At 43.4% G+C, this 65722-nt stretch overlaps 7 protein-coding genes and 1 long non-coding RNA gene across 18 annotated transcripts; 4 read left to right on the top strand and 4 right to left on the bottom strand.

Annotated features, from left to right (window-relative positions):
* LOC8061819 (carboxyl-terminal-processing peptidase 1, chloroplastic) lies at positions 5072 to 10698 on the bottom strand. Its single transcript, XM_002456050.2, has 13 exons — positions 10194 to 10698; positions 9916 to 10035; positions 9306 to 9443; positions 8497 to 8601; positions 8224 to 8392; positions 7584 to 7660; positions 7160 to 7204; positions 6474 to 6557; positions 6203 to 6241; positions 6066 to 6128; positions 5828 to 5957; positions 5633 to 5742; positions 5072 to 5325 (listed from the first exon to the last, which is right to left on the bottom strand). Exons 1-12 carry the CDS (start codon positions 10557 to 10559, stop codon positions 5687 to 5689), a joined length of 1392 nt encoding a protein of 463 aa, XP_002456095.1. The 5' UTR covers positions 10560 to 10698; the 3' UTR covers positions 5072 to 5325; positions 5633 to 5686.
* Positions 13877 to 21900, top strand: LOC110434200. Of its 6 annotated transcripts, none has more exons than XM_021458007.1 (10): positions 13877 to 14348; positions 16462 to 16505; positions 16876 to 16984; positions 17069 to 17147; positions 17239 to 17822; positions 18730 to 19015; positions 19089 to 19359; positions 20020 to 20169; positions 20598 to 21074; positions 21213 to 21900. In XM_021458007.1, the coding sequence occupies exons 1-10, from the start codon at positions 14159 to 14161 to the stop codon at positions 21492 to 21494; spliced, it is 2472 nt and encodes an 823-aa protein (XP_021313682.1). In that variant the 5' UTR covers positions 13877 to 14158; the 3' UTR covers positions 21495 to 21900. The 6 variants fall into 6 exon arrangements, with proteins under 6 accessions (XP_021313682.1, XP_021313681.1, XP_021313680.1 ...); XM_021458006.1 differs by having other exon boundaries at positions 16876 to 16990; XM_021458005.1 differs by having other exon boundaries at positions 16462 to 16514.
* LOC8061818 lies at positions 22761 to 26473 on the bottom strand. Its single transcript, XM_002456049.2, has 7 exons — positions 26130 to 26473; positions 25967 to 26028; positions 25159 to 25244; positions 24509 to 24594; positions 24309 to 24432; positions 23726 to 23794; positions 22761 to 23027 (listed from the first exon to the last, which is right to left on the bottom strand). Exons 1-7 carry the CDS (start codon positions 26427 to 26429, stop codon positions 22939 to 22941), a joined length of 816 nt encoding a protein of 271 aa, XP_002456094.2. The 5' UTR covers positions 26430 to 26473; the 3' UTR covers positions 22761 to 22938.
* Positions 26895 to 32089, top strand: LOC110434033 (aspartic proteinase oryzasin-1-like). 2 transcript variants are annotated; one of them, XM_021457568.1, is made up of 14 exons: positions 26895 to 27046; positions 27495 to 27865; positions 27966 to 28026; positions 28794 to 28888; positions 28985 to 29097; positions 29219 to 29387; positions 29518 to 29557; positions 29645 to 29709; positions 30302 to 30415; positions 30536 to 30600; positions 30786 to 30942; positions 31028 to 31147; positions 31394 to 31482; positions 31763 to 32089. In XM_021457568.1, exons 1-14 carry the CDS (start codon positions 26950 to 26952, stop codon positions 31845 to 31847), a joined length of 1641 nt encoding a protein of 546 aa, XP_021313243.1. In that variant the 5' UTR covers positions 26895 to 26949; the 3' UTR covers positions 31848 to 32089. The 2 variants fall into 2 exon arrangements, with proteins under 2 accessions (XP_021313243.1, XP_021313244.1); XM_021457569.1 differs by lacking the exon at positions 26895 to 27046 and adding an exon at positions 27072 to 27146.
* Positions 32365 to 35815, bottom strand: LOC8060141 (mannan endo-1,4-beta-mannosidase 1). The gene is made up of 3 exons (XM_002456048.2): positions 35368 to 35815; positions 35062 to 35256; positions 32365 to 33449 (listed from the first exon to the last, which is right to left on the bottom strand). Exons 1-3 carry the CDS (start codon positions 35707 to 35709, stop codon positions 32688 to 32690), a joined length of 1299 nt encoding a protein of 432 aa, XP_002456093.1. The 5' UTR covers positions 35710 to 35815; the 3' UTR covers positions 32365 to 32687.
* LOC110433467 lies at positions 56118 to 60510 on the bottom strand. Of its 5 annotated transcripts, none has more exons than XR_002450898.1 (6): positions 60220 to 60508; positions 58654 to 59058; positions 58317 to 58508; positions 57888 to 58078; positions 56493 to 56837; positions 56118 to 56336 (listed from the first exon to the last, which is right to left on the bottom strand). It is a non-coding gene; the product is annotated as an uncharacterized LOC110433467 (long non-coding RNA). The 5 variants fall into 5 exon arrangements; XR_002450895.1 differs by having other exon boundaries at positions 56292 to 56837; positions 58654 to 58796; positions 58858 to 59058; positions 60220 to 60510; XR_002450897.1 differs by having other exon boundaries at positions 56292 to 56837; positions 58654 to 58785; positions 58858 to 59058; positions 60220 to 60510.
* Positions 58085 to 60075, top strand: LOC8061817 (protein RADIALIS-like 3). The gene is made up of 2 exons (XM_002458226.2): positions 58085 to 58472; positions 59264 to 60075. The coding sequence occupies exon 1, from the start codon at positions 58208 to 58210 to the stop codon at positions 58469 to 58471; it is 264 nt and encodes an 87-aa protein (XP_002458271.1). The 5' UTR covers positions 58085 to 58207; the 3' UTR covers position 58472; positions 59264 to 60075.
* LOC110433735 lies at positions 61938 to 62615 on the top strand. The gene has a single exon (XM_021456286.1). It carries the CDS (start codon positions 61938 to 61940, stop codon positions 62613 to 62615), a length of 678 nt encoding a protein of 225 aa, XP_021311961.1.

Raw genomic sequence — 65722 nt, 5'->3', positions numbered from 1 at the left:
CATCCGGCAAGCCTCGAGATCCCGAGACGAGACGCCCGGCCCCATCTCGTCCATCCTCAACGGCCGAGACATCAAAGGGAGGACCCTTTGACGATGGACGGCCGAGAGGACGAGGGCGGCGGACAGGCCCTCCAGGCGCAGCTTCTTCATGGCGTCGAGGAGGGGGTCGAGCCGCGACTGGTGCTCTTGGACGACGCCGTACGTCCAGTTGTCCGGGCGCTCTGTAATCAGACGGCCCGTGTAAGCGGGGAAGAGACCGTCGTCGTTCCTCAAGTAGAACCACTGGGAGTCCCACCCAGCGTGGTTCGACGACAGCCCCACCGGGATATACTCGCGCGGCCTCTCCGTCTTCAGCACCAGGTTGAGGCACCCGGCCCGCACGTGCTTCCTCACGCCGGTGGTTCCGGTGGGGGCGTTGAAAAGCTCACCCCTGTAGAGGTGGAGCCACAGATCCCAGTGGGACATCATCCCCAGATAGCCCTCGCACACCGCGGCGAAGACCGCCGCGATGGTGATGGTGTTTGGGGAGAAATGCTGGAGCTCCACCCCATAGTGGAAGCAGAGGGCCCGCATGAAGCGGCTCGGGGGAGCGCCCAAGCCGTGGCGGTGGAACTTGGCGAACGACACCACGTAGCCCTCGGGCGGCTGGGGCTCCCTGTGACTCGCCGGCGGCGCGATCCACTCTGGCGACGACAGCGAGGTGCGGCGGCGCAAGAGTCCCTCACTCTCCAGCTCTAGCAACCAGCGCTCCGTCATCGACGACGAGCGCCAGTCGTCGGCGGCGACAAGTCTCACAGGCATCTTGGTTGGAAGGACGATGGATCCGCTGCCACTCGAGGGGGTGCACGCGCGCGTGAGGCAGCGAGAAAGCAAAGGCAACGAGAGGACGAAAGCAAGAAGGCGGAAGGAAGAAGAACGGCGGCGGCGCCACGACGTATTTATAGGCAGCGGTCCGCCAACGGACAGATCCGAGAAATAAGGTAACTCCCTCCCTTAAATGCGCCACCTAACCGTCTCTTTCCCCACACAGGCGGGGCGCTCCGAATTCCACGCCGACGCAGTGTCGTAACGTCACCCACCTAAAAAGGCGCGCCCAACGGGCAGAAAGGCGAACCGCCACGGCCACTTCCTTCCCTTGTAAGCCAAGGGGCGTACCCGCGAGAGTCTCGAGAGGTCGATGGCTGGCCCGCCGAAAGGGTTCGACAGCCGATCTCGAGCGCCAGAGTCAGGGATCCCCAGCGAGCGGTCGAAGATCGAGGCCCGCCTCGAGGACTCGCTGGCGATATCCAAGGTAGGGTCGAGACAGTCGAGAGGAATCCCCCCGACGGGAGGCATCGAGCCGCCGGACTCTATCGAATGAGACTGGTATCCCCGACCACGTCGATCCCGCTTTATGAGAACGCCTCTGGGCTACAGCTGACCCCCTCGAAAGGGGCACAGGTTCTCACTTGGACTACCCGCTAGGAACTCAATCTGGGGTGGAAGACACTCGCTCTATCGAGAGTACGTCGAAACCCCCGGGCAAAACGAGCCAGTCAGAACCTTCCACCACTGGTGTCGAAAGCGCTTCTGCGAATTAGACAACATAACCCTCGAAGGAGTCAAAAACTCCTCCGAGGGCTCGGGGGCTACCCCCGCGGGGTCGCTCGCGCGCCCCCACGGAAATTCGACCGCAAAACAAAGCCTCCACTCGAGCGCTAGCGCTTAAATGGAGGCTCGGGGGCTATTGTCGAGGGTATCAGTAAGGGGTACCCTCACCAATGCGTATTACGAGATTGCCCGTACGCAGGCCGAGGCCCTCGATTCGACGCTCTGGTCTTACGTGTGCGCTGCCATCGACGGCCGCAACCTCGAAGACGGAAATAGCGTCGAGCGAATCGATCAGGCGTCGAGCGCTAGTTACCGTCGAATACGGAACAGGCTCACGCGAACCGGGAGGCGTCGAGCGCAAGGACGCCGCCCGCCGCCTGACGCGCGCACGCGAGCCGGGGCATTAAATGCGCCTGACGCTTCCCCACCTAACACACAGGTCACGGGAGGCGTGATAGGGAACAGGCATCCGTCCCATCGATCTTTTTGCAGCCTTCCCACCGAACGACCCAGGGCATGTCAGGACGCGGGAAACAAGGATGGGACGTCTAATCGGGACCCCCTCGAGACATTCAAGGTCAGCGCTCCGGATATCGTCACGGTACACGGCGTCCGACCCTCGACCGAACAGGGTTCCTTCCTAGGGACGTGTGGAACGTCGACTGATAACACCATAACCACCCCGCCGGATCTGCCGCTCTGCCGTACGAGCATGCGACCGTTGAACCAGCACAAGACGGCGCACAGAGCAGAATGCAGGGGCACGTGTAATCATCACCAGGCTATTAAGACGGGACGGTTCGGAGTCACGCCGGTACGGAAGCCTCGAGTAGGTCAGCGCTCCATGCTGCTATCGACCCCTACTCTGACATCTACGCATGTACCCTTAGTCACTCCTTGGAACTATAAAAGGAGGGACTCAGGAATAGAACGACAAGGACACTACGCCCATACGCAGTAGAACACACACACCATACCACGCCTGTATTGACCCCTGTACAAGTACTTAGGTGCAAGATAATACAAATCTCCCTCCCCCGCTGGACGTAGGGCCTTCTCTTGCCCGAACCAGGATAAATCTTTGTGTCTTCTTGCATCACCATCTGGAAAAGGGAGCACGCATACAAATTTACTCGTTGGTGTAACCCCCGTGGGGAAAACACCGACAGCTATGTATATAATGATTTACTTTTAAGAAAACCCCGCAGCAACGCGCGGGGAATTCACCTAGTTATATGATGGCAGAATCGGGCACCACAACCGTGATGAAAACATGACCGGTAAAAGCTGTGATTGCCTAACATTAATCAGTACCCAATAGTAGTGTGACAGCCTAGTTGTGGCTTGGTATCGATCGAGCCCGTTCGTTTGTGTTATAAGTCGTATTTTTCTGTCAGCCAACAATATTTTTCCCTTACGATAAATCAGCAAACAGTATTTTGAGCGATGTCTTTTCAGACTAGCGAACAGGCTCTAAACATTCCCATATGTGAGAGGTATTTGACCATACTAACAGAACAATACATGAGCCTATGTGAGAGGTATTTGACTATACTAATGGGACAGGACATCAGCCTATGTGAGAGGTACCAAATATTTTCTAAAAAAATATATGAAATTTAAAATATCAAAAAACTAGTTTGATCTTAGAAAATCATAGGAAATATATATATATATTTCTTAGGAAATTTTGAAGCCAGTTTCAGATTTTTTTAAAAAAAATCATGCTCTATATTGTATTGCAAAGATTGGAATTATTTGAATCTGATAGGGTCGTCTTGTTTTTGGGGCATCAACAAAATTGTTGGAGCGAGTGAGCCAAGTGGGAAGAAAGAAGCCGAGCGCATAGGGAAGAAGCTAGCGGAGGAGCCGCCTTCCAGGCTCCGGCTCCAGGTTGGTACACCACCTGTCCCATCCGAAGAAGGTATACTCCCACGAGAAGACGGTGGAGCCGTACGGAGTATGTGGCAGGCAGGGATCGGGACTCCCGGAGCCCGCAGCGTCTAGTCCACGCGTTGGCAGGATACGGCGTGGGCCAACGGCGGCGGCGTTGCCAAAATGCCAACGCATGTGCAACCCACCCAGCTGGCGGTGCCTACCTTTGTGAGCGACCTCCGTAACCTGCTACGGTGCTAGGCTCTCCGTTCGCCGTGCACGGGTGCTTCCGTTCCACCACCACGCAAGTTCACTAGGTCAACAGTCACAAGACTCCTTTGCATCATGGCCTTATTTGGGCCTTGTTTACTTCCAAAAAATTTTGCAAAATAGGAATAGTAGCACTTTCGTTTGTATTTGACAAATATTGTCCAATTATGGACTAACTAGGCTCAAAAGATTCGTCTCGTCAATTCCGTCCAAACTGTGCAATTAGTTTTTATTTTCATCTATATTTAATACTCCATGCATACGTCTAAAGATTCGATGTGACGGAGAATCTTAAAAATTTTGCAAAATTTTTAGGGAACTAAACAAGGCCTTAGTTTCCTAAAATTTTTGGCTCGAGATACTGTAGCAGTTTTGTTTATTTATAGTAAATATTATCTAATTATAAACTAACTAGGCTCAAAAAAATTCTTCTTACGATTTACAGGCCAACCGTGTAATTAGTTTTTATTTTTAACTATATTTAATATTTCATACATATACCGCAAGATTCGATGTGACGAGAAATTTTAAAAAGTTTTTGATTTTTAAGATGAACAAAACAAGGCCATAGTTTTGCAGAGTAGTTCATAGATATTAGAATATTGTGGTAGCTGAAACGAGGGCATACTTTCTGCGCATTACAACAGCAAAAAAATCGACACATCCTGTAGTGCAAGCACAAACGTGTTGTAGGGTAGTCACCCCCTGACAGGCAAGCACACGAGTAGGAGTAAGTCAGAAGCGAATTTTGACTAAGGCCTTGTTTAGTTCCTTCCGAAATGTTTTCGAGACACTGTAGCATTTTTGTTTGTTTGTGGTAGTTATTGTTCAATTATGGATTAACTAGGCTCAAAAGATTCGTCTCGTAAATTTCGACCAAACTGTGCAATTAGTTTTTATTTTCGTTTATATTTAATACTTCATGCATGTGTCTAAAGATTCGATGTGACGGGGAATCTTGAAAAGTTTTTGGATTTTGGGTGGAAGTAAACAAGGCCTAAGGCCCTGTTTAGTTCCCCACCTAAAAAATTTTCATCCATCCCATCGAATCTTTGGACACATGCATGGAACACTAAATATAGATAAAAAAATAAACTAATTACACAGTTTAGTTGAGAATCGCGAGACGAATCTTTTAAGCCTAGTTACTCCATGATTAGCCTTAAGTGCTACAGTAACCCACATATGCTAATGACAGATTAATTATGTTTAATAAATTTGTCTTGCGGTTTCCTGACGAGCTATGTAATTTGTTTTTTTATTAGTTTGTAAAAACCCCTCCCGACATCTTTCCGACACATCTGATATGACACCTAAAAAAATTTCATCCACAATCTAAACAGACCCTGAGGACCATAAACTATTTGCAGATTGTGTTGGATTAGAAGTCGAAGTCAGTTAATTGCAACGTCGTTAGACGAGCCCCACGTGTACTCTATTTCTTACACCATGCAGCACAGCTGCACAGGCCACCAGCACCAGCAACATGCTCGCCTTTTTGTATCGACGCCCGGATAGGCCGATAAGCGTATAGTCAGGCGGGGCATCAGCTCTGTTCCATATCCTTCTACCATATTAGGTCATCTGACCCTGCAAAGTGCAAACGAGAGGCATTCGAAAAGATTATTATGACATATAGTCAGGCGAGGCTTCAGCTCTGTTCCACAGCATTCTACTCCAAGCAAAAAGCATGCAAGGACTCAGAAGCAGGGGCAAAACCATACAGCATTTCTGCAGTTGCGACCTTGAACATAATATGAGAAGACGTCGCTCCGTGAACAACTAATGCCTTGCTCTTTATTTGTTTGTATGTTATTGTTGTTGTTATTCTTTGGATAGTCCATTGTATGCAGAGCAGTAAGAACCAACTATACAACAGTAAATAAAAGCTCCTTACCGTGAGAGAGCCTTCAGAATATAATGCTTCATTGAAATCTGCCACAAAAATCTATCAGCTTAATTCTTTAACTCGGCATCGTGAAAGGTAATCTCTGGCTTCATTGAAATCTGTCACAAAAAGGAAATCAGTAAACGAGAATTATATTGCAGAATTCAATTGCCACAAAAGAAACCTCGTGTTTTCTTAGAGTACCAGGAAGACGATTATAGTCCGGTTCTATTCCATTCCCATTGATATCCTTGTGGTTTGGTGTCACGTACTTGCCAACTGTGACGACAATACCAGAACCATCATGAAGTTCAAACACAGATTGGATTAAGCCCTGCATCACCCGACATTGAGTTACCATATCAAAAAAGGCATGATATAATCCTGTTGATCACAGAAAAAAACGACCATCACAGCATCCCCCCTTTTGAGTGGTTCAAACCTTGCCAAAAGTCCTTTCACCAACAAGAACAGCTTTGCAATTGTCATGAAGTGATGAAGCAACCTAAAAAATCATTGGTGCGTGAGTTTGGCTACATGCCAATTCAATACTATCAGTGGATGAAAATGTGTACTTACTATTTCACTGGCGCTTGCTGTCCTATTATTCACCAACAACTGTCACAAGATGTAGATAAATATATGAGAAATACAATTGTGGACTTAAAACAATTTTATTGTCACTAGGAGCATGTGCAAATGCATCTCTTCACACTTTCTATTAGTTTAATAAAACAGTGTAAAACTAGCATTTGCTTTCTCTATTTCTTAGAATTACTGCTTTTTTGTGACTTTAGAATTACTGCTTCTTGAAGCTTGAAATAGCTGTATCACCACAACATAAACATACCATAAGGGGAGTATCAATCATAGGTCCACTTTCAGCAACAATTGTGTTTTGGACTAGATGATCCCGGCCAGCAGTATAAATGACCTGAAGAACATTGACACATGAATGCTTTGCATAAAAAAAGTTCATTATATAAAGGACAAATAAACAATCAAATTGCTGAAGTATAACTTGTTGATACGCATAGGACAGATAATTTAATTTCAGAAAAGATTATATGGAAGCATATGACTTAAGTATAGGCACATATGCATGAACTATTCTTTTTCAGAAGTCAAGGATGGGAAATAAACAAAAAAAAAAGGTCCGAAGTTGAGGGGCCTTCTCATATTGTAGACTCTATTAGAGTGGCTGGGTTAGTGGCCCCTTTTCAAAGCTGTCAACAAATTACAACTTCAAACTCGGATCCAACTTGAAAGCAGTGTCAGCATCAAAACAGAAATACAGTGATTTATTGTTCCTAACTTCCAACCAAAATAAAAGGCATTTTTGCACTGTTACTGACTTCAAATTTGGAGAAACTGACTAATTGTTCATGAGACTATGGTTAAACTGAGATTATTATTTGAAGGTTCATGGGATTTAAAAGGAATTTGAGGAAAATGCACTGTTACTTTCACACATATAAATTTTAAGAATGGTTACAGAAAGCCAGTTGGATATATGGCAGCATACTGCATCCTTACCGTGTCTCCTTTATTCAGAAAGAGCTTTGCTATCTCGATTCCAGCCTTCAAAAGAAAGTAAAAATAAAGGCGAAGTAAACATCATGCCATAAGCCAGTAGCAGTATACAAAATAAGTCTCGTTATTTTCTTTCATGATGCAAAGCTTGCGAACAATGAACATAAAAAACTCAGACCAACCTTGGAGTGACTAGTTGGCATTGTAAAAAGACGAAATAGACACCCAAATTCAAGTCGAAGAGACTTGAACCTGGGTGGAGCTGTACACATTCACTCATATGGTCATATACCTATAGGCTCAGTTCCTTACCATCAAAGGAAAAAAAAACATGATATCTCTAGTCCTCCACACACATCATGCAAGTCTAGCAGATCAAAGACAGGCATAGCATGATATATGATTGGGATGAAAAGGGATGGCATACTTGCACTAATCCACCAAGATTGTCCCTCAAATCCAGAACGAAATAGGAGGCGCCTGAATTCTGTAGACGTTTTAGCGCTGCAACAGACAACATAAGTCAAAGACATAGCATGTTATACCAAATTGTTATCATAAAAAATATTTCTACAATCAAGATTACTAATATTTCAATATAAAACAACACATGAACTTCAAATATGCATAAAAAGATAAATCATTATTTGAAATTTCTCGGATCTTGTTGCTGCAATAAACTGATACATATTATATCTAAGCATAGACCTCTCAGTTTAGTCATTAAAAAACTTGACCATAAGGAGAGACCTCCCCTTCTTTGTTAAGAGGTAAGACCATGCCCTTTAGGGCTCCTTTGGATCAACCATTCCACTAGTGGATTGGAGGGGATTGAGGGGTATTTCAGTTCAGTTTTCCCTCAATCCCCTCCAATCCACTAGTGGAATGGTTGAATCCAAAGGTGCCCATAGGGAGTTACTCACTTTACCTGTGAACACCTGGGAGTATAGACATAAAAATTAGACTATGTATAGCATATCAGGCACAGATCAACTAAACTACTGCATCCAGAATATGGAAAAGGAAAAAAAAAGGCAGAAGATAAGGTCAACAAACCAGCAACACACCACTAACCAAATCTTTTTTGGCCACTGCATTGAACTCTGTAATGTGAATATACCCAACAGATGAATCATCATTTTCTCTTTTCTCCAAACGGTAGAAAACTGGAGTTCGAGCAACCAGTTGTCTCTGCACCTTCATTGACTCAACAGGACCACAGTCACCGTGCTTAACCTAGAGATAACATAAGAAAGACCACAATAGTCAGATAATGGGTTAAGAGAGAACCTGATTCTTACGTAATCCAGAAAACATATTTTATTTAGATTGTCCATTACCTTAATTGTAACAAACGTCTCCTTTGGACCTTGCAGCATGGATGAAGCATCAAATGCAGATTTACCCCTTACATCAATGCCGTTGACTGATAAAAGCTCATCACCCTGATAATTGATCAAATAAACAATTACTTAAATTGTGCACCTTATCCAAACATAACAAGTGTATCATTAATTAACCCACACATGTATAGAATCAAAGATCAGAAAAACAGACACGTCCAAAGATCTGTACCTACTACATTATTGGCCAGTCCAAGCAACCAGACTCAAATATACCAAATAAGAGTGCCCTGTGATAACAATATCATCAATAACAAACTACTAAAAAAACTGCATGTCCAAACTAAAAGTTAAGAGCAGTAGAAACAAAATTGCCCCAAAGCTTCTAGGTTGCAAAACTTGTAAGTTTTTTAGCAGTGAACAAAACAACATGAGCTGAAATTATTCACTGTATCTCATTCAACTCCTTGGAAGTTGGAACCTACTTCGATATGGACAAGGAGTATCCTTTCTAGCTTCAGTACTAATCTTTTTTAACATAATTTAGAGGCAAGCATGTGCTCATATGCTTTAATCAGTTGGACACCTTAAGTGGGAGTGTAGTCGAATGCTGCACATATCCAACTATATTAATTATAAATGAAATATACCATTTAAGTGTATATATGAAGTTTGAGTCCTCAGTCCTCACAAAGTCAATATATTACATCAAGGTTCATTAGAACAATTACAGAACAAACAAATGTTACTAATAGTATATTGATAGTGGCGAAAGCAATTTTATCATCAGAAAGTACAGAACAAACCTGTCTAACACCGGCATTGTAAGCAGGCCCATCTAACAGCAGCCCTAATACCATCAACTTGAAAGAACCATTGTCACCAGGAATCTCCCGCAGGTTTAATCCAATTCCCGTCATGTCATATTTTGACATCTTTGAGAACTTCAGCAGATTGATTACACATATGCAAAATAGTATCGAAAGTGCAACAGTTAGAACATGTATCCACAACAAATGTCTGCAAACAGTAAAATGAAAGGCATCGACACCATTTTGTCTGTGAAAGCAAAGAAAATAAGGAATATGGCATAGCAGGATAAATACATTGTTTAAAGAGGGGTTAAAGTAAGTAACACAGAGGGTCTACCAATCATTCCCACATGCAACCGTTTGCCCAATTCAAAAGAAAATCAATTATTTCTATGATATACTTGATGGCCAACTTTCCTTTTCAAAAGACTGTCTACATCAATTTTAAAACTCATAATTGACCATGTCACCAAACATGTACAACAAGGAGATCACCAGAAAGAAAGAAATGCATTAATGCAAATGAGATCAATATATTGAGCAGGAAAAATGCCGAGCTCATATAACCAGCAGCGTGACAGTGGTGACACGTGTGAAAACTTACTTCTGAGGGAGATAGAAACCGAGTGTAAGGGTCACCAAGGCTCGCTAGCATCTTCTGAATTATATCATGGGCTCTAGCACGGGATTTAATTGTGCCTTGGAGAACATCCTGCTTCCTTTGCTGCAGTGGATCAAAAATCAACTATCAATCTACGGGGAACACAATGTGCTCAGCAATCGGCAAGCAAAATGAGCATTGTGGCCTAGAGATTTGATGCTACGCAGTTGAACACACAATACACAACGCTCGCCGGTCGCAATGCGGGAAGTCAAACTCACCATCCACATCTCTGGCGACCACGGGCGGCTTGCGGCGTCGGGGAGGAAGCTCTCGTTGACCACCTCCCACGCCTCCTCCACGAGCTGCTCGTTAGTCACCGCCTCGGCCCTCACCTCCTCTACCATCGCCGCGCCCCCGTTCCGGCACACCTCCGTGGGCTGCGCCGCGGACGCCGCGAAAACCGCGCCCACGGCGTTGGCAGAGATGAGAGAGAGGGAGACGGCGGCCGCAGCCGCGGCCGCGCGGAGAGCGTCGGGGAACGGCAGCCCGCACGGCTGCGGCCTGGGCCCGCGGCCGGGGCCGGAGCCCGGGTTTGCTCGCAACTGCCGCGCCGGTGCAGGCGGCAGGTAGGAGAGTGGCCGCATGGCGGCGCGGCTCGTCGCGTGGCCGGAGATTGGAGGGCGTAAAGCCTGCCCTCCGGACTCCGGTTAGTATTGCTTAGTGGGGGTTTGGAGTGGATGATGATAAGCGGTGGTGAGCATTGCAGGGCGCCAGTCGGCAAGGCCGGCGGCCCGGCTGGGTAGTGGAAGAGGAATTTTGGGCTGCTTTTTCCGCTTTCCCCCTCTTTTTCATGAAGTATTTATTACGTACGCTTTATTCTTCTCCTCTCACTTTCAAAGAGAGCAGCAAGTTCCGATTAAGGTCCTGTTTAGATTGAAGATCAAAATTTTTTTTGTGTCACATCGGATATATCGGAAGAATATCGGTAGAGATTTTAGAAACTAATAAAAAAACAAATTATATAGCTCGTCTAGAAACTGTAAGACAAATCTATTAAGCATAATTAATATGTCATTAGTATATGTGGGTTACTGTAGCACTTAAGGCTAATCATAGACTAACTAAGCTTACAAGATTCGTTTCGCGATTTTCAACCAAATTGTCTAATTAGTTTATTTTTTTATCTATATTTAATATTCCATGTATGTGTAAAAAGATTGGATGAGATTGATGAAAATTTTTTGGGTAGGAAACTAAACAGGGCCTAAAAAACAAGGGCAGCAAGTTTTAGCTTGTTTATTTGGTTATTGTCCAAATATAGTCATCTTGTATTTTAATTTTTTGCTAGCAAAAATAAAAAAATAAGAACGGCTCTCAACGTGCACACAATATATAGAAAAAATATTGGAAAATGAAAAAAATATAGAAAATAATTTGCAACAAATCCACTAGTGTTGTCACTCAATTACCGACACCTAAACGAGTCTTTTGGCATTTATATTTGTAGAGTTTGGTGAATTTGTCCATCAAAATCAAAACTCTTACAAAATCCATTTCAAAATACAATTCCTAACTTTTATTTTGAGCTGTTAAAATCTTTTAACTACGGCCGTGGTACACTGTAGTATTTTTGTTTGTATTTGACAAATATTGTTTAATCGTAGATTAATTAGGCTTAAAAGATTCATGTCGCAAATTACAGACAAACTGTGTAATTAATTTTAATTTTCGTAATGCTTTATGCACGCGTCTAAATTTTCGATGTGACGAAGAATTTTTTTAAAGTTTTTAGTTTTTGGAGGAAGTAAACAAGGCCTACTTTTGTAGAACTTCTGCCCGATTTTCACGGGTGTTTTCTAAAGCCAGACTCTTTCGTTAGGATTACAAATTGGATGATATTTTAATCGACTCGAGGAAAGGTACACAATTATGAAATCCACTAGACCAATCAGGCAGCTGCCATCAACCCATTTTAGGCGCCAACAGAAAGTATAAACATATGTCCACAGAAGCATTGCTTTCTTCAGGGCTTCCCCAACGCGTCTAGGTGGCGTGCTGCCCCAGTTCTATATCATCACTTAAAATCCATGTCATGCCAATTGGTAGCTCCGCAGAGAGTCAGAACAGTTTGTAGAAGCAGCGTTTGCCTCGTCTGACGAAAAGTTTAAGCAACAAGGCCTTGTTTAGTTTCAAATTTTTTTGCAAAATAGGAATAGTACTACTTTCGTTTGTATTTGACAAATATTATCCAATCATGTACTAACTAGACTTAAAAGATTCATCTCGTCAATTCCGACCAAACTGTGCAGTTAGTTTTTATTTTCGTCTATATTTAATACTTCATGCATGCGTCTAAAGATTTGATGTGACGGGGAATCTGAAAAATTTTGCAAAATTTTTTGGGAACTAAACAAGGCCCAAGGATGGCTCGTGTTGTGAGATGAAGCTGGGATCGAGAAAACCAATGTATGGGGGACCAGAAATAAAGTTACAGCTGTACTAAGTGTGCTCGTCAGAGCAGCCTTTCTGCCCGCGTCGTGAGTCTGGCAGCCACAATTGTATCTTTGTCTACGTGGAGGGCAAATTTTGATTGAGGCTAACCCTGTTAGCTTGCGTTGGTCCTGCCCTCATAGATAAAAAAATGTTGGCAGATGGACATATAAAAGGGTTGAAGAATCTAACCAAATTCGGAAACAGCAGGTGAAACTTGCCACTCCTGCAGATGTAAGCTCACTGCCTGCCCAGTGTGTGTGCCGGTGTCCGAACGAAACAACGGAAAAGAACCCCACTGACTTCCCGCGTCACCCTGGCACGCAAACAGGGACTCGAAAGAAATACATATCGTACGGAGTACTACGCTGGACGCGGCACTGCCCATCCTTCCCTGACAAGGTGTCCCATCCTGCTTGAAGATAAAGTAGATAACCCATCGCCACGCGGGTCAGATGTTGTATGACACGTAGGGTCAAGGAATAATTGGCCCACATGCTAAGACCTTGTTTAGTTTCAATTTTTTTTAAAAAACGATACCGTATCATTTTCGTTTTTATTTACAAACATCATCCAAAGTAACTAGACTTAAAAAATTCGTCTCGCGATTTATAGACAAACTGTGTAATTAGTTTTTATTTTTATCTATATCTAATGCTCTATATATGTACCGCAAGATTCGATGTGACGAAAAATCTTTTGGGTTTTTGCATAAACGCCTAAGGCCTTGTTTAGATGCAAAAACATTTTGGGTTTTGACACTGTAGTATTTTCGTTTTTATCTATATTTAATACTTTATGCATTTGCCACAAGATTCGATGTGACAGGAAATCTTGTAAAGTTTTGGTTTTTTTTTTATCTAGGGCCTTGTTTAGTTCCAAAAATTTTTGCAAAATTGATACTGTAGTACTTTCGTTTGTATTTGACAAAAATTGTCCAATCATGGACTAACTAGGCTCAAAAGATTCGTCTCGTCAATTTCGACCAAACTGTGCAATTAATTTTTATTTTTATCTATATTTAATACTTCATGCATGTGTCTAAAGATTCGATGTGACGGATAATCTGAAAAATTTTGCAAAATTTTTTGGGAACTAAACAAGGCCTAGGCCTAAGCCTCGGGGCGGAACTTTCCCGTCCTTGTTCGCGTTGCGACTTGCCAGAGTGCAGCACTTCGCGGAGAGAATCACTCTGCATGTTACACCTACGTGACGCAGACGTACCCACTGAAGCACCGCGGTGACCACGTATGGGTCCGAGGAGGAGAGTGGGCCCATGATGTCAGCGTTGGGGCGTCGACGTGTGACCTCAGTGGATCAACGCGGCAGCGACAAGTGTGCACGGGGTGGATAGAGAGGAAGGGGGAAGAGTGGGGTTGCGGCGTTGCGCGGACAAAAATTGAGAAATTATTTTTTAATCCATTTCTTCTCGGCCGCTGCCCATCGAGGTATATAAAGGTAGGCGAGGGGGAGGCAGGGAGGGTTTTGGAATTTGGCCGCCGTTTGCGTTGCGCTTGCGTTGCGTGGGTAGGGGAAGGAGTAGCAGGCGGCCAGGCGCAGAGCCGCAAAAGCAGACGCGGAAGCAGCTCAGGGCCCAAGCGAGCCGAAGCGGGGAGGCGACGCCGCTGCACTACCGCTCGCCTGGTCAAGCGATTTGCCGCCTCGCGGGAGCCAGTTTTGGCGTCGGCGTCGGCGGCGGCGGCGGCGGCGTTGGCGGGGAGTTCCCGGAGAGGGGTTCCGGTGACCGGCGAGGATGAGCGGCGGCGGCGGCGGCGGCGGCGGTGGGGGAGCCAGGGGACCGTCGGGGCCCGTGCCGGCGTCCGCGAGGAAGCTCGTGCAGGGGCTCAAGGAGATCGTCAACCGTCCCGACGCGGAGATCTACGCGGCGCTGCGGGAGTGCGACATGGACCCCGACGAGGCGGTCAGCCGCCTCCTCTCCCAAGGTCCCATCTCGTGTCACTCCCCTTTTCCCTCACTGTTTCGTGTGCAGGCTCGGCCGTTACTGCAGGGTGTTTGCGTGCCTGACTGGATTGGATGAGCGCGCGCTGGGGAGTTGTATATAGCGTCGGGTTATCAGGAACCGTGCTTCCTCTTGCCCTTCTACTTGGCGATTTGCTACTGCTCTGCTAGTATTCGGGTCGACTGTGCTGCACGTTAGTGGCAGCCTGGCAGTACTGACTAGAATCTCCGTTTCGGATTCGATTGATTTTGCGAAGATTTGGTTCAGGTCTTTGGTTTGGAAGTTTTCGGAATGTTTGCAGTGTGAAATTCGGTTCAGCGCATATTACTTGCGCTTCTCAGTTCATTTGCGGTTCACTGTAGAAAATAAAACTTGGCCCTTTAGCATTTTGGCGGGTTACTGTTAAGCTTCTGGGACTGTAAGGAGGAGCATATGGTTGTTACTTGTTATTCATGAACTGGAACAGTTTTTTCCTGTTATTGCCATCACGCTAGGTTCCTTTGTGGTCACAGTGTTTGATGGCTTCAACTGTTTAGAGTTGCAGTAACTATGGATCTGTCAGATGTTTGCATAAGAAATAGGATAGTTCAATTTTTCTCGCGTGTTTAGTCATTACAAAATGGATTGGATTGGCTGAAGGATGGTAAAACACGTGGACATTGGGAGATGCAAAGAAAATAGATCACCTGGTTAGAAGGCCAGGAAAGGTGAAGCCATTGACTGAATGCAACTGATGCTCTAAGAGCTTTGGTTGTTTGGGTCTTAAGTTTTGTCAAAGAACAACAAAGCCTTACTGGTCCCAACAAAGGTGGGTTGGCTAAAATAAGAAGATAAAATCAGAATGACATGTCTAAACTTAGCTTGTAGTCAGATACAAAGGATATTAGTCCTCTATCTTACTTTTGAACTTTACAGTCTGATTTCTTTCATCTCAGGCAGAATTTGGATGAACTTGCACATGTCTTATATGACTCTGTTTACTTTTGGAATGAGCGTCTACATCTGTCTTCTCAGGTTAACCGTATGCTTCAACATGCCAATAATATGATATAGATTCCATTAAGATGATGATATTGTCTTTATACACGAGCTTAATCAGAGAGACCACAATTTATGTTTTTTAAATTATTATTATGCATGCACCTGTATTGCTTTATAGGTCTGGTTTCTTGTTTTTGTGTTTGGTACTGAGAACGAATTGGTGATTATGGTCTCAGATTCCATGTTGAGTTATATTCTTTTGTGGTTCATGAAGTTAGATCTGTATTAGCATCTGCGGCCACTTTTGTTGTCCGAACCACCTTGAGTTTGTAATTCACAATTTTACATGAACTAATGAAAATTGTGAGAGATGGTTAGCTGGAACATTATCTTAATGAATGTTTGAGTAACTGCATGAACCTTTGTTATGTTGGTCACTGACTGCTGAACATCTTGTTTTCATGCAAGATTAAGGGTTTCATACTTTCATGAACCTTGGGGATGCTTTGTGGTAGCTATTTTGTGTTGTCCCAAATGGCTCTATTTTAGTTCCTTTTGTTCTGTTTAACCTGGTTTAAGTCTGATAAGTAGTGACTGGTGGCATCGCTGTCCTTGGTTGAGTTTGGCCCTTGGTTGCCTTGATTCTGACTAAGAACTGTTTGAACTGGGTAAAGTTATCTGTTAAGGGTAGAACTTGCTGCAATTTAGTTACATCAGAATGCAATTCAGATTTTGCCTGTTGTGGAAATGTTGTATATCTTGTGCGACATATTAATATACCTATTATGCATTTTAAAACACTGACTCCTCTGGTCCATACTGTTCTCAACTTTATGAGGGAAGTCGGAGAATGGATCCAAAAAATGTTTGAATTACATGGGCATATTTCTAAAATTATCCAGCACAATTTGCGTAGATAAATTTTGGTATGCTGGCATTGCAGCTGAAAAGAGTTCTTTCTATTGCTCAATTCAATATACAACAATTTTGTCTTTTTCTTGAGATACACCAGTTTTGTGTACAACAGCAACATAGAATTAAAATTGCTTTGTTGTTTTCATTGTTCCACAGTTATTCACTTGTATATAGCTCACATATTGTTGATCTTTCTCCAGATACTTTTCAAGAGGTAAAGAGCAAGCGTGATAAGAAAAAGGAGGTCAGTCGAGTATGATCTTTATTTCAATCTGCCAATGCCCTTGGTAATTTCAGTTTGCCTGATAGCCAACTTGTTTTTTTTTTTTTTTTTTTTTTTTGTAACATTTGAGAATTCGTTTTATTCAGTTTTGCCTGATAGTTCTAGTCAACTGTTCTCATAAAAAGAGGTTGTAGCTTATCTTCAGTTGCCATATTATTTTGTTTGCTGGATATCTAGAACCAATAATGATTGTTTGATAATACGATTTTTTAATATCAAGGCTGGTGATTAATTCTGTGCTAATCTTGCGTTTAGAATCTCTTGATTTGCTTTACTGTGTCTTGCTTTAATCTTGAGAACCTACTTGATGTATTACTGAAATTTCGCATAGGTTAAAGAAACCCCAGAGCCAAGATCTCGAGGGGCAAGTAACTCGAGTCGATCCAGTAGAGGTGGCGGGGACCGTGCTGGACGCAGTTCAGTTCAATCTGGATCCAGTGGTACTGGTATTTTTTTTTAATAAGGAAGTTCCACTCCATGAGGTTTGGCATTTGGTCACTCAGTTTATCATCTTCCCTTTTCAGATTATATGGCTTCAAGGTCATCAATATTGGGGCCTGCTGTGCCAGCTACGAATGCCATGCAGAAGCCAGCAGTTCCTAGGTAATGAATGTTCAGGAGCTGGAAGTTCTAATTTATCTGATTGTTTTGTATGTAGTAGAGATAACCTCTATGCTTTGCTATTCTGTTGCAGTTCGTCCACAAACAAAGATGTGGTTCCTAATGGATCAGTTGGAGCACCACAATCATCATCTGGTTTTCAGCACAATTGGTTTGGGGTGCCAGGTCAGATGTCAATGGCTGATATAGTGAAAATGGGAAGACCTCAAGTGAGGTCTTCTGGCAAGCCTATGGCTGCAGCAAAACAATCTACAAGCACAGCCCTACCAACTACTTTTGATCAGGGCTTTCCTGCTCTCCCAGACCCTATTCCACATACTGTGAATTCTAGTCATGGTTCTGCTGGGAACAACCATACACATGAGAATGATTGGTTTCCTCGGGATGAGCCGCCATCTGGAGCTCAGTCCACAGGCATTGAGGCATCTGGTGACCAGTCGCTATCGGTGGCATCACTGGACCAATCTATGTTGGTTGCTGATGCTGCTTACTCACAAGAAAATTCTCATGCAGAAGAGAACAACTCCATTGCAGTTAAAGCAACACTGTCTTCTGAAAGACACTTGGAAATTGTGGAGGAGGACAATCATTTCAACGATGGGTTGCAGAACTCAAGTGCTTACCAGGCTCAATTGCATTCCTATGTTGATAATGAAGGTTTGTGTTAAGAAACTCTACCAGTTTAGGTCTCTTCTCCAGAACAGAATCTAGGAGCTCTATCTTTTGTGTCCAGTGGGCACCAAGCAAACTTATACTAATATAATCAACAAAGGTTGAAGAAACCCAAATTTATTGTTTCTAACAGGCTATAATTTCAGTGCTCCTTTGCCTTCGCACAAGAAACCCAAATTGACTATTTGTTCAGTTTTGCATTTTATGCCTTGTCCCTTATGTCTTCAAGTGTTACTGTGCTAGTGTATATTAAGATCAAGAACGTCATGGAAGAATCATGTTAAACTTTGAGCACAACGTTAGATGTAAAGAACACACTGTTTTATTAAGAAATATTTACCTTCCTGTTACTTAATTGGCTGTAATTGTGATATAATATCATTGAAAAGTAATCTGTTATTTGTATATTTTTAGGTGCCATTTTTTCCTCACACCAAGATCAAGGTTGTTGCATTAGTGTCATGAAATATAGAAGATTGAGACTTGTACTTGGATGGAAGAATTTGTATTTGTGTTGTCTTGAATACATATATGGTCGATAATTTTACAGTTTCAACAATATGCAATAGCATAATTGTGTCATAGTATGTGTCATGTCGATATGATTCGATACTTGAGAAACGTATGGTCAATTGGTCATACATACCCTAAGTTTGTGGATCATTTTGTATGTACAGTGCAAAATCTCAGCTCACAGAATTTAGTTGTGGGCTAATTATTCTTGCCCCTTGAGGCTATTATGACTAATGCTGTTTTAGGCTGTTAGGCATGATTGTTGTCTTATTGGCTCACAGATTGCTGCGATACAAATGAGCCACAGTATAAATTTTGCCTGCAAATTCTAAACATGGACTCTGACTATGCTTTTGAACCTTTTCTGTTTGTTTCGCAGTTGAGATTTCCAATGTTGATGCAGAATCAGCTGCAGCAAACTTTCAGCATTTAAGCCTACAAAATGAAGATACAGTGGCAACCAAGTCTGCTGAAGATAACCCTGCGGTTATACTCCCTGATCACCTACAAGCTGCAAATGCAGACTGTGCTCATTTGAGCTTTGGTAGTTTTGAATCTGGTGCCTTCTCTGGCTTGCTTTCGTCAAAGGTCCCAAAAGGCAGTTTGGAGGACAATGAGGTGCATATTCCAGATGAATCCCCATCAGTTAATCGAATAGATGTCAGGTGAAAATTTTTTCCTGCAAATTTGTGATTCAAAACATGAGATGTACACTCTTCTGATGAGGTTGCTTTGCAGGAATCAAGATTACTATGACAACGATGCTCTAAATTCTTCAGCAAATGAGGATGTTGAGACAAGAATTGGTACTAACATGGATAACATTGATGGACCTTCAGTTTCAGAGTCTGATGTACTGAGGCAGGGGGCCATAGATGTGCCTGGTCTTCAATATGAGCTGCCATCAGTTTCAAGTCATGCATATTCAAACACAACACAGCCAATTACAATGGAAGACCCACAAGGAAACACACAAGCACAACCCCTTTCCCATTTTTCTGGCTTACTGGTACATTTCTCTTTTTCTCAGAACAGATAGGATCAATGACAGTTCTGTTATGATGAAATAAGAGCTAGAAACTTAACTTTCACCTATATAAACTTGTCCTCTGGATTTGTTGCTTTGATCACAGAAGCATTAAGTAAGCTTTGATGATTTCTTTTCTTTGATGAAGTTACAAATTTATCTGTTTTGCCTCGGTTAAGGAAGAAAGTAATAATGTGGATGTTCAATAAGTCTTTGCTTGCTATTTCTATTGCATTAATGGTTTTGGTGTCTTATTCTTTTAACAAATATCCAAACTGGCACATATATGGTATATGAATGTAGCTAGTTTGGTTTCAAATTTCAGTACATTATAAATAGTATTAATATGCCAAAAATATGTGTCTGCCTTCTCAGAGGATATTTAGATATATTCTCCATTGGATGTTGCTATCAAATTGATTTACATGTTGCCTCATCGGTACTGAAATGTCCTAATGTTTTGTTTGAATACCGTAACTTGAAAATTTGAATTAAAACTCAGTATCAGATTTCTTACAACAATGACTGCAGTGGAATTGCACTTATTGTTTTACTATCTTCTTGGCTAGTTTTATGGTCTTGTTTTGTCCCCTTTGATAGTCCTTAATTCCTTAATTTTGTTATTCTGGTATCTTCTTGCAGCAAGCAAATACTCTACCCAATAACTTGTTGGGGTCAAATCATACCCCTCTTCGGGAGTTTGACTTCTCGCAGTTGCTTCAGACACAGTCAGCTCCAAAGTATAACCCATCTGTTGCACCTAATAATCTGCCAGCAATCTCCATGCAAGAGGTAATTCAAAATTTTGATATGTTTCTGTATATATCTTATCCATTGTGTAGTATAATGGAACATTTGGTGCAAGCTTTATTTTCTATTTTTTGTGCACACTCCAAATTTTTGAGTGATAAGAAAAGATTAAGACCCCCTCTTTAGCATGGTATTCAAGTTCTGGAGAACTCATTGTGGTACCTCTTTGTTTCTGTATGTTACCAATTCGTATTTGCAGTGTGGTAGCCCTTATTTTGATGCCCATGGAAGTTTGTGGCATGTTTATAAAATTAATCATATGCTTATGTAACCTGTCAGTTTGTACTTTTATGTCAGCTAGATGGATTACTCATTTTGGGGTCATTTGTGTGGTGATGTGGTATACATGTTGATGTGCTGTTGCTTCAATTGTCTCATTGCTGCATTTCACTTTTTTGGAATTTCTCCAGACTTTAAAACCAGGAGGCTTCCCCAACACTCAGTCTACACAACATGTTCCCAGTACAAGCATTCCGTCGGGTCTTCCTCTCCCACAACAATTGCCTGTATACTCTCAGCCAACTCTGCCTCTTGGGCCTTTTACCAGCCTGGTTGGCTATCCATATTTGCCTCAGAACTATTACCTACCTTCAGCAGCCTTCCAGCAAGCGTACTCAAGTAATGGGCCTTTCCATCAATCTGCTGCTCCTGCTGTGCCTGGAGCTGGTATGAAGTATTCGATGCCACAATACAAGAGCAGCCCTCCTGCTTCAAGCTTACCACAGCCATCATCGCTCTCTGGTTATGGAGGGTTCGGAAATGCAAATAATATTCCTGGAAATTTCAGCCTAAATCAGGGTGCTCCCTCTGCGCCCACAACTTTGGGATTTGATGAAGCTTTAGGCACACAATTCAAAGACCCCAACCATTATGCAGCTCTACAGCAGGTAATGATGACACGATGCTCTGGTTGATCTTCTGGTGCCCTTGGTTGGATCTGTAGCCTTCTTTGGTTGCATGAAGTTTTTGTTTTTGTTTTGGAGGTTCATTTCATTCTGAAGTGTGCCTTTTTGTTTTCATGTCAGAGTGATAATTCGGCAATGTGGCTTCATGGAGGCGCTGGTTCAAGAACAGTTTCTGCAGTTCCGCCTGGTAACTTCTATGGTTTCCAGGGCCAGAGCCAGCAGGGTGGCTTCCGCCAGACACATCAGCCCTCTCAATACGGTGGTCTTGGGTACCCAAGCTTCTACCAGTCGCAGGCCAGTCTGCCACAGGAGCACCCCCAGAACCCCACCGAGGGAAGCTTGAACAATCCGCAGGGGGTACCATCCCAGCCATCGCACCAGCTCTGGCAGCACAGCTACTAAACCTTCTGTGCTCTCTTGAGAGATGCCTCTCTACACTGCCAGGTTACCTGCAAAGCCTTGGCATGCTGCGCCGTGAAGCGAGCAGACTAGCTGAGCTGCCGTCTTGAGCGCTGCTGAGCAGAGGAGGATCCATCCAACAGCGATGAAGTGTGTTGTTTTTCTTTTCCTTTTTTTTCCCTTCCAGCTGTGTGTTCTGGATCAAAATTAGGCTGTCGTGGTTTTTACTTGATAGTGAGTGGTGTTGCAGAGGTGCTATCTTGTAACGGTAAAGTCCTAACTCATCTAACAGATCTGCTTCTCATACCCCTGTAATGTGCCATTTTGTTCTTGATGCCTACAAGCTTCTACGTGTTCCAGCTACACTTGATATGCATGCATGTTTATGAAGCTGCAGTCCTGGTTTGCAGATGAGAGTGGGTGCTGCTAGCCTGCTACAAATTTCCCATGGGTTTTGTTCGCTTTGATGAGCTTTGAAGATCCAAGCAAATATTAAAGTCACCAAAACTGTGGACTGGCATGCCATGCAAATGTTGACTACAAACCACTGCAGCAATTTATAGACCTGCTATGTTGTTCTCGAGCCAGTTTTAATGGACTGGCAGAAGTGCCATGTTGTCCCATGGAAATTGAACTGTACTGTATCTGTATGCATTGGAGTTCTTGCATTTAAATTCCAGGACTATTCTGACAAAAAAAACCTCGTCAGAAATTTTGAACACCATTCCTTTTCCATGTTATATATGAATTGATATATGATCCATGTCATCCCCGTACACAAGGTATTGCAGACAATGGAACCATTGTCTGCAAGTACGACACTTGGTCCTATCACTAGGTATTGCAGGGACTAATATCTCAATTGTCGAACATGCCAATTAAGTCGATGACCTGTCTTGAAAAAAGTAGCAATGGCTCACTATGTTTCCTCGTCCATGTTTCGTTTCAAACTGCCAGGTAACTAAGTACAATGATGGATTCAACGTCCATCTCAAGGAAATTACTAATTACTCCCTCCATCCTAAATTGTAAGTCATTCTAAAAATCTTGGAAAGTCAAACATTTTCACGTTTGACCAAAATTATAAAGAGAAATACTAAGATTTGTAACGTAAAGTGAGTATACTATGAAAATATAATTAAGAAAGAATCTAATGATACTTAGTTGATATCATAATAATTATTATTTTATCATATAAATTTGGTCAAACTTAGAAAAGTTTAACTCTCGAAGATTCTTAGAATGACTTATAATTTGGGATGGAGGGAGTAGCAAAGAACAATAAGCTATTGAAGTGGAGTACATAAACTCATACTCAGGTGAGACGACCTCGAAATTTGAACGCTGTATACATTTTCCCAAGCAAATACGAGTTACATATTTTGAGTGGAGTACATAAAACAGGACTGCTTGGATCGACCGATCTGAGTTACTTCTGAGACATTAGCTATGTAGTTTTCTTCTTCCTTATAATGCCTTCTAATGTGAGATCATTGATCTTCGCAGCAAGGATGAAATCATTACTCGTTAAACCTCCTATAAACACAATAAATGATCAATACCAGAGCAAAGGCATTTAGGCATGCCTCAGTTTTTAATAAATGATCAACTTGGCTGGGGTTTCCAGCTCACAATTGAAGTGCAATTGCATAACATTGACACCCAAAACAAGCTCTAACAAAGGACACCTAGTGCTAAACCATTAGCAGTAGTAGATAGACTAAAGTTTCAGTTTGATCATATAATCCTACAGTATATCTCCATTGATGTGAACTTTAGCAGAATAAAGGATTCAATATAAACAAGTCATTTTATCATTTTTAAGCTTTAGCATACCTTTCCCAGGGCAAATTTGTAATTGCAAAGTCCTGTCCTGAGCTCATACTTTCTCTTACAAATTCACTTGACTAAGTTCCTTACAAAGAATATAATGTTCGATTGCTTCAAGATGTTTAAAACCTTGTATAAGTATAACAAAGCAAAAGAAAAAAAAACACATATGGGTCTGGTTATTTGGATGGGAAAATTGCAAACTGATTGATAACAATGTCCAAATCCTTGAAGCAATAAATTTAATGATGGGAAAATTGCCTGGTCATCAGACTTATTGTGACCGAGGTGATGTCTAGTTTTGGAATGAATAATTTGAAAAGAAGCTAATACAAGTGATTTGCCTAGGTGCCACATAAATCAAAATAAACTAGAAAAAAAAAAGAACCACATGAATCACTTACTGACAGAATGAGTCCAAACATCAATTTTCACGTTATTCCAACCAACAAGATGAAGATCTGGATGGTGACCTGGAAAAGGCATATCTGTTTGAACATAATGCCTCACATTGTTATAAAAGGAAATTTCGCACCAATTTATTGGATTCTATGTGGATAGCAAAAATTACAACCAGTTTTTCGATGGTTTCACCAAATATGAAACTTTCACAGCATGCTATACCTAATTGTCGCGTGATGCAACTAGAGTAAACACCCTGCACAGTACATTGATGCAAAGTAGCTTGGTTCCGACATCTTGTATCTACGAGGGAATAATATTTCATGAAATGTTTCAGTTTCCTTCATAGGAATTCTAGAATAATTCCCCAAATTTTACTGGAGTAGGGTTTGTGGATCTCCTGTCCATTATGCTGTTCAGATAACAGTCATAGGAGAACAGGCAGTTAGAGAACTATATTCTGCAGATAAAGCGGTTGGAGTTGCAGTTTCTTGGATTGATTCTAGCTGTTATACAATATAGGTGCAAAAGTTGACTATTGACCAAAGAAATAAGACAATAAGTAACATGAAGAAAAGAAAGGACCTTCTTCCTCAGCGATAGCAGCAACAAGTTGAAAGAACTCAAGTCCTTTAACAAAGTTCTTCACCTTCCATGCTCTATGTAATTTCAGAACATCACCTTCAGTAATGAGTTCCCAACCATTCACCTGTTTTCAGGTATCAGCCATTGGAGTAGGAATTAGGATGATATTAACCAAATTTTCACTGCAAAAATATACAGACCTGTTCAAGCAACTTTTTAGCAGAATCTTCTGACATGGGATGTAAATCCTTAGAGTTGCATGGAACACAGCTTTTCATTGCTAATTCTGAAATAATAAAAATACATAGGATTATTTAAAGAGTGTGAGGCGTAGACACACCATTAAAGAGTTTTTAAAAATCTGGTCATAGTCAGAAGAATATGATACTAAGTTTCTAACATATATTTTTTTCTTATGAAGAATAAAATATAACGGCTTTGGAAGTACAAAAGCTTTGCACCATACGTAATTAATGCATCACTATTTGTTCACCATGGCCATAAGAAGGTACCCTAATTATAACTCAGGAAGTACGATCATACGTGCACGTTTATGATGTGCTTATTATTGTCTTGCCTCTTTTACATTTCAAAAGAATTCATTGAGAAGGATCACTTCAAATCTGAAAACAAAATCACTAAAAGATAGATACCATGACAAAATATAGAATGGTGTGATTTTTCCATGTCTTACAGTGTCAACAGTGATAGATAAGATGCTTACACATGAACATTAATATGTATAAAATTGATGGAAGCATGAATGTATGCATCAAATCTGTGCGCGATGAATGTCAGTCAGTAAGATGCAACTTTAAAGAAACCAATGTATATAAAGAATAAAGATGACCTTGACTCTCAGGGGAGCTATGGCACCCTCTTGCAGTCAAAATTTTATTTTCGTCTTGCCCTCTAGTGTCCATCTGATAGAAAGGGCTGCATAAATAGCGATGTCTGCATTCAGTGACAAAATATAAAAAGCACACACAGGATATGAAACAATACCATTTATCAGGGAGCTTGAAACATAAGAATCATATGCTTCAAGGTGATGTGGTGAATAATCATGAGTTCAGAAAACCATAAGCTCAGCTTTAGAAAATTGGTTTGCTAGGTCGAATTTTACATTGTTTTCACATCTAGCCATATATAACAGGCATGAAAAGGGCGCTTTTTGATTGAGTAAAAACGTTTACAAGGCTGTGTCTAATACCCCATCACATTTCTTCAGTAGCATATCAAGCAGTGTAGAGTACTTAAAATACCAACCAAGTGTACCAACTCTTTGGTTCACTAAATAGATCATTGTACACAAAAAAGTACAAATCCTCAATTCCACGTGAAACATCAATTCTTAATCCTTGCTTGAGTGGGTTCTTTCAATTCCTCGAAAGACCGTTCTTTCAAGTTAATAATCTGATTATAGAACAATAACGATATATATCCCTGGGACATGAGCCAAATGGCATTGAACTAAATAAAATAAAGTTTCATACAGAATAATGGTTCCTGTGATCCCACTTTCTAGAATTAACACAGCCTTCGCTAAAGTTCCTTGCACCGGCATAGCAATAGCCACTCGTAGGGCACGCAGGCGCACGCATATGCTGCGATGATGCTCAGAAAGTTGTAGGTAGAACGACTGAACGAGGATATACCGTACAGATCCAAGACGCGAAGGCTTCCTGCGGACGAGAGGCCAGCTAGAAGCTGCCTTTGCCTGCACGGCCAAGAGAGAGATGCACATCACTAGCAGCGCACGGGAGGTGTTTGATGGATGTGCTTACATGGGGATCGGAGGAATCCTCTCATCATGCGCACCTGCCCTACGTAGGAGCGCGATAGGAGGAGGAGACGCGCCTGCACCGTCGCGGCCCGGAGCATCGGTGGCTGTGGCTCCCGCTGCTTCGCCGGAGCCGGATCCGGAGAGGGAAAAGCGCGGAGTCCGTTTTGCGTGGCGCCTGAGAAGAGAGACGAGACGAGAGGGACGGCACTGCAGGCGGAGATGCTGACGTCTGACCATTGGACGGACCGATGGAAACAGACCTGTGATTTAGGGCCTGTTTGATTGAGATCTGGCCTGCTAGGCAACACACAGGGATCGGACTGGGCTGCATGCATGGAGCGTCGTTTTTGCAGCTTGTGCCGCCGTCTGTTATCTGATGGACGCACCGAGAATTTTCAGCAGCCGGACTCTTGTTTCTTGGCACCACCCTACAGTTGTCCAGGAGAGGACAAACAAACTTGTTGGTGTAGAACATTGCATCTTTTCAGTACAAACACGTAGACACGATGAAATCTTCACGTGTCATGCTTTGGGGTTTCTGAACCGTGTGACACACTCTAGCATCTGCGTTAGCGTTTTTTGTAATTCAGTCGGGAAGTTTGAACAAAAAAAAAAAGCAGTTTGTTGTTTGCATTCACTTTCCACGCATTGCGTGCCAGTATCAATCCCCCTCCCCCCGCGCATCGGTGCATAGAAAAGTAAGCCTAGCTAAATGCTTACTCCTAGCTGGATAGCTAGTACTTTTTGAGCTCACAGAAACTGGTGCTCTATCTCTAATCAAACGGCTCATCAAAGACGACCCGAAGATCACACGGCTAGAAGAAGCCTAAGCTCAGTTCTTTTAGAATATACACCATGTGTCCACGTCACTATAAACTTCGAGCCCCCAGACCCCCACCGAGCAGTGCACAGTGCGGCACGCCAGCACGAGTGGGTGGTTGCTTTTGCTCAGGTGAGTGCATAGTTCTTCGCTTCGGAATTTGGGTTAGATTTTACGGAATCACAGGGTGATTCGACTCGAGCAGACTTTAGCACTCGTGCTGTCGATCTAGGTCTGTTTTGGTGGGTTTTTGCGGGGTCGGTGGATTGAATCAAGCCGAGCCAGAATCCCGCCATTTCAGTTGATTCGCTGAATTTTGCATGTTTATTTAGCTTAATTATCGATATCGACTTCTCTCAGAGCTTAGCTTTGTGTTTTCTGTTTTTGTTAGTAATTTAGTATCCAAAATCTCTCCCTCCCCGAATTGGTGATCAGTTCGAGCGGCTGTTACGATTTAAACCCTCCCGGCTCGCTTTCGCCTTGATCATCAATTTTGCAATAATAGCTTCCTCATTTTAATTTGTCTTCCGATTCATGCCCCTCCTGTTCTTTCAAAAAAAAATTGTCTTCCGATTCGCAGCTCGCCGTGCAGCCATGGGAACCGGCCGCGTCGCGCTCCTCCTCCTCCTCTCCGCCGCGCTGATGCAGGCTCTCCTCCCCGCGCCGGCAGAGGGTTTGGTCCGCATCCCGCTGAAGAAGCGGCCCGCCGACAAAAACGGCCGCCTCCAATTCCATGACGAGCGGCGCCGTGGCTTCCTCGGCAGCAACGCCGCCGCGGCCTCGGAGAAAGCTGAGGCGGAGGCGGAGGGCGACATCGTGGCGCTGAAGAACTACCTCAACGCGCAGTACTACGGCGAGGTCGGCATCGGCACGCCGCTGCAGAAGTTCACCGTCATCTTCGACACCGGCAGCTCCAACCTCTGGGTGCCCTCCTCCAAGTGCTATTTCTCGGTGGGCATGGTGTTGGACTCTGTGATTTGAGACTGTTTTACTAACTGTGTCCTTGTGTGTGGCTCTGAACTGAAGAGTGTCTTTTGGGTTTTTGCTGCAGATCGCTTGCTACTTCCATGCGAGGTACAAGGCCAGCCAGTCGAACACCTATAAGAAGAATGGTTTGTGATTTCAGCCCTCCTTGTGTTTTGTGTTAATTTGGCACAGCTACTTCAGAAATTTTAGCTAGATACTGATGTGCATAAAGTATTTTTAAAGACATATTAGCTTAGATGTTTTGTTTTCTTTTGGAAGCTAGAAATCGTAGTGTTTGTGTAGAACTAAGACTTACTTGTCGATATCGAGAAGCTGAAAATTTCGAAATATAAGAACTATGTATGCTTATTTAAATATGTCACAGTCCAAAGTACTCTTCCAACACCCCTTTCCAGATAATTGGTATTATGCCTTGGTATGATTGAATGTCTCGGAGTCCATACTCGTAAGACGGGTACCGTTTCAAGGTAGGCATGAACTTCACCAGCTGGTGGCAGGTGCGACGCAATGTGGAGGTAGGGTGGTGCACTGGCCACTGGCGTAAGCAAGAAAAAAAGATTTAATATTAAGTTGCTCATTTTGACCACATGAATCGGTTAAAATCAGCAATATTCCTTCAAAATTAATACTTCGACTATTTGTGCGTGAATGATGTGCACCACCACTTATTTTTCATGCTAGCTTCCCCCTTGATCACCAGTAAGCAGCTTGTTGTCCATTTGCTGTTGGAGAAATAACAGCCCATAACTTTTTCTGGGAGATCAAAGATTCAACTCAAGTTTGTTCCAGTTATCCTTGAGGGATAAACAAATATTACATGACTTTATGCTATTAAGCCACATTAAGATGTTTGGTTAATGTGATTGTAGTTCATCACTGCGCCATCTTGCAGGGAAATCTGCTTCAATACATTATGGTACTGGTGCAATTTCTGGCTATTTCAGCCAGGACAGCGTGAAAATTGGTGATATTATTGTGAAAAAACAGGTTTATCTGTGTCACCATGTATACACTTGTTTTATGTTATCTGGTCATGTACATCCTTTTTTAGAATATGCTGATTTTATTGCATTGTTCTGTTAGGATTTTATTGAAGCTACGAGGGAACCAAGCCTTACTTTCATGGTTGCAAAATTCGATGGCATTCTTGGGCTTGGATTCAAGGAAATCTCAGTTGGAAATGTTGTACCTGTATGGTGAGCAAGCAAATATATATGTAACGCCTGTTTGTTTGGTAATATCTAAGTTGATATGAATGCTCCCTTTGTGCATACCTTATGGTTACTAGATCTAAATAGTGTCACTCCCAATTTGTAGGTACAACATGGTTAACCAAGGTCATGTTGATGATCCTGTTTTCTCATTCTGGTTCAATCGACATGCTGATGAAGGGCAGGGAGGTGAAATTGTGTTTGGAGGAATTGATCCTAGTCACCATAAGGGAAATCATACATATGTCCCTGTTACTAGGAAGGGATACTGGCAGGTTAACATCCGCTTCTAGTTTATTGTGTAACTATTAAACTATGAACATATGCACTGGTAACTAACTAGAAAGAGATACTTTCTGCTGACAACTTTGACCCATGAGATGATCTCTCATTTGCTTCCTACAGTTTGATATGGGCGATGTCCTGATTGGAGGGAAGTCCACAGGTGGGTTTATCATTGCTTTCATTAAAATATACTTGTATTAAACGCAAAATTTTCTACTTAATTTGCAATGCCTCTCTGTTTCATTAGGATTCTGCGCTGCTGGCTGTGCAGCAATAGCAGATTCTGGAACTTCATTGCTTGCTGGTCCCAAGGTGTGTTGTGGACTTTGTTTAGTTTTGTTCTTACTTCTTAAAAAGGAAAACAGGTCTATTACATCTCATCCTGGGGGACTGTTAGCTTATAATTACTCTATTTAATGAATCCATACATACGGAAATGAATATGATTTCACATTTGTTATATTAAGGAAGTGAGCCTAGTTCAACTGGTTAGGGTGGGAGGTGTGCATCTCAACCACCTAGGTCCGAGTCCTCTACAACCGAATTTGGTTGTTTCTTTACTCTTTAACGAAAAACACCTAGTTCCTCCTAGGTTGAATTGAATCTCGTTTTACATTTCTGATATTATATATCTGATAACCAAAGCGGCCAAGTGATTTGCAGAAGTTTGACTACTATGCTTTCTGCTTAAAGGTGCCTTTTTAGCGCATAAAGTGTGCACTGCAACAGTCCAATATTGATTTTTTAACTTAGTGCTTCTCGGTTGTTACAGTGCCATACTAATGAGCTAATGTGACAATAAGACATAGAATATCTATACTGTGATTGATATTTCTATCCTAGTGCGTCCATTGCAATTTTTAATTTAATCTCTATGTGTTTAGTGAATTATGTGGATATGCAGGCCATAATTACTCAGATAAATGAAAAGATTGGTGCTGCTGGGGTAGTCAGCCAAGAATGCAAGACAGTTGTTTCTCAATATGGGGAAAAGATCCTAGATCAGCTGTTAGCAGAGGTTTGCACATTTATAAAGCATGCAATCCTCAAGCTTGTGTCATAGTTTTATATTTTTATTATTATTCATATAATAGGCATGTCGAAAGGATGCTAAATTTTCTCTGGGCTAACGATGCAGACACAGCCAGCAAAAATATGTTCTTCGGTTGGTCTATGTACTTTTGATGGAACTCATGGTGTTAGGTATGGGTTGTGAAAAGTAATAATTACTTGAATTTGAGTGCTGCATGATGATCAAATATCATAGAAAGGGCGAACTGCATGGATCTACTGTTCCATTTATTGTGTGCTCTCACATTGTGTGTCTGTGTCTTGATATCTGAGATGTGACTTATAGATGCTTTGTGCGGCTGTACCCAACAATGCAGTGCTGGTATCCGAAGTGTGGTAGATGTTGAAGCTGGGAAATCAAATGGCCTCTTCAATGATGCAATGTGCAATGCCTGTGAGACAGCTGTTGTATGGATGCAGAGCCAACTTGCACAGAACCAAACTCAGGATCTAGTGTTGCAGTACATTAATCAGGTTAGTTTCGTAGCTTGTAATACCAATGGAAGAATCAAACTTAGTACAATTCTTCAAATGTTGCAAAACTGGTTGAACTTTGCAGCTATGTGAACGGATTCCTAGCCCTATGGGAGAATCATCTGTGGACTGCAGCAGACTTGCATCCATGCCTGACATTGCCTTCATCATTGGGGGTAGAAAGTTTGCGCTCAAACCAGAACAAGTACTGCTTCTTCGCTACTGCTGTTACCTTGTTTCTGTGTGGAAACTGCATCCAGATTACTTATCAAGCTTATTGAGCATAAATTTTTTGTTGAGTAAATTTAGCAAAACTACATACAATTGTCAGAATTTAGCAAAACTACATACAGTTGTTCTATTCACATGCAGTCAAATTGTTATATTCTGCTACTCTCTTTGGATTTTCAGAAAACTAATCTGATTTCCCCCTTTCATTTCTGTTGTTTAGTATATCCTGAAGGTTGGTGAGGGAGCTGCTACCCAATGCATTAGTGGTTTCACAGCTATGGACATTCCTCCTCCCCGTGGTCCTCTTTGGTAAATTATTCTCCTTTTGGGGTTCTTACAGCCTTTGCCATCCAAAATAAATCCGGGAGCCATCATCTAGCTGTCTTGTTTTTACATCATCTCTCATGTAACAAATGCAACGTTGTTAAGCTTTTCCAGATTTTAAGGATTATAAGATGGCCCGGCTCTATTCTTTGTGGAAGTTATTCCCCAATCTTTGTTGTGTTTACTGATCGTCCTTGTTTCTGAAATCCTGAAAGAAAAATGAATTAATGTTCCTCAGTCTGAAAGTGACTACTTGCTGACACAGGATCTTGGGCGATGTATTCATGGGAGCCTACCACACAGTCTTTGACTACGGCAACCTGAAGGTTGGCTTCGCAGAGGCCGCATAAGATGGCCCCCATGGCGATCGAACTATGCCATGTAACGCAAGCATGTATGTAATATATATATTACATGCTCAATAATGCTTATGTGATCTGAGGTGATACCTCCTGTCTGTTTCAACTGGCTAATATATTTGTCAAGTTAGGGTTTGAAGCTAATTTCGTGGCTGTTGTGAACTTGTGATGTTTGTGCTTGCCTCTAGACTCTAGTATTGATATATTTTTTGGGCTGCATGCCTATTTGGAAATGGAACACTGGATAACCGCATACGTGCATTGCATGCTTGTTAGGTTCCCACGACCCACCGTCCGTCGTGATGCAGAGCTAGGAACCATGATACAGCTAGCAAGCAAATGCTGGCAAGAAGATAACTGGTCCAGTACTTTTAGTATGATGTTACTTTTCTCTGATGCTCAGCAAGGAACCAGAGGACAGCAGCTTACAAGGAAATCGAGTGATCACTGGTCAGCACTCAGTAGTTCCTACGGAGCAACTAAGGTGGATGGGAAATACAAGGAACTATTTTAGAAAAGAAGGGTTCTCTCCATATAAATCATAAGAAGTTGTAACCTTACTAGCAGAGGCTGCTTCATAGTTCTTCCACAGCCTTTGCATGTAACTTGGCTCCTCTCGTGATCCACAAGAACACAAGACACGGAGGACGACGCCACCTACACGTACACAACTCCTTGCCTCCCGGATGAATCTTCAAATCATCTCGAGGAGACATCGATACACCCACACACACACTCTTCAACTTATCTCGCCACACACGTAATACGACCCCCAAACGCACGACAAAGACGCGTTCTCCACCCCGATCTGCAGACTGCAGCCCATCACTTTCAGTTGCCGCCGCCCTTGGCGCCCTTGCCGGTCTTCCCGCGCTGGACCTTACGCGCGCGCACGAACGCCCTGACGAGCCCCTGCAGCCTCCGGCTCTGCGTCGTGATGACTCCGGTGGTGGACGGCGCCTGCCGGAGGACGACCTCGTAGCCGTCCCCGTACGAGTCCATCCCCTCCGTGAGGAGCTGCCAGAAGAGCGCGCCCGCCGCGGGCCCGCCGGCGCGCGCCGAGTTGTAGACCTTGGCGTACACCGCGGCGAACACGGCGTCGCGCTGGCCGTCGCCGCTGTACCCGGGGTCCCTGCGCGACTTGCCGAACTCGGCCACCAGCAGCGGCTTCCGGAGCACGGCCTGCGCGTCGGCGATGTGGGCGTCGAGCCAGGCGCCCAGGAACCGCAGCTGCGACGGCGCGTCCAGGCCGGGCAGCCACTGGTCCGGGTACGAGTGCACGGTGGCGAAGTCGACCCCGGGCGCCTGGTTGTTGGCGATGAAGTCGGTGCCCACCTGGTAACCCGACGGGTTCACGGAGCTGCGGCGGGACGGCGGCGACGAGGCGCCGTAGAAGCCCTCCAGCCCGGCCTCCAGCAGGTGGTTGCCGTCGATGGACTTCACGTGCGCTGCCATCTCCGTGATCCACGACTGGATGGTGTGGCCGGACACGTCGGACTGGCAGCGCGGCTCGTTCATCAGCTCCCACGCCATGATCGTTGGGTCGTCCTTGTACGCCACGCCGGTGATCGTGTTCACCCTCGTCAGAACGGCCTTTTGAGACGATTCATGAATGAAAAATATGAGCAGATTTGTCAGAAGCGTGCTCGAACTAGCAGTAAAGATTAAAGATTGACGCAAGTGATTACTAGTAGTAGTATATAGTGCTAGTGGCTAAAAGAGCGCTAAAGTATGAAGTCCTAGTTCCAAAACAAAGCATTGTTTGACTGATTGTCTGATGCAGAGCAACAAGAACCACAGTTTGTGCAACTTTCTTTCTTTCTTTCTTTCTTTCTTTTTTTGGCCTTTATCTGCTCGCCTTCTGCTGCCTGTTTTCCACGAATGTAAACAAGAACCACAGTTTCTCTTCGAAGTGCAAACAGTGCGCAGAGTCTTCACCGACAGCGTCACAGTGCATAGACAATAATAAGTTCACTGTAACTTGCAGTTATTCAGACCAAAATAACCGCCTATCAAAATATGCAAAATTGGAGTGTGAGTATAGGTTTTGGACTCTAAAAGAAGGAACATGCTATCTCCTCAAGGTTAAGGCCCTGTTTAGTTCCCCACCCAAAAATTTTTCATCCATCCCATCGAATCTTTGGACACATGCATGGAACATTAAATGTAGATAAAAAAATAAACTAATTACACAGTTTAGTTGAGAATCGCGAGACGAATCTTTTAAGCCTAGTTACTCCATGATTAGCCTTAAGTGCTACAGTAACCCACATATGCTAATGACAGATTAATTATGCTTAATAAATTTGTCTTGCAGTTTCCTGACGAGCTATGTAATTTGTTTTTTTATTAGTTTCTAAAAATCCCTCCCGACATCCTTCCGACACATTCGATGTGACACCCAAAAAATTTTCAGCCCCAATCTAAACAGGCCCTAAATATTTTGCCGGTGATTCGGCAGATCAAAACGAGGAAAATGTTAATGCCACACATTTATGAATTTTTATTTCCTTGGCCAAAACAAGAAAGTATCTCTCTTTTCAATAACCGATTTGAAGGCAAAGATTTTGATTTAACCAAAGGAATTTTGCCGGTGATTCGGCAGATCAAAACGAGGAAAATCTCAATGCCACACATTTATGAATTTTTATTTCCTTGGCCAAAACAAGAAAGTAGTATCTCTCTTTTCAATAAGAGATATGAAGGCAAAGATTTCGGTTCAACCAAAAGAATCAACAAGAAATGTATAATTTGTTTAAAAAATGCTTCAAAAAAAACAAGGAATATATAATAGCCAGCTAAACCTTCTAAACAGGGTGAAATTCCCCATAAAAGAAAGGAACACGGGCCATGTAATTGTCCATGGTAAAAATAACAGCCAAAGGAACTACTCCCTCCCTCTCTCCGTCCCCAAAAGCCAAAAGAGTACAGTACAATTCTCTTCTTTCAAGGAGGCAAGCAATTTTAAGGTTAATCAAATCTGTACAAAAGTTAATAACTTTCTATCATGCCGAAATCATTAATCATCATAGAATTTTCGTACTATTTTTTTATAAACTTAGTCAAAGTTAAAAATTTTTTGACTCTGTTCAAATCTAGAATTACACTTTTTTAAGACCGATGAAGGAGTATGATCTTTTGAAAACAGGTAAGACTCCCCGACTGACTACTGACATAGAAATGAGCTTACAGTACTCTCTCTCACCTTGATATGGTTCTTGTAGAGGCCCTTGGCAACAGGGTTAGTGAAGAACTCATCGTCAGATCCAATGGCCTGCCCCTGCTCCCTCGCCCACTGCACGTACTGCTTCCTCCCTCCAAAGCTATCGTAATTGTTCACAAGGCTCAGTATCATCTTAATCCCGTACTTCCTAGCCTCAGCTAGCACGAAATCCAACCCCTGAATGAACAGCAGATTAAAACACTGACAATGCATCAGCTCACAAACAACGGAGGTAGATAGCCAGAAAACATCTCAAGAAACTGAGTCGTCGTTAACTGTAGTACGGACCTGGAAGGTGTTCTCGTTGTAGCGGCCGGGAGAGTACTGTAGTGCACCGCTGCTGCCGCCGCCGTCGTTGAACGCCCACGTCCTGGCCACGGAGAGGCCGGCGCCGGCGGCCTGGCTCAGCGCCGAGGTGACCTTGCCCCTCTGCGCGGGGTCGGCGCCGAGGGTCATGAGCCAGTAGGCGTTGAACCCGTTGGCGAAGAACGGCTTGCCGTTGTGCACGAAGCGGGTGCCCTGGACCCTCACGAACGCATCGCCGCCGGCGGCCTCCGCTGCCTGCTGGCCGCCTCCGTGGACGAACAGGACCAAAAGCAGAGCAAGAGCTCCGCGACCGCGAAGCCCCATTTCTCTCTCTTGTTTTCTGTGTCCGCTTTGTTCTTGGATGGCGGCAATGGTGGTGAGGTGAAGCGAGGATGAAGAATGCAATGCAGCGGGAGGAGGGAGGATGACACAAGTCTCTAACTGAGGTTTAAATAGGCCACAGGTTTGGTTTCAGTGAACTTTCTTGGGGTAATCTGCATCACGGGAAAAACAGTCTCTGAACCAGGTAGGCCCACTTGTCAGTGGCACCACTGTTTTAGCAAGCTGAGCGGGAGAAGGCAACATCGACTTTAGTTTTTTTTTTTGAAAAAAAGCAACGGCATCAACTTTATTTGGGTCTTGTTTAGTTTCGAAAAGTGAAAAGTTTTTTGTACTGTAGCACTTTCGTTTGTTTGTGACAAATATTACTCAATCATGGACTAACTAGGATCAAAAGATTCATCTCGTGATTTATAGATAAACTGTGTAATTAGTTTTCTGTTTTCGTTTATATTTAATGTTTCATAGGAAAAAGTCTACATAACCCCCCAAACTATCTAGAGTGGAATACTTCACCCCCCAAACTATAAAACCGGATATTCTACCCACTGAACTTTCAAAACCGATCAAATAACCCCCTCGAGTTGTTTTAGAGGGCGGTTTTGTCTTTTTCTTTTTTATTTATTTCCTCTGAATCTTTAAAAATTTATAATAAATTACAGAAAATTTATAAAATAAAATATTCAATTTTGTTGGACTCCTGATGAGTAGATCTACATAGTAAATATATAATATTATATACTTTAGTATAAAGTTTTTTCTATACCTTTAAATCTATGTTTTTCTGTAATTAATTAGAATAATTTATATATATAGTTCTTATGGTCCAATTGTGGTAAAATTTTTATGTTAGGCTCATTATTGTATGCTTGAACTATGGTAAAAATTTCATACTCATTGGATCACATATAACTTAGTTATAGATAAAGTATATATTTAACAAGAATAAAGCTAAATAAATCTATAACTAAATTATACTTGATCCAATGGATACGAAACTTTTACCATAGTTCAAGCATACAATAATGAGCCCACCATAAAAAATATACCACAATTGAACCATAGGAACTACATATATGAATTATTCTTTTTAATTATAGAAAAATATAGATTTAAATCTACAACAAAAACTTTGTACTAAAGTATACCATATTATATATTCATTGTGTAGATCTACTCATCAGAAGTCCAACAAAATTGAATTTTTCAATTTATGATTTTTCTGTGATTTATTATGATTTTTCAAATATTTAGCAGAAATAAATAAAAAAGAAAAAGACAAAACCACCATCTAAAACCACTTTAGGAGGTTATTTGACCGGTTTTGAAAGTTCAGGTGGTAGAATATCCGGCTTTATACTTTGGGGATGAAGTATTCCACTTTATATTTCATACATGTGCGCCAAGATTCGATGTGACAGGAAATTTTAAAAACTTTTTCGTTTTGAGGGTCAACTGGCCTCGTCGGGTCCGGCGGTTGAAGGCAAGTCTGTGGACACCCTACATGGGTTTTGGGAACATGAAAATGATGGGGGGTTGCATGCATTGGTATGGTGTACTAGTACGTACCCAGTTTCGTTTCATCTCGGGCCCTGTGATCGACGGAGTAATAATGAACGACTCAATTTAAGGCATTCCACAGTCCTGCATGAGTACGGTACTGCAAATCTGCAATGTTCAATGCAATCTCGTGTAGCGGTCCATGCATGATGTACGTTGTTCTTGGGCATCGTTTAGTTCACCCAAAAACTAAAATTTTTTCAAGATTTACCATTATATCGAATCTTGCGGCACATGTATGAAACTTTATATATAGATAAATAAAAAAACTAATTACACAGTTTGTCTGTAAATCGCGAGACGAATCTTTTGATCCTAGTTAGTCTATAATTGAACAATATTTTTCACAAACAAACGAAATTGCTACAGTACCGAAATCCGAAATCTTTTCGGAACTAAACAAGGCCTTGGTAAAATTCACAGTCCCCTCTCTTTCGTTTTTTTCTGGCTACTACGTAGATACAGTTTCAAATCCAAGGTCTCCAACAGGACTGTACAACATCTACTCTTTAACTGTCATTATACTAAATTTATGTAAAAAAAATTATTTGTGTTTTCTTTAATCTAAAACTACCAATTAGTGTACAAAACATGCTTACAGACTGGTCGGAGGAGTTAGACAGAAAAATAAAATATCTAATTCTCATGGGTGTAAGTGCCATTTGCTGGACAATTTGATTAACACAAAATGACATTATGTTTGAAAAGCCTTAGCACCGTCTTATTTGCAGGTTACTTTCAAGGTGACATACTAGACCAGGTATTGGTCTTTACTTCAGAAGAAAGATGATCGCTAAGTGATGAAGGTGGGTTATAGGATTATTGAGACAATCGCGATGAAGATGTTTGCAAAGCACGTCCGGTACCAATAAGAATTGCTTATTAAATTTATCTTTAAAAACTTTATCGTTGCATGACTTAAAACTTTATTTTTGAGATTTTACTTGCTTGTAATAATAAACAGTCATATGCACTAATATAGCTTCAACTTTACAGAGACTGAGATATTAATATATTATTTTTTTAAAAAAACACGTATAGCTTCAACTTTACTAGTGAAACAGACGGGAGGAGAGGAGTTTGTTTAGTGGACTTCGCCTCTCAGAGTCTGAAAGAAGGGGAATGAATATGGTAGAGAAGCCTGGGCGTGCCGCGTGCATATTGAATAGCTCAAACTTGAGAAAGTATGTGTTGCCTGATTAAAGGTACTCCCTCTGTCTATAAAAGAATCAATTTCTAAAGTTATTCTAAGTTAAATTTTTAAATTTTAACTAAATTTTTAGAAAAAATATACTAAAATTTATGATATTAAATTAGTATCATTAGATTCATCCTAAAATATATTTTCATATGATACACATTTTATGTCATAGATATCATCTTTTTATAAAGTTAATTAAACTTAAAAAGATTTTATTTTTTTAGATAGAGGGAGTACTATACGGTACACATCATGGACATTATGAAAGCTCAAGCGCTATAACCGCAAGATTTGGAATCTAAGATATAGAAAGACGAGCACGGTCGAATTGCAGAAGTGCTGCGGACACAGTGAACTTAATTGTGCAGCTGGCTTTGGGTCATCGGCGACACGGGAGGATCTGGTAGCCGAATTCCTGTGCGTGGCCGGATTGCCGTATGTCCTCTGTTTGAATATGCGAGCAACTTCAACAGTTTGCTAAAACTATTTGGTATTCTAGGATTTTTGCCAAAATTAAAAAAACAGTCTCTATATAAGTTGGCAATTTTGTGAGTTTGGCAAAATTCTCCCTTCACTTGGTAAATGAAAGGATCTAAACAATGCCTAGAGGGAGGGTGAATAGGCGTATCTAAAAATTCTACACAAAACTCAAACTCACTTGCCAGCAACTGTCGGAAGTCCCAACAGTTTGGGTCAGAACTTCCGACGTTGTCAGAAGTTCCCACGCAAACTGTCAGCAGTTCCGACACCTACGGAAAATGAACTACAAGTGCTTGAATGAACTTTGTGAGATCCACAACTTACAACACCACTGTCTAGTGGTTAGATGAAGATGTTGAGAGCCTTCTTTGACACCAAGAGTCCCCCAAACCGTACATCGAGACCAAACCCTAAAAGGAGGTTGAAGTACAAGTAATACAAGTAGACACAAGGATTTAACCCGAGGTTCGGCAACCCCACTTAGGAGTTCCTACGTCCTCGTTATTGAGGTGACCACCAAGGTCGGAGTCTCTTTCACCTCCTTGCCTCCCTCAAAGTAACCACAAAGGTCACTCGAGCTTTCCACTAAGAAAAACCGGGTAATACAAACTTTCCAAGGCTCTTCCACAAGATGGAAGCTCTTGAACGACGCCTAGCCAGCTAGGGTTCCAAGAACCCAAGAGTAAAAAAAACTCAAAACCTACCGGCTTGACGAAGAGATCAAGTGCTCAAGCTTCTCAAAGCGTTGCTCTCACTTATCCACTCTCCAATCACTCCAAATCTTAGGTGAATCGAAGTTAGGAGCAAAGAGAAAGAGGAGAGAGGAGTCTTGAATGCTTGGGAGCTGTTTTGTCTAAGGGTTGGTCGCAATGAATGAGTGGGTGACAGTTAGAAACACAGAGAGAGCTATTTATACGGCTGGGAGAAAAGTCTGCTCAGATCTACGTCGGAAGTTCCGACATAGTGTCGGGACTTCCGACACTCACTAGAAAACACTGCTCAACAGGCAGCCAAGGTCAGCGCAGGAAGTCAGTGTCGGAACTCCCGACATGCGTCGGGACTTCCGACGTGTCAGCACTGTTGACGCTGGTCGGGACTGCTGGCACTCGTGCGAGGGAACAGCCAGCCAAAGTCCTGGCGTCGGGACTTCCGACACGTGCGCGCGCAGAACTCAACGTCGGGACTTTCGACTCACGTCGGGACTTCCGACGTTCACAGTCTTCGCGCAGCACGTCGGGAGTTTCGACCTGCGTCACAGAAGGTAAGCCTAAGTGCAAGAGAGGTGCTAGAGTGTCTCTAAAAGGTTTTAGTTAAAAGACTTGAGCACTCTATCTTCCCCAAACCAACAACCTTTGAATCCCTCTTGATAGTACGGCATACCTAACTCCAAGACAAAAAGATAAACAGAAAGCTCTAGTATTGAATCCAACGCCTTTCTCACGATCGAAGATTGGAGGATACCATTTCATCTTAAATCAAACCTTTGAATCTTTCATGAGAGTAACAGCTGTAGCAAATCTCAAATACAACGCATTAGTCCCTAAATTGGGTGCCATCAATACACCAAAACCCACAAAGGGGGCAAATGCACTTTCAGTAAATATGCTAAGTCCTCTATCGCTTGGCATCACGTGTATCTGAATTTGCCAAGTTGTTTTGCCAACTTGTTGGAGGCTCAATTTTGTGATTTTGGCAAAAATCCTAGGACACCAAGTTCTTTTGCCAAGTTCAAATAGCAAACTGTTGGAGAATGCTTCTTTTTTCACTTGACATTTAGTTTTGAGACTTGGCAAAACTATAGATTTGTCAAGTGAGTTTTAATAAATTGTTAGAGTTGCTCTTACATCAACGTGTAATCGGTCCTTTATATGATTTTGATGTGAAACCATTTGTTCTGAAAGTGGGTTTTTTCCGAAAACGGGTATTTTTATCGTATATGATTTTTATGTGGACGAGTTTGTTTCGGAAACGTTTTTTTTCTGCCTTATTTGATTTTATATTTTTTTTTGAAGCGTGTTTTTGTGATGTTTTTTGGGGAGGGGATAGTGGGTTTTTGTTAGGAAAATGTTTAGTTCTCCTTCTATTCAAAAAAAATTTGAATTTTAATCTATCATTTTATATAATGAAACTAAATACTATGTGAAATTTTTGGCAAAAAGATTCTATATTTTGAAGTTTGACCTCAATAGACCCAAAGACCGAAAAGTCTAAATAGGCTCTCATCTTGCATTTTAGATGCAACTAAACATAACATTAAAAATTTTGGCATTTTACATTCCATTGTTCTAAAATAGTTAATATTTTTGTATTTTGTATTTTATGGGTAACTAGACAACTGTGTTTTCTTTCGTTTGTTTTTCGGAGCTTTTTTCGGAAACTAAAGAGGGACGGGTTTTTTTAACGGTGTTCCTCTTTGCTGTAATTTTTTTTTTTGGAAATGACGTTGGGGTATTTTTGTTTCTTTTTTCTGTAAGCGTAGGCAATGCGACGCATAGGATCGCTATATAGGGAATTTTTATTTAGGTGAGCATGTTCATTTGTCTTATAAAATCGTATTTTTTCTGCCAGTCAACATCACTATATAGGGAATTTTTATTTAGGTGAGCATGTTCATTTGTCTTATAAAATCGTATTTTTTCTGCCAGTCAACAGTGTAGCTTTACTTTTTTTTGCTTCTTTTTATTGTTCAGATTGAATTTTAAATTGAACATAGTTTCTCTATTACGTCCAGCATTTGTTATAATTGGTTTTCTTGCTTGCTAGAGATGAATGTAGATTTGTTCCCTTTAGAGTCAGTTTTAGACCTGTACAGAAGTGATTTTCAGTTAACATTGGAAGCCACACTATTTTTCTTTACGTTTCATTTACCAAACATTTTTTTTTCTGCTGCAAGGCATGATTTTATTACTGTCTTTGAAGAGATTTAATTCAATTTCACTAAAAAAGTAATTTCTGACCATATGCTTAGTTATATCGTGCATGTTGAGTGCTAAATGGTAACCAACTAAGTTGTAAATGCTAAGTCTTATGCAACGAACACTAAACTGTCTTTTGTTTTTTTTAAATATATGTTTAAATATTGTCGTAGCGTTAGCACGGTACTATACTAGTTTACATCGAATCTTTAGACGTGTATATATATATATAACATTAAATATAAATAAAAAATAACTAATTATATAATTTACCTATAATTTACAAGTAAATTTAATTAGTTTATGATTGAATAATTAAATATAAACAAAACTGCTACAGTAGTCAAAGTCAAAAAAAAAAAAACGCAAAGCCTAACTCCCATCAGAAATGATGAAAACAATTTTGGTACGTGGCTGTACCAAGAACACTGTGAGATCCACTCTACGGGAGTGTACCTGTACTGGTGCTCCCTGCTACTACATGCAATGCATGTGGACGGACATCATGGGACCGGATCAGAAGTTGGGAACGATCATGGACAGCGACCGATCATGGATGGATCGATCGGCGTACGTGCCGGTGCGACCCGCCACATTTCCCCATCCTTGGACGTACGGTGCGTCGTGCTCGCATGCATATGCAGGCAGCCCGGAGTAGTATTGTTCAGCAGGGTGCGCCGTGCACGTATTTTCGTTTTGCCCTCTGCGTCCACTGCCTTAATTTGGAGCGTCAGTTACGGATTCTTTTTTATATAAAAAAGTGTCAGTTATGTGTTGCTTTCTCTGGAGCTACAAGTGTCTGTCCGTTGCGGCCAGCAAGCAAACCCTTCGGCAACGCAGAGATGATCCCGGCTAGCCGCTATCGCCAATCACGCCGTGATCGGATTCCACAACATTCCACCCGTCGTTTTCGGCGTCTTCTCCGTAGCGGGCGGCAAGAGCGAGATCCCGGCGAAGAAGTGCCTGCCTGCCGCTGCCGGGAGGCCCGTTAAACGCCCGTTTCAGGCAAGCCACAAGCCAAGGCGTCAGGTCCGCCCACTGCCTGCGCTGCGCACATGACATGAGCCTCTCTCCCTCTTCCGTACTGTACGCCCCCACGTGGTGGGCCCCTCCCGGCCTGTTTTGTGTCCACGTCGCCTGTGGGCCGGGCCCCGCGTTTGCGGTGCCGTGCATGCATGCTTCCAGTTCCTCTGCCCCGCCGCCTGTAGACGACCTGTAGTGTAGGGGTAGCCGGGTAGGGCCACCGACGCTGCTGCTCGGCCACATGTTTTTGTGTCACCCACCGCTCTCCAGACCTCACCTCAGAGTGCATGCTCCTGCCGTGCCCGTGCGCTCGTGTCGCGTCGTTTGCTCGGCTCAGCTCGTGCTCGGGCGCTCGGCCGTCGGCACCGGCAGCGCTAGATCTGGGGTCCCGGCAAAAAAAAAAATATGGGGACCGTCCCAGTACTCGTCGTGGCGCGTAGGAGGAGAGAGACCCACCCCCACCCGAATGCCTACCCCTACGTGCGCGCGCGCATTGAACCCACCCGCAGCCGCAGGTATTGCGTGTCGCGGGGAGGGCACGGCGCCCGGCGGCGGCGGGTGGGTCATTAATCAAAGCGCCCTCGCAATGCATGTCATTTCTTGCACCGCCCAGGTCGTCCAGTCCCAATGATCTTGCCACAAACATGGTCGGCAAGCGGTGAGCATGACTTGTGTGGAAAGCAAAGGCGTACAGCGTCGGCCGTCAGATCAAGGAACCGCTTTTGCGCCGCCGTGTTCCTTGCTGCAGCGTTGTTTTAGTTTCTTTCCGAAATTTTTTCGCGACACCGTAGCACTTTTGTTTGTTTGTGGTAATTATTATCCAATTATGGACTAACTAGACTTAAAAGATTCGTCTCGTAAATTTCGACCAAACTGTGCAATTAGTTTTTATTTTTGTTTATATTTAATACTTCATTCATGTGTCTAAAGTTTTGATGTGACGGAGAATCTTGAAAAGTTTTTAGATTTTGGGTGGAAGTAAGGACTTGTTTACTTCCACCCAAAAATCTAAACTTTTTTTTTGTTCGGGTCACTGTAGCACTTTCGTTTAGGCCTTGTTTAGTTCACTCTAAAAACTAAAAAATTTTCAAGATTCCCCGTCACATCGAATCTTGTGGCACATGCATAAAACATTAAATATAGACGAAAATACAAACTAATTACACAGTTTAGCTGTAAATCACGAGACGAATCTTTTGATCCTAGTTAGTCCATGATTGGATAATATTTGTCACAAACAAACGAAAGTGCTACAGTACCGAAAATTTTTCAATTTTCGGAACTAAACAAGGCCTTATTGTGGCAAATATTGTCAATTATGGACTAACTAAGCTCAAAGGATTTATCTCGTGATTTACAGGTAAACTGTATAACTAGTTTTTGTTTTTGACTATATTTAATACTTCATGCATGTGTCACAAGATTCCATGTGACACGGAATTCTGAAAAGTTTTTGGTTTTTGGATGAACTAAACAAGGCCTTAGTTCCAAAAATTTTCAAGATTCTCCATTACATCGAATCCTACGGCACATGCATGGTGCATTAAATATACAAAAAAACAAAAACTAATTACACAGTTTATCTATAAATCGCGAGACGAATCTTTTAAGCATAATTACTCTATGATTAGACAATATTCGTTAAATAAAAAAGTGCTACTTCGAAATGTAAAAAAAATTTCAAACTGAATCATGCCTAAACTGGAGTCGTACCAAAGCCGGCGTTTGGAAAAAAATCACGCGCGCGGGGACTTGAAGTCAACAAATAGAAAAAAGATCAAGCTCTGTCCAAAGTCCAAACTGAGGCGCGGAGCACCAGCCCAGCACGGGGAAAGCCCGTTCTAGGCCACTAGCGTAAAGCTTCCCAGCCCACGGGCCACATGACTGCCGCACCGGACCGGAGCACCGCAAACTTGTGTACGAATAATAAGGCGTACATAGACTTATAGATAGTTTACATGCAAAAGAGAATTCTCGCATTTTTCAAGAATTGTTTCCACGTACGTGTCTTAGCGCAGATATCATTAAACGGGATGAATATTTTAGGAGAAGAAAATATATGTGTGTGAAATTACACATACAATTTTCAGGCAGTAATGTTTGACTAGAAACAAATATTAATGCAGATCACGGGCCGTTGAGCGATCAGGCCTGCAAGGGTGCAGCTAGCCGCGCCGCTAAGGGCAACAGCAATGCAGAAATACAAGATGAACAGTCCCATAAAAAAAGTATTGATCCACATAAAAGTAGATAGCCCGAGACCAATAGCTTACCAACACAGGCACATACTTTCCTACATATACGTACGCATCCGTAGAGAGAAGCATAGGCCGGTGATGGCTGTCAGACGAGGCATGGTAGCTCTGCTCTGACAGCCTACGAAGCCAACATATTTGTTGCTTTTTCATGTCCGAGCCCACTGCCCACGTACCTGATGAGGCCACAAGACACCATGGCACGTTGGGCGTGCTCTTACATGTCTGGGTGTGCAGCTTGCTGGGTGCTCTTAGGTGTTTGGATGTGCCGGGTACGTATCCAACGGGAAGTGGCCACCCGTATCCGTACCCGCGAAGTCTAAATTTTACCCGTCGGGTTGCCCGTATCCGCACACGGGTAGGAAAATAATTCCATATCCGCACCCGCGGGTAATTTCACCCACTAGTATACCCGAGAATTACATATAAATATCATATATTTACACAAAGAAAATCATACTAACCCTCCAACAAGTTACAAACTAATATTCATATGACAACATCAAATTCATATTCATATATATTAGGAGAGTTTAGTTGGATTTAGACCAAATTCATGTGCTATATAGGCTAAAATGACAAAGGTGGCTAGTTATTTTGACGGTTATTTTTTACCCGCGGGTAGACGGGTATGGGTAGTGAACACCCACACCCGTACCCGCCATACCCGATGGTATAGTATTTTGCCCAATAATATACCCACGGGTAGAAAAAATAATTTCATACCCGCCACTTTATCGGGTAAAACCCGTCGGGTACTCGGGTTTCGGCTACCCGTTGCCATCTTGAGATGTGCGTGTGCAGCCTTCTGCTCACACCGTGCACGCCACTCAATCGTTTTGTCTGCCCTCATCGCCCAGCGTCCACCGGAGTGCACCTTTCCCGCACACCACCACGGCCTGGCACGCTCGTGCCATCGTGCCATTGCACTGTTCCATCCACCGAGATACCAAGCCAGCGACCAGCGTGCCGCGAACTTCGAATGGGTGTCACCCATTCCGTACACTGCGCCATTCTGCGGCGCCGTGCCTTTCGTCTATCTGCATCTTCTAGGAACCGCTCCTTCACCCAAAAAGTAAATTTAGATCTGAGATTTATCATAGAGTACATTCACTGGTGGATCCGAGATCCATCATAGAATTGTTCGCCTATACAACTAGCTCCATATCCATGCAAGGCATTTTGAGGGGAATGCCTAGACTTTTCCTTGGGATAGGCCCACATGTCATTGTCTCAAGAATGTTGCTACTAGTCTTCTTTCTCCGGCACGGGTGTAGGCGTGGTTGCGGCAAATAACCAGCGTGCGTGCCTCCCACAGCAGGCACAGTCACGGCAAGTGGCCAGTGGGCGTGGTCCCATAGCAGGCGCGAACACCATTCAGATGCAGGCGAGGTGTCCTCAATCCATGGAGCGCCCCTGCTGGGGTGATGGGCGCGCGACCACGCCGGTGGCAGGCGTGGCTGGTGAAAGGTCCTAATATGGCTAGAGGGGGGGGGGTGAATATCCTATTTAAAAAATTCTACAAACTCACTAGAGCAAGAGGTTAGTAGATAACAAAGCGAAGCTTTTTGCTCTAGCTCTAATGGGGTGTTTGCAAACCACCTATCCAACAATTCTAGTTGATATGATCACTAGGCACACAAGAGCTATGTCACTACTTACACTAGAAAGCTAGCTAAAGTTTCTATACAAGTAAGTAAGTGAAAGGTCCAAATGGCTAGAGGGGGGTGAATAGCCTATTTAAAATTTCTACAAACTTCAACTAGACAAGTTGATTAGTAAAACAAAAGGCGAAGCTATTCTAGCAATAGCACAACTAAGCTATGCAAGCCACCTATACAAGTCTAGCAAGAAGGCTAAACACTAAAACACAACAACTAGAGAAGGCTACACAACAACTGTATATTAACAAGAACTAAGCTACACAAGCTAAACTAACAAGGTAGGCAAGTATGTAAGGAGAGGAGAGTGATTGTTATACCGACATTGTAGTGAAAAGATATATCCAATCAATCACGTACACAATCACAAGAATAAGAGAAACCTCGGTAAGAGATGACACAAGATTTTTTACCGAGGTTCACTTGCTTCCCGGCAAGCTAGTCCTCGTTGTGGCGATACACCCACTTGATGGTTCACGAGCTAATTGGCAATCCAAAGCCAAACCCTCAGCGGGTGCCGCACATCCATTCACAAGATGGGGATCCTCCAAGCCTCGAGCAATCCACTAGAGTAGCCAATTGCGATATCCCGCGAGGAAGGCTCAAGAACCCCTCACAAGTCACTTGGTGAGGCTCGAAACAATCTCCAATCACGAGCTCAACACCACCACTGCTCCAAGCGGTCTAGGGCGTCGGGAAACACCCAAGAGTAACAAGAAATCCGCAGCAAACTCAAGAATCAAGTGCCACTAAATGCAACTCTCAAAGCAATGCACTTGAATCTCACTCAATCTCACTAGGATGAGCAATCAAGCAAGGAGATGAGTGGAGGGAGTGTTCTCTAGCTCAATGTATGTCTCAAGTAATCAAATGTGCAAGAGAGAACCCCCCAAAGCCGGCCACCAACTATTTATAAGCCCCCACAAAAAAACTAGCCGTTAGCTGTTTTTAGTGTGCTGCAGTCGACCACACCGGACGCTACTAAGTGAGCACCGGACGCTCGACTCCCTGCGTCCGGTGCACTAGAGTTGGCCACGTGTCCTCTTTGAATCTCGCGTGTCAGATCCTAACGGCTACCTGCAACACACCGGACGCTCTGCAAGTCCACACCGGACTCGTGCGCAGAGAGGGTGTCAAACTCGCGACCTCACCGGACGCTGGGCACCGGACGGTCCGGTGCTCACCGGACTCGTGCGCAGAGAGGGTTGCAAAAACCCCTCACACCGGACGCTAACCACCGGACGCTACCAGAGTGCGTCCGGTGCTCAACCCTAGCAGAGTCAAGCACACCGGACGCTGAGGCCAGCGTCCGGTGCCTCCGCACTCAGCGTCCGGTGAGTGTTTCTCAGTGAGAAAACACTCCCGCGACTTCTCTAAATTTCCCACCGGCGCAATAGAAAATATACACTTATTTTTCTCAAAGCGCCGAATCCCGCCTCGCGGGAGGGAGAGAGGAACCCACACTCCTCTCAACCCTAGGAACTCCACCTCCTTTGTAAAAGTGCTAACACCAACAAGTGTCCACCACCAACGTGCATGAGTGTTAGATTTTCACAAACATTTTCCCAAAGGAGTTAGGTTAGCACTTTACTAGATCCTAATGCAAAAGCTCAAGATATGGACCTAGTAGCACTTGATTCGAGAGATGACCGTGATTTCCCCTCTTGATAGTCGGCTATCTATCCTAAACCCGGTCAATCACTTCTCTACTCATCTTAGACCGGCGAAAGTAAAACCCTATGTTTATACCTTTGCCTTGATAACTTTGCTCCCCGTCTATCATCATGATCTCCACATCAAGCTTCATCTCTTTGTAGTCATGTGGCCATCTTTCCATGCCACCATGCACCTTCATCACATGTGTTGCTATGCCTAACTCAAATCACTTAAACACAAGGCATTAGCAACTTGGTGTCATTAATTACCAAAACCAAACTTGGGCTTTCAGTAAGCTACTCTAGTTTGCGGGAATGTAAAAATAAGATGAGATATTTATACCGCCGTGTAGGGGATGAACCAATCACCAATATAAACAATCAAGCACCGGGAGAATGCCAATCAAACACAATTGAGACACCGATTTTTCTCTCGAGGTTCACGTGCTTGCCGGCACGCTACGTCCCCGTTGTGTCGACCAACACTTGGTGGTTCGGTGGCTAAGAGGTGTAGCACGAACCTCGTCCTCACTAGGACACCACAAGAACCTACCCACAAGTGAGGTAGCTCAATGACACGAGCAATCCACTAGAGTTACCTTTCGGCTCTCCGCCGGGGAAGGTACAAGACCCCTCACAATCACCGGGAGATGGCCACGAACAATCACCAACTCATGCCAATGCTCCTCCGCTGCTCCAAGCCGTCTAGGTGGCGGCAACCACCAAGAGTAACAAGAAAACCGCAGCTAGAACGATCCCCAAGTGCCACTAGATGCAATCACTCAAGCAAATGCACTTGGAATCACTCCCAATCTCACAAAGATGTATAATCTATGAAGGAGATGAGTGAGAGGTGTTTGCTTAGGCTCACAAGGATGTCTAGTAGTCAAGAATGCCAAGAGAGTGAGCCCCAAGCCAGCCAAACATGTATTTATAGCCCCTCAAACAAATAAAGCCGTTGGCTCTTTCACTGGGCGAAATATGGGGTCACCGGACGCTCTTAAAGGGTCACCGGATGCTCAACACCAGCGTCCGGTGCTCCAACGTCAGCCGCATGTCAGAATCTAACGGTAACCTGCAGAGCACCGGACGCTGAGCAAGTTAGCACCGGACGCGTCCGGTGCACACCGGACTCATGCGCAGAGAGCTCCGCAAACTTGCAGGGTCACCGGACGCGAGCCACCGGACGCACTCTGAGCGTCCGGTGCTCACCGGACTCATGCGCAGAGAGGTTTGCAAAACCTCCTCACACCGGACGCACACCACCGGACGCTCCAAGCTGCGTCCGGTGCCTATCGTCCGGTGCCTAACCCTAACCGAGTCAGGCAGCCTGCACACCGAACGCTCAGACACAGCGTCCGGTGCCTCTGAGCCAGCGTCCGGTGAGTGTTCCTCAGCGAGAAACACTCCCGCGATTTCTCCAAAATTTCCCACCGGCGCAATAGAAAATATGCACTTCATTTTCTCGAAAAGCGCCGAACGCTGTGTTAGCATTTTCACAAACATTTTCTTCGAAGGAGTTAAGTTAGCTCACTAGGTTCTAAATGCATGCACATGAACAATGACACCTAGTGGCACTTGATAACCGCTTAGCCAAAGAATTCCCCTCTTTATAGTACGACTATCTATCCTAAATGTGATCACACCCTCTATGGTGTCTTGATCACCAAAACCAAAACCCTAAGCAATACCTTCGCCTTGATCTCCATAGAGTTTTGTTTTTCTCTTTCTTCTTTTCCAAGTTGAGCACTTGATCATCTTGTGGTCATCACCATCATCACCATGATCATCACTTGCTCCATCACTTGGCATGTACCAACCTCATTAGGTCTACACACACTTATTATGGAGGTTAGTACTAGGGTTTCATCAATTATCCAAAACAAAACTAGGGCTTTCAGCTGGCCATGGCACGTGGGCCTAGGAGGGTGCACGGTGGCCACAAGGGTTTGCATAGGGTTGAGCAAGCTCATGTTGTCGAAGGCGGCTCACCGGCCGAGGTGTCCGTGGAGGAGCAATGGTCGAACGCGCAGCAAGGAGGGTCGAGGATGTGGTGGTCGCAACAGGAAGGGAAAGAGACCATGAAAAGACAGAACGAAACTATATGTTTATGTAACAGGTGGCAATGATGGATAATTTTCCCTAACTTCACCCATTCGACTTTGATGGAGCATCCCTTAGGAGATCTACCAAATTGATGATCTTGCCCTCGGATCCAAGTTTTTGGTGAATCTAGACTCGATAGAGCTAGAATGTTTGGATAATTTTTATGGAGTGGAGTTGTTTTTGGCAAATCTAGAGCTAGTGGAGCTATCCCAAACAAACCCTAAGAGCGTGCCTCATGCTCAAGTAGCTAGTATGAGAAGATTTCTGCTGGCTATCAAGGAGAGATCAAACAACTAACGACGCTAGAATGCTACTCTAGCACGATCTCCCAACTCTCTCATAGCTCACACAACCCTTGACTACATTACTTGTTCTTTGTTTATTGCTCTATATGATCATCATCTAACTAGCTATTTGTGTCGACTCAGGCTAGTCTCAATGCATGTTTCATGAGAGTGTCATGCACATTAAATAGGGTGCCACGTAAACAAAATTGCTGACTTGGCAGGGTCATTAAATGAATGAGTTTCATCAGATGAGAGAGGAGTTTATCCCCATGAAACTCTTGTGGCTCGGTTACCTAGTTTATAGTCTTGGTAACTGTGCCATGAAACTATGCATTGAGACTGGTCTAAGGGTACTCACAATGCAAGACTCTATCACAGAGTCGACCAAGACAATTAATTACATATTATTTATGATATTTTACTGATGTGGCAGCATATTTATTGAAGAAAGATGTAGAAAAAATAAGACTTTAAGTCTACATTGTTCGAGGTAATAAATAACTTTAGACTCTATGATAGAGTCTGCATTGTGAGTGCCCTAATAAATCCTTGATGTACCCATGATAGTTGGCTTAGCTTGTCAAGGACAACATCTAATCCAATGGAGCAAACAAGAGTAATCACGCACATACTCTCTCCGTTCTAAAATAAAAAATGTATATTTTTTATTTTTCAAAAAAAATAAAAAGAAAATAAGTTTGACCAAATATATAAAAAAATATGTAAAAAATTAAGTTTGACTAAATATATAAAAATAATTATGTTTATGACGTGCGACAAGTGCGTTAGATTTATATTGGAACATATTTTTGTTAAGATGCATTTAGAGTTATAAACATTTAATATTATTTTCTATATCCTTAATGCCTTGTTTAGTTCTGATTTTTTTTGTTTAGGGTACTGTAGCACTTTCGTTTTTGTTTGTCAATTATTGTTCAATTATGAACTAACTACTTATAAGATTCATCTCGCGATTTATAAGTAAACTGTGCAATCAGTTTTTGTTTTTGTCTATATTTACTGCTTCATGTATGTGTCGCAAGATTCAATGTGACGGAAAATCTTAAAAAGTTTTTAGTTTTTGGAGTGAACTAAATAAGACCCAAGTTTAAAAGAGTTTGACTTCTGAGACGAAGCGATATGTGTAGTACGCGTTCTGTGGTGTGCTAGTATAACGCGTCCTACACTCCTAGAGCCCTGGCGCAGCCGAGCGTGCTGCTAAAGCTATAGCTAGGCTTTGTTTAGTTCCAAAAATTTTTACAAAATAGGAATAGTACTATTTTCGTTTGTATTTGACAAATATTATCCAATTATGTACTAACTAGACTCAAAAGATTCGTCTCGTCAATTTTAACTAAACTGTGTAATTAGTTTTTATTTTCGTCTATATTTAATACTTTATGCATACGTCTAGAGATTTGATGTGACGGAAAAACTGAAAAATTTTGTAAAATTTTTTGGGAACTAAACAAGACCCTAGCTAGAATACATCTTTTGTACGTGTGCTCGTTTTCAGGTGATCCGATCGTCCTCAAAGGCGACCTTGCGGTCTAGGGATTCCATTTCCATGTCCAGGACACCGCAGGGGTCCACGCTACCGCAATGCCGCACCTTGCAGCAGAATCAGGTATCTATAGGCTACAGAGGTCGGGGTCCCTGGTCCTGCAGTCCTATTGGCTATTGCAATCAGCTCTGCCAGCATGCATTCTTATATTAGTAGCTCATTCACCAACGTGGCGCATTTGGGACCTCGCCAACAACAACATGCATCGACCGCGACCACGGCGGCGGCACCACCTCTTGCGCTACTCCCCAAAGGATCGCCGGAGATGCCCCTGCCCCCTGCCTCTTGGAGATGGAGATGCTTGCTGTGGCGGCGGCCGCAAGCAAACGCATGCAGGTAAGGTTTTAAATTTCGGTATCGCAAAAATTTCGGCCACCACCGAAATAACCGAATTTCGTGAAATTTTCGGTTGAAATTTCGCCAAAATTTTTTAGAGACTAGCAAATGAAGTATGTTTTTCCTTTAAAAAAATTAGTGATTACACATCTATTGAATAGAATAATATGCAATATAAACAATAAGAAATATGAGTCTAAAGTTATATAGCACATGTATTAGTATATAATGAAATTTTGGATTTTCTTTCGGCCTACCGAAATTTCGCCGAAATTTTGAACCCTACATGCAGGCGACGAGGCACGCGACCAGCCTTTTGTTCACCACCGGCCCGCCGGCGGCCGGCCCCCAACAAAGATTACGAACAAGGTTTATATGTGCGGGACAGCCCAACCGGACTGGATATCCACACGCCGAAAATTCGCCTTTTGTGGCCGCTGCCCGGCTTCATCACTTGTCATCAACATCATATGTAACTTTTGGTCGCGGTCGAACGCCAGAATCTGGGGATTACGCCTGAAAATTAATATTCCGATTACATCGCCTTTCGGTATCAGTCGTTATTTTTGCACTGATGAGAGCGTGTCAGTCTATCTATCAGATAACAAGATAAACACAGTAGACAGTACACACCCTAGCTACGCCTACGTGTACGTGCCCTGGACGAATGAATGAAGTTGATAGGGTAGCTAGGGTGGGTATATTTGATCTGCCGAGGGAATCTGCCCATCGGGATTGGGATGCCATTCTTGACGAGCGAGGGAAAGGGAGAGTTCAGGCAAATAGTATGCTGAAATCTGGGAAATAAATTGATGCAGAGACCACCTGGATTCCGATCCTGCAACTTGGCGCCAGGAATCCACACTCCACAGGCTGTGCTCCCTTTTCAGAAGATTTGGGATCCAGTTGATGCAGACCACAATCTGCTAGTGGACTCGAAATCCAAGCGATTACGCATACCTTCTGTTTGGATGCACTGATACTAATTAATACACAGACTACTCGTCTAACTGGAACATGTAGCAGGTTAGCTGATTGATTGATTGAGCACATGTGTGCTGAAGGTGCTCAAGGCATTGCTGAACTGTGTTCTTCCAAGAAGAATGCGTTGCTTTAGAACGGATTCCATCCACAAACCTAAAGCTCAGAGAGGGCTGCAAATATCACAGGGAATCGTGTATCTTTGTGAGCGGCGCAGCGCTTTATTCATACACAGATTATATTCGACGCATGCAGGCAGATCTACCTCTCCTACCGGAGGCTCGACTGGTCCATGCGTGCTTGCGCCACGACGCAACTTGGGTTCCTTTGGTCCAACCCCAGCATCTACGGATGACTCCAACACTTCCACGTCGGCCGGAAAGATTCTGTAACGTCCAGGAGCTGGCTGATCATGTTCATGTGGCTGCATTCCATGGCCTCCGTGGCCAACCAAGGAGCAGGGGGGGTAAGTCAAATTCCTTTTCCAAGGAAATTGGAGATAGTGAGATCCATATATACCCCCTTGGCCCCATATATTGGTGTTTACACGCTTTTACCTGCCAACATGGAATCGATCGGTATCACGCGTTCTAATTCAAAAGATGCTTTCATCATCAACGTCTGTCTCAAAACAAAACATAAGTTGCTCCATACAGATATATCTTATTTACACATTTGGGAAATCAAATTAGATTGGGGGCAACATGTAGTGTTTTGGAGGAAAATCTAACTGCATCATCACACCTCCATAAGAAAAAAAAAGAATATTGGCCTGCAAGAGGTAAGACAGCCCCTAATATGCAGGTCGAGAAAACGTTCGAACCCTGCCTCAGACATACATAATAGCATTGGGCCTAACCTAGAACCTTTAAATATATTGAGCGTAAAGTTGTAATAGTTTGGCTATGCACATTCTCAACAGCCCACATTTTATGAAAAAAAAAACTAGCACTCAAACCAGGAGGAGAGATGCCTCCTGATTTTGCCCTTCAGAAGGTTGTGTCAGCTTCCAAACCTGAACTAGTGACAAGGGTTTCTCGATACGGACTTTAACGGTCTAACCAGTGTAACTCAAGAAAAGTTGGGAATATATAAAGATATGTCACAACACCTAGCACTCAAACTGAATTTGGTTGCGATGAGAGCTTAGATCGGCCTAGAACTGCTACACAATTCCAACAGGGAACGGCATGACTCAGATGAATGAATAATAATGGTGACCACCAAGCTTGGTTTACCACAAAATTAAAGGTACGTGGTCAGAATTTTATCATCCTAGTTACATGAAAAATCTAGGAGAGAAACATGAGAGTGTTAATCACCAAGGGATGCCACATTCAGCACTGGTAGCGAAAATAAAAAAGAAAGAACAAGCTCGGACGCTCACGGGTGCAAAATGCCTAGTTGAAGCCATTTTTATACAAGAGGGATGGTTTCAGCTAGGTATTTTTCACTCTCAATAGTCTTGTTTGTTGTTCCGGTGTTGTGGTTTCCTTGTTCCTTACCAATGACCTAAGTTTCCACATCCCATTGGTGTTCATAGTTCAACAAATAATAATGCACAGGCCAATCTAGCTAGGTATATGCCTATACTATATAAAATTTGACAATCCATATGTCCGAACTATTAGGACTGGGTATTTGAAAAATATGTTACCATGTTCATCTTTAGAAATGCTTTCACAAAGAAAAAGAGTAATAATATTTTCTTCAAAAAAGATAACAATATTATGCATTTTGTGAAGTTACAAGAGTAGCTGTCAAAGTTGGAGAGTGAAATTTGTAAAACAAAAATCAAATAAGATTGATCGAGGATGTTTGATTTAAAGAATGGGTTAGTGAACATGTCGTGCTTGTTTCGAACCTGCTGGTTTAAGAAATGGATTATGTTGATGCATAATTACCTCATTTTCACATTAATGCTTTCCCGTTATAAGATCTACAAATGAGAAAGGGGGGGGGGAGGGGGGGGCCTTTCCCATTATAAGATATAGAAATGAGTGGGTTTACCAAGTATCAAGTAAAAACCGTAGAGAACTTTTAATCAGGATACCTGAGATACATATTCCTAATTGGTTGCTGCCCATCAACACTAAAAATCAATGACCTGTATCCTTCCCCTACTCCCTCACATCAAAGGTAAAAAATACTTAAATATAATAGTTTAAACTATTTAATTACTGAACCAAAAACAAAGGACAAAGGACACACTTACATGCTATGTCAAACTAAAAATCGGTAGCCTATTGTCTAGAGACTGTGGGCTGTGGCAATGTCTAATCAATTTATTAATAGTGAATACTAATTAATAAGTGACTAGACTTTAAGAAAAAACAATGAGCGGTCGACATCATTCTTGAGATTCAAAGGTCAAAGAACAAATGCAATTCTCATTTCCAAGGTCCTGGCAACCGACCGAAGAAATAATTCGTTGGTCCAGGTCCAGTCCAAGCTTTAGCACATATTCTGCTTCTGCCCAGCCCCATGTGTACTGTTCAGACCAAGAGAACTTCAAGAGTACAAAAGATTTGGTAAATTTTGGGTTTCTATTCTCGAATCGTTATTGTCGTCAACCTTCCAGTAATCACCTTGCAAGAACAAGGAGTGTAGTATGTATTACAATCAAGACTCAAAGAGTTTGAACATTATTCACAGGTACTGCATTCGGATCAGAGTTCCTGTTGTTCAACAGAGCTCCTATGCCTAACCAAATACCGTTATTTGCTCGGTAGGCTGTATTTTACCTGGTTTAGTTTACTAGGATGTCATGCAGGTGCGCAGAATATATCTCAATCCTTTACAGGAGAAGCAAGTTACATCCAACGATGGTTTCACAAATCACATCATTCTCCTTAGTGGTGCAAACTGCAAAGCCATCTGATTTTACCATCCCATCGCTAAGATCCTTTTGCAGTTCTTCCGGAATGATGACACCATTGCCATGGCTCTCAGTTTGCCACCGGCCTTCAGTGTAGAGAACTCCATGCCGTAGTACAGGGCCGTCTACAGATGGAAATCCAGTGCATGCGTCCAGCTATCACCTACACCCACTGCTTCGAACCAAGATAATGGTCACCACCATATATACCCTGTGATTTGAAGAGACAAAAAGGTTCCTTGATTGTGATGGTAGACCCAATGCCTTAATTTGAGAATAATCTTTCATATCTATTTTCATTGTAGTCTGCATGTTCCTCCCTTTTTTGAGGAAAAATGATGGTAGAAATCTGACCAGAAAATTAAGATCAATCCTTGTTCCCGCTAATATTTGAATAACAGAAAAATGTCAAACAAAAGATGTTCTGTTGCACTGCTTAAATTAGTTATGTACACCTTGTTTTTATTTAAAAAAGCTAGCAGATTCCAATCATAGGACACAAGGCCTCTATGCACTAGTAAAAGTAAGTGACAATCTTTCTGTGTGTTCACTAAAAATGAAATGGCAAGCAACAGGGGCTCATATAATTCCAGTGATACACTGATACATACTTCCTCCGTTACAAATTACAAGTTGCTTTGACTTTTTTGTTACATCAAATTTGCTATGTATCTAGACACAAGTATATTGGAATGGAGGTAGTACGTTGGTAGCCTATAGTTGTGGCCTTGTATATTTTCAGGATGCTATGTAATAATAATGCCTTCACTATTTTTTTTGTTTGCATGGAGATTTGTTTATGCTTTATGGTGTGACCCTTGTACAAAGTGCCAATTAGAATCACAATTTTTTTTGACATAATCACGACATACATTGTTAGACATGTTCTAAATGTAATGTAACTTTACAAAAAATCCAGTAACCTCTTAGTCAAGAAGAAAAATGCATCCCATGCTCATCTCACTTTTTTGAGGAAAAAAGGGCACAGATAGATCACACTTTGAACTTTTATATATAATTCAAATTTTACTTTCACGAAACCATTTTCAGCTGCTATTAGGTTATGAATTAGTCACGAACTCACGATCCAATAGCATTTCTGCTGTAAAGAAAATAACATCTCAACTGCATTTGGTTAAACCTACACCAAGTTATTTGTACAGTTCAAACTAAAGCAGACATGCCATATCTGAATATCTGACTATTGAGAATGTAACGCGATGCCTGAAGGTTTGAAAAACAAATAGGGTCACCAATATACCTATATACGCAGAACAGAAGATATTGGGATTCCCCTTTCCATGATGCCCAAGTGCACACACTACTCTTGTAGTGGATCCTGAGTTCAAAACATGAGAATCTGCAGCCTGTCAAGCTTTGAGCCTACTGCAGGCTGGATGGCAACGTGAACAGCAGTTCACGCTCGTCAAGCGCCTATAAATAGTAGCCACCCTAGCAACAACGAGATCAAAACATCAGAGCTTGCAAGAGCTAAAAACTTCAGTCCAGCTATCTAACAAGAGTCTACACATAAAACATCAGCACTAGTTCTGTTTCTGAGAAAGACAATCCAAACCAAAGATGTCTGGGTCCAGGAACTCTTCCCGCAACGTTAACATTGATTCCAACTGGAGCAAAAAGGAGAACAAGCTGTTCGAGGAGGCCCTAGCCTGCTATGGTGAGGGCACACCTGACCGCTGGCACAAGGTGGCCCGTGCCATGGGTGGCATCAAGACAGCCGATGAAGTTCGCCGCCATTATGAGATCCTTAATGATGATGTCACGCTCATTGAATCCGGCGGAGTTCCATTCCCCAACTACAACACACAGGGAGCTTGGAACTAAGGTAACAAATGGAAACTTCAGCCATTCAAACCATGCCCTAGAAGGGTAGCACTGTGTTATATATAGAACAATGGTAATTTACTTTACTGTGCTTTTTGAAAGAAATTTCCTTTACTGTTCTGCTCATTAGATTGAATGCAACATTAGAGCGCTTGCAATATGAAAGAAACCAAACAACTTACCCATAACGACAACACATATTTGAGATTCAGTCAGGCCATTATGCATGCAGTATCCTCCAATCTTGTTCTGTGAACAAGCTGGTTTGCAGTTTGTACACGGCCCCCAGGAATTGGCCCTGTCGCTTGTTCCAACTGTTGGGCACCTAGAGTCACATTGTCACTTAATTACGTGGGATTTTAACCCTAACCAAATAATCTCCTTACCCAAAAAAAAAGATTTTGTACTCTACTTCAGTTCCAGACTTCTGGGGTTGTAGCTGACATGCACTTTAGTATCTCCTTTTCACTGGTACTTATTGCAAAAAGGAACTTATTCCACTCCTCCTATGTGTCTTTTGCAAAAGGTAACATGCTCTCTTGAAAGTTGAAACAGAGCAGGACCATTCGTACCCCATGAGGAGACAGCTGTAAATATACATAATTTGAATGTCATGGTTAAGTAGACAATTGGCAAGCCGCCTGTTTTAACAAAACTAGCAGGCATGCATATACACAAAGCTAGTACAAAATAAAAGCTGAGCTGTGTTTCAGTGCTATTCAGATCCAAATGCAACATAAATGGTCACTGTTCAGATAAACTTATGGAGTACGGCTTTACTTTTTTTTTCAGGAGTCAAGGATGCATGTGAAGAACCACCAGACAGGAACTACTGCTACATGAACTAGATATCTTAGGTATTGAAGGAAATGTCCTGATATGATGTTGTATTAAGAAGTTATTATGATTGCTCGGGTAAGAAATAAAAGGAGCTACAGAATATAGATAAGTGTTTTATGTGTAAATAACTATAGGTTGTGAGAAAATCATCAGTTATGCTATAGAAACCAGGGAACCCTATCTGCCCATAGTGTGTAGTGTGTACTGTGAAGTTATAGTCCCCTATGAATGAATACTTGTACAGTAAAGACTAAAGAGTGATGTAAAACTCTTGTACCAGTTTGCTGATTATAAAGTTGTGCTTGGTGAAAACTTGAAAGTAATCATGCTCCTCTTGTGAGGCATAAGATGCCAACATTTTGAAATTTAAAAGCATTCATTCTTCCTTCCTACAGAAAATGAATGCAACACAGGTGTCTAACTTAAGCAGGTTAGTGGTATTGATAAATTCCAATTTTCAACCTATTCTTAATAGTATTATAGTACACTAGTGCAATTTATAACAAAGCCTGAATCGTATACATCTCACCCCCATTAACCTATTGAAGTTTGAAGTCGAACCACGATCACAGCACCCTGAATGAATTCAGATAGAAGAATCTAGGAACTGGTTCGACGAGTACACCAGCAGGCAGCAGCCACACAGAAATTAGTCCAATGCCTTATCCCACTACGTATCCATATGCACAGCCCCAACAAAACTAACAACACTGAGAACATGTATGATATACGACAGTGAGATTCGAATCTACAAATAGGCAAAAGGCTTCGATATTCAAGCATTTCCTAGAACGCTATCGGGGCATCAACTTTCTAAACCGCCATCTATCAACACGCACGAGCTTAGAAGTTAGAACCGCATATATGGCTCGCATATACTCCGCTATAAACAACACGCAGGCACCTACCTAGGACCTAGGTAGCTTGGCCGCGTCGCTGATGGTGGCGGCGCTGCCCTTGACGATCGCGGTCCCCACGCATTTGCATCGCATTGGCAAGGTGCGGGGCATGCAGGCGGCGCGACCTGGCCTCGGGGCCTCCTGCCACAACACAATCCCCGCACAGGTGCTATCTCGTGTAGCGGTGTAGGGCCAGCGGCGAGGTCGCCGGTCGGCCCCGGCAGCCTTGATTCACTTCACCCTAGCGATTGAACTCGGCGTCGGCCAGTGGGCGGCTCGCCCGCCACGACCCGGACCCGTGCGGGAAGACGAGGGTGTCGAACGGGGTAGGGAGTAGGGACCGTAGGGGCCGGCCCCTTCGGATGGTGTGCTGGGCCGAACGACTTTGCCGATCAAACCTTTGGTCCAATTCCAGCATCTACGGATGGTTTCTAGGTGTAAGTAGATTTGCTCAGGTGACAGGCCCATTTTATTTGCTAGGCCCAGGCCTGGAATGGTTTAATTGTGCAAGGGACGGCCCAGGCGTGTGTGAGATCTGGGTTGGCCTCGTCCCACCCTGCCAAGGTGTTACGGATATTTTATCAAGGTGATCTCATCTCCTCGGATCCTCTTACGAGAAATCCTATCCTAACTACGACGTCCCCCACGACCGCCTACGGGATATCACCCACGACTACGCACGTACCCGTGGAGACCGGTTCCACCTCCGTGATATCACCCACGACTCATCGTGGGCACGAGTTTACTTGGGGCGAGAGTTTCCTCTCCCCCCCAACTTGTATAAATACCCGTGATCAATGAATAAACAAACATCCCGAGTTCATTCTATTCCTCTCTGTTCTCGTACTCTTGCATTCTACTCGTAACATGTTATCAGCACATCGCTCTCCCCTACCCCAGAGGGGAATAGTTCGGTTGGATAGAACATCGTCGAGGGATCGACCTTCGCCCAGGGCATCACCCCAAGGTAGAATCATGCCTTTCCCTCGCCGTAATCCTGCCTCAATGGCTTCTCTCATCCTCCAAATCGTCTGGATGGCGATGAACCGTGCCCGGACATTGGGCACACACTTCGGCAACAACCGCCTTCAGGCGGAACTACTGGAGGACATCCGGGAACTCCTTGGCGAGGCTCGTGGCTAGCGCTTTCGTGGCGAACGCCGTGATCTCAACAGGAACCCCGGGCGTTTTCCTGTACGACGTCGTTTCGGGGGAAACCGACATGCAAACGTCGGCCCTCCGTCACGGCGTTCGGTGGTGTCGTCCACGGCTTCGCCTGCAGCGCCATCCGCGGCTCCGCCCGCGGCGCCACCGTCGAGGGCACCGACTCCACCGGCGCCTCCAGCGCCGGTCCTCGCCTTGCCGGCTCCACCCCGGCCTAGGTGTCCACTCCACGGCGACGGCCCGTGCCCACCACCGCCACCATCCATGGTGGCCAGCCAATGGCTGTCACTGGGCATAGAGCTGCAGTCGCCGATTCGGTACCCGACGCTGATGTAGTCTACTGAGCAGGCTGCGCACAGCCCGCTTCCGCGCCGTCCATCTCCACCAACCATCGCAGCGCGGATGTCGGCGCCGACTCGTCTGCCAGCATACTTCGTCGATCCGGCACTCGCTGCACCACCACCACCGCCACCACCTCCTCCTGCGCGTCTCCACCGCACGTGGATCAGCGTCCCCCACGGGCCTTCGGCTCGGGGACGCGCTCCCCCGGCTTGAGCTCGTCAATGGGGGGGAGGGGGGAGGAAGCGGCGCTGCTCGCAACTCGACGAACGGCGGCCGCGACAGCCGCGGCTCGGCAGTGCTCGGCGCGACGCCACCGCGGCCTCCACGCGCGGCCACGACCACGGCCGCCCGACGTCGCGTACTCGCACCGCGGGCGCCCGCACGCGCCCCAACCGCGCGGCCACGGGCTCGACGGCGGCTCGCCCGACGCGCGGCTCAGCCACCACCTCGACGCGGCGGCCTGCAAGGGCGGGTTCGGCGCGGCCACGGCGCCTCGGCCTCCACGCGGCTCCGACGCGGCGCGCGACCCCGCCCGCGGCCGCGAGGCGCCCCGAGCACTTCGCCGCGACCTCCACGCGCGGCCGGCTTCGACGCGGCCTGCATGCGCGGCCTCGGGCCTGGCGGCACAACGGCGGCTCGCGGCCTCGGCGCGGCCGCGCCCAACCAACGGCCCGGCTCCTCCACGCGCCGGCAAGGCGCGGCCACACTCGGCCACCGCACGGCTCGACGACGCAGTCATCGTGACGAGCAGCGGGTCGCGTCCTGACAGCGCGGCATCCCCACTCCTCTGCCGCGTCACGCGCGCGGATCGAGGCGGCCCCGCGGACCCACGCGCAGGGGCGCGCCCCCCCTGGCGGCGGTGGCTGATGGGGCTGGGGGTTAGGGTTTGGAAACCCTAGCCCCTGGCCTTATATATGGCCCATCTCCCCCTACCCCAATTGGGCCGAATTGGTGGCCCAGGCCCAGGTTGGGGCCTGCGAGCTTTCAGCCTGGGCCAGTTATCATTGGTTTTTCATTTTTATGCATTAGCTAATTTTATTTATTTATTTACATAGCATTTTTCATTCCCTAAAATTACATCAGTTTCTTAGTCTAATTTTCTTATAAATTTAGACACTGATGTATATATTGCATTGTAAATATTTTTACATTCCGCAATCATATTATGAATGAAAAAAATTTACATGTCGAACGCGTTTTGTCTTTACAATTCCCTATCACATGTATATATATAAATATTTTTATGGTCAATTTTTTTTCCTATTTGGAATACTATTTTTCACTGATGTCACCTTAATTTATTATTATTTTGGCGACCACAAGGTAGTACTCATACTACTGCGGGATTTATTCCTCAAAGTGCTCTCCCAAATTTAATAATGAACATACAAGGACTACATCCCAAAGTGAAAATATAAAATGGTCTACACCTCCATGGTGACTACCTAAGTTCCACAAAATGAGAAATCAAAATACCATAAAACATATGCAAGTTTACCTTGCTACACATAAACAAGTCTACCTTGTTATTTACATACGTAATTTTACATTGCTTTACATACGCAATTTTACATTGCTTTACATACGCAATTTTACATTATTTTACATATGCAATTTTACATTGTTTTTATATACGCAATTTACATTGTTATATAAATATGCAATTACATTCTTGTTAATTTTACAACCCCGCAATTAATTAAATTTATGCAAATAAACATGTAGGCAATGGCCACCAAAGAGTCCGATGCCCAAGTTTCTTCTAAGAAGGAATTTGCCGAGCTAGCTCTTGATGGACACAACTTCCCTACATGGGCGATGGATCTCAAAGTGAGTCTATCGTTACGCGGAATGTATAGGGCAATTGACACTCCCAAACAGAGAGATGCTCCATTGTCTGAACCATCCAAGTACCATGCCTTATACATAATAAGGAACCACATCCATTCAGATCTCAAAGCTGAATATCTGATGGAAGAGGACCCACGGGCTCTCTGGCTTGCTTTGCAACAGCGGTATGAGCAACAAAAGGCAGTTATTCTCCCGGAGGCCACTCATGAGTGGAACCACCTCCGCATTCAAGATTTCAAATCTGTGAATGAATATAACAATGCCATGCACAAACTCAGTTCCAAACTGAGGTTTTGTGAAAAGGAGCCATCTGATGCGGAGAAAATTGAAAAGACCTTGTCTACCATGCTTCCCGCTCAAATGATCCTCCAACAGCAATACCGTGAGAGGGGATTCACAGTCTATTCTGATCTCATTAAAACATTACTTCAGGCTGAGAGGCACAATGAGCTCCTCATATGGAACTCCAATCAAGGCCCTGTCGGTGCCAAGCCCTTGCCCGAAGTACATGCAAATGCTCAGAAACAGACACCAAAGGATGCCAACAAAAATGGCAATCCTAGATCCTCCAAAAGCAAAAACAAGCGCAAGGGACCCCGTAAGCCTCGAGGTGCTAAGAGCAAAGGCAACAACTCTAAGTCAAAAGACAAGTCCACAACTTGTACAAAGTGTGGTTGCTACAACCACCCGACTAAGAAATGCCGCACCCCTAAGCACCTTGTGGAACTGTACTTGCATTTCATGGGACGAGGACGCTCCAACCAAGGACGCTCCAACCAAGGTGGACAACCGTCTGAAGCACACTTCAACGATCTGGCAGTCCCAGGATGTTCAAACCCCGCCCCAGCGGGACCGAGCAACACAATGGTGCCTCTTCCACCTGATGGCATGGCAAATGACTCCACCAACAACATGATCATTGAATACAATTCTGATGATCTGTTCGGCGACTACAACTAGATTGATAGTCATTTGAGATTTTAGTTTCATCATTCGCCTTCGGGATTGTAATAATTGACAATTTGTTTTTGCTGCACTATGTTTGATGTTCATTGACTTATGCACAATTCAACATCAATAAATGTTTATATTTCATATATATTCATGTTGAGAATTTCATTCTCTATTTTCATAGATTGTACGAGAGTCAATCCGATGGATGAGGAAATGTGCCTAGTGGACAATGGCACCACTAACTCTATACTCAGGGAAATAAAATATTTCCAAACTCTCACAAAGAGCAAAGGAAATGTTTTAACAATCGCTGGATGCGATGCCGTAATAGCAGGTTCTGGTAGAGCCATTATTACGCTCCCTATGGGTACAACGATTACAATCGAGGATGCACTTCTGTATCCTGATTCAACTCGTACCTTATTGAGTTATAGAGATATCCGCAAAAATGGGTATCATATCGAAACCCATCACCAAAATAATGAGGAGTTCCTCCTCATTACAAAGGATAACGGATATGGCAGAGATACTCTCGAAAGAATTCCCTCAACTTCGTCTGGATTGTACTATTCATACATAAAACCCGTACAACATGTTGCGTACAAAGTAATTTTTCAGAATGTCAATGCATTCCAAACTTGGCATGATCGCCTTGGTCACCCTGGCATAGGGCAATTCTGTTGGTCACTCGCTAACCAATGCAAAATTTCCCCAATCCTCAGATTACACCTGCACCGCATGTGCAACAGGGAAATTAATTTTGAGGCCCTCTTCCCTCAAAATCAAAGTTGAACCACTCAACTTCCTTGAACGCATTCAAGGGGACATATGTGGCCCGATAAATCCTTTATCGGGACCGTTCAGGTACTTCATGGTTCTAATAGACGCATCCACACGATGGTCTCATGTGTCTCTGCTATCGACACGAAACCATGCTTTTGCCAAAATAATTGCGCAAGTTATCAAACTCAAAGCGCAACATCCTGAACATCAAATAAAATCCATTAGGATGGATAACGCTGCTGAATTTTCCTCTCGTGCCTTCAATGACTATTGTATGGCCTTAGGAATACAAGTACAGCATTCTGTCCCATATGTCCACACACAAAATGGGTTAGCCGAGTCTCTCATCAAGAGAATCAAGCTCATTGCTAGACCGCTATTGCAGAATTGCAATCTACCAACCTCATGTTGGGGTCAT

The sequence above is a fragment of the Sorghum bicolor genome, chromosome 3 (assembly GCF_000003195.3).
Source record: "Sorghum bicolor cultivar BTx623 chromosome 3, Sorghum_bicolor_NCBIv3, whole genome shotgun sequence".
In the NCBI taxonomy this organism is placed as follows: domain Eukaryota; kingdom Viridiplantae; phylum Streptophyta; class Magnoliopsida; order Poales; family Poaceae; genus Sorghum; species Sorghum bicolor.
The sequence above is the reverse complement of the archived record's forward strand: the minus strand, read 5'-3'. Positions and strand labels throughout refer to the sequence as shown.

What these genes read in the sequence shown, in the direction of transcription:
- LOC8061819 (XM_002456050.2), bottom strand. Translation starts at nt 10,559, where the DNA reads ATGCGGCCACTCTCCTACCTGCCGCCTGCACCGGCGCGGCAGTTGCGA. An exon ending in TGATTGATACTCCCCTTATG is followed by an intron (nt 6,242 to 6,473) that starts GTATGTTTATGT and finishes ATCTTGTGACAG; the next exon opens with TTGTTGGTGAATAATAGGAC. An exon ending in CAGCAAGCGCCAGTGAAATA is followed by an intron (nt 6,129 to 6,202) that starts GTAAGTACACAT and finishes ATGATTTTTTAG; the next exon opens with GTTGCTTCATCACTTCATGA.
- LOC8060141 (XM_002456048.2), bottom strand. Translation starts at nt 35,709, where the DNA reads ATGGGGCTTCGCGGTCGCGGAGCTCTTGCTCTGCTTTTGGTCCTGTTC. An exon ending in ACAACGAGAACACCTTCCAG is followed by an intron (nt 35,257 to 35,367) that starts GTCCGTACTACA and finishes CTGTTCATTCAG; the next exon opens with GGGTTGGATTTCGTGCTAGC. An exon ending in TCTACAAGAACCATATCAAG is followed by an intron (nt 33,450 to 35,061) that starts GTGAGAGAGAGT and finishes TCGTCTCAAAAG; the next exon opens with GCCGTTCTGACGAGGGTGAA.
- LOC110434200 (XM_021458004.1), top strand. Translation starts at nt 14,159, where the DNA reads ATGAGCGGCGGCGGCGGCGGCGGCGGCGGTGGGGGAGCCAGGGGACCG. An exon ending in CAGAAGCCAGCAGTTCCTAG is followed by an intron (nt 17,148 to 17,238) that starts GTAATGAATGTT and finishes ATTCTGTTGCAG; the next exon opens with TTCGTCCACAAACAAAGATG. An exon ending in ATTATGCAGCTCTACAGCAG is followed by an intron (nt 21,075 to 21,212) that starts GTAATGATGACA and finishes TTTTCATGTCAG; the next exon opens with AGTGATAATTCGGCAATGTG.
- LOC8061817 (XM_002458226.2), top strand. Translation starts at nt 58,208, where the DNA reads ATGTCTGGGTCCAGGAACTCTTCCCGCAACGTTAACATTGATTCCAAC.
- LOC110434033 (XM_021457568.1), top strand. Translation starts at nt 26,950, where the DNA reads ATGTGTCCACGTCACTATAAACTTCGAGCCCCCAGACCCCCACCGAGC. An exon ending in TAGATCAGCTGTTAGCAGAG is followed by an intron (nt 30,416 to 30,535) that starts GTTTGCACATTT and finishes CTAACGATGCAG; the next exon opens with ACACAGCCAGCAAAAATATG. An exon ending in TTGCGCTCAAACCAGAACAA is followed by an intron (nt 31,148 to 31,393) that starts GTACTGCTTCTT and finishes TCTGTTGTTTAG; the next exon opens with TATATCCTGAAGGTTGGTGA.
- LOC110433735 (XM_021456286.1), top strand. Translation starts at nt 61,938, where the DNA reads ATGGGGGGGAGGGGGGAGGAAGCGGCGCTGCTCGCAACTCGACGAACG.
- LOC8061818 (XM_002456049.2), bottom strand. Translation starts at nt 26,429, where the DNA reads ATGCATGCAGCCCAGTCCGATCCCTGTGTGTTGCCTAGCAGGCCAGAT. An exon ending in TGCTATCGCTGAGGAAGAAG is followed by an intron (nt 23,795 to 24,308) that starts GTCCTTTCTTTT and finishes TGCCTTTTCCAG; the next exon opens with GTCACCATCCAGATCTTCAT. An exon ending in TGTTTGGACTCATTCTGTCA is followed by an intron (nt 23,028 to 23,725) that starts GTAAGTGATTCA and finishes TTGTGTTTATAG; the next exon opens with GAGGTTTAACGAGTAATGAT.